The sequence below is a fragment of the Callorhinus ursinus genome, unplaced genomic scaffold, assembly GCF_003265705.2.
Source record: "Callorhinus ursinus isolate GAN/ISIS: 27379988/994484 unplaced genomic scaffold, GSC_fseal_2.0 scaffold38, whole genome shotgun sequence".
In the NCBI taxonomy this organism is placed as follows: Eukaryota; Metazoa; Chordata; class Mammalia; order Carnivora; family Otariidae; genus Callorhinus; species Callorhinus ursinus.
In genome coordinates, this window is record NW_027397100.1 from 1078096 (window position 1) to 1150184 (window position 72089).

A 72089-nucleotide genomic window follows, 5' to 3' on the forward strand; every position below is an offset into this window, starting at 1 on the left:
GCAGTCCCAGAATTCCGTACCCCGCCCTCACCGCAGACTGCATCTGGCTCTCCAATACGCACCGCTATACCACCTCCAAAACTCTTACGGCAAGTCTAATGGTCTATTTGTTTGCTGCCTTCCTCCCTTACTGGACCTTAAGTGCTGGGAGTCCAGGCGCCGAGTCGTTTGTGTTCACAGCTGTCTCCTAACGGAAGTGCCTCCCAAAGGACAGAGTCCAGCGGAGGGTTTTACTGCACAGATGTGGTTCCAATACGTACTTCACCCCTTGTTGTTTGTGGGACACCAAGTAGATCACTTCATCTCTTTTCATCCCTCCACCTCTGTTTATTCATCTGTAAAATGGGAACCCTCATGCCCACTCCGCCTAATTCACAGGGCTGGCCTTTCGTTCCCAGGACCCAGATCAGTCCTTAACACAAAATCAGTTGAATGGGTTTCGCTTCCAACGTTGATAGTCTTTGCTTCCTGACAATTGCTGACAGTCATGATTCACAGGTGTCCCACTGTTATCTATTGTTATGTAACAACCACCCTGAACTTAGTGACAAAAACCAACCACCCATGTTATAATGCTCATGGGTTGTGTTGGGAAGTGAAACGGGATGGTGGGGATGGATGTCTTTGCTCCACAATGTCTTGGGCCTCAGCGAGCAGTGATTCAAGCGCCTGGGGGCTGGAATCTGGGGGTTTTTTCACCGACATGTCTTATAGCTGAGCTGAGATATCATGTCTGAACTGTTGACCAAAGTACTTATACATGGCTGCTTTTGTGGCTTGAACTTCTTGTAGCATCTGGGTACCAAGAAGGAGCATCCCCAAAGCAAGCATCCAAGAATGAGTGTTTCAGGAGAATCGAGTAGAAACTGGTGGCCTTTTAGGACCTAGTCTCAGAGTCACACAGCATTGCTTCTGCCATGCCCTATTGGTTGAAGAAGTCACAAGTCCGCCTAGATCCAAGGGAAGGGACCACAGACCCCACCTCCCATGGAAGCAATGACAAACAATCTGGACCATTATTAGAAACTTCCACAATGTGTCTAGGCCCACAGCAATATGTGTTGAATGAATGAATGCATGAGTAGTAAACGAATGAATGTGTGAGTGAACAAGTCAGTGGCTATCTTGTTCTTTGCCGTATCCCCAGCACCCAGCAGGGAGCAGGTGCTCTGTGGGTGTTCACTGAGTGACTGAGCGAGCAGAGCCTCTACTACCCCACCAGCCAGCATCACCCTCCCTCCCACCCTAGGAATCACATACCCATGACTGGGGGCATCTGGGCTGGGCACTGAGCTGAAGGAAATCGTGTACAGAGTACAAAGGACAAAGGCTCCAAGGCAGGAAGGTGCTTGCCATGTGCATTAGCTTTCCCAGACCACTGCCACAAAAGCACCACAAACCAGGGGGCTTAAAATAACAGAAGTTTATTCTCTCACAGTTTCTGGAGGCTGGAAGTCGGCAGCCTCGGTGTCCACAAGGCCATGCTCTTCTGCAGGCTCAAGGGAAGAACGTTCCCTTGCCTCTCCCCAGCTTCTTCCCCGGCCCGTAGCTGCCGCACTCCAATCTCTGCCTCTGTCTTCCTATGGCTTCTCCTCTGTGTCTGAATCTCCCTCTCCTTTCTCTTACGATGACATCAGACATTAGATTTAGGGCCACCCTAATCCAGGATGACCTCATCTTCACTAATGACACATGCAAAGACCCTATGTCCAAATAAGGTCACTTTCGGGGTTCTGGGTAGATGTGAACTTTGGGGGGACACTATCCAACCATCACACCATGTTAAACAGATAAAAGGACGGAGGGTCTAGCTAAGGCATCATGAGTAAGAGGGGGAGGTGGGGAGGGGCCGCATCCTGCAGGGCATTCTGGGGCTTGTGGAAAGAGTTTGGATTCATTTCAAGTGCAAAACAATGCCACTGAAGGGTGTCAGCAGGAGAGTGGCTTACATTTTTAAGAGATCACTTGATACTGTATGAAGAACGGGCCATAGAGTGAAGAGCAAGAACGTAGCAGAGAACCTGGGAAGCGACTGCAGTTGTCCTATCAAGAGGTTCGGGATGGAGGAAAGTGCCAGTCCAGGGCATAGTGGTGAAAGGTGCATTAATCTGAGGTATGTTTTGGAGGTAGAACTGAGGGACTTCCTTAAGTACTGGATGCCAGCAGTGAGGGAGAAAGAGACGTAATTCCTGAATATTTGGTTTTAACAAACGGGTGGAGGTTTTAGCAGCCGGTGGCATTACCAAGATGCCTTTACTAAGATGAGGAAGACTAGGGATGAGGTAGGGTATGGGAAAATAAAGACTGCCACTTGAGATGTACTAAGTTCATTGCCAAGTACTGCCCTTTGTTGCTGGCAAGTGAACAGCTCAATTAGGCAGGGGAGAGAGCTGAGTTGGCAGGCTTAGAGGGAGAGAAGCCCAAGGAGCTGCTTGCATTTAATATGGCTAAAAGGATTGCTCTGGACCACACTCAGGGAGGAGGAGGAAAGACTGGGGAGGAGGAACCTGGGCTTAACTGGCATTTGGTGCCTTGGAAAGAGCTGAGTAAGGGACGGCTGGGGTTGGGGTGGGGACAAGGAGAGTGTTGGGGTTCTGCTTCCTGCTTGGCCCTGGTCTGCATGACATTAGAAATCATTCCCCTCTGGGCCTCAATTTCCTCATCTATAAAATGGGGCCAAGAGTACCTGCCCAGCCAGGGCTGGGGAAAATAGAGATAATGAATATAGCATGGTGTTTGGCTCTGAGTAGGATGCTTTGCTATTGTTCTTGCTGAGGATCCCAGAGAAGGGTATAGGGCAGAGAAGTGGTATGGTATGGGGGGGGCGTAAGAATGGGGACTCCGTGGCCATGTCAGGGATGTCCTGGACCCTGGCTTGTGCCCCCAAGAAACTGCCCTGCCAAGTTCCCCAACATTTATTTTTGTCCATTTATCAGATCTGTAGACTGAGTGGGTGGAGGGGGGCGGGGAGGGATAGATCATCACTGTCATCACTAATACATTCACCCCCTTGTGGAGCACAGCTAAGCACTTTGCGTACATTTTTCCTTTGTCCCTCATGTAAGCCTTCCAAGGACACTCCCAGATGAGTTCTATCATTATTAGCCCATCTCACAGATGAAAAATAATTTTTATAGAGCATAATTGATGGATCGGAAGCGGCAAACAATTCCACAGCATCTGCTCTGCGCAGGTACAGAGCTGGGCTTCCTAGAAAGCAGCCTTTATGCTTTTTATGAAGTTCAGTGGATCTCACCTTCACGAAGCTTTCTCTGGTGAAGAAACAAGTTCTTTCCTTCGCTTAACTACCATGAGGCGCCTTCTCTGTAGCAGACACGGAGCTATAAAGATTCCTCACTGGTTTGTGCCTTGTGAATGGCAGAGTCTTAGAATAGGAGAGATCCTTCTGGGGGCGGGGCACACCTGCCAAGAATTTCCAATTTCCTGATCTTCTGCAGGAGGAAGAAAAGAAGACTGGGAGAGGTTAGCAGGAGAAAGCGAAAAGTAACAAGGAGATGCGAGTTTAGGAGACAGGACCAACCCAAGTCCAGATGGGCAAATACCTTCCGTTTCCCAGCAGCTCTGGGCCTCGGCTCGGATGGCCATTTGTCAATAGCAGGGCTGAGGTTTCTGCCAGTGAAAACAAGATAGGATTTCTGGATTGAGAACAGAAGCCAGCGGGTGGCCGACTCCTCCCCCATTGCCCCGCGGAGCCGCCCCTGTAGACGAGAGAAACTGGCGTGCAAGCAGGGCTCCCCGTACCACTGCTGCCTTTAGCATCCCTTCCCCACCGCACCCTGCATCCCCCCACCTGACCGCAAGTGCCCAGGGTGCGGTGCAGGAGCCGGTGGGAAAGAACGGGTGCCGGACCGGGTCAACCAGAATCAGCTAAGCGGTATCAGGGGAGAAACACGCTAATTCCCGCAGAGGAGCCCGCCCGGGTGGTCGCGGAAAGCAGAGCAAAGAGAAAGGCTAGCGAGGCGGAGACCCCACACCACGCACCGTGCCTCCTTGACCGGACACCCCAGATCAGAGTCCTGAGCCCCGCGAACCTAGAGAGGGGAGGTAAGACCTGAGAGGGCGCCAGCAGCCGGTCTGTAGGGGGGCAGCATCTGCGCGCCCAGGGCCCTCCTGGAGCTCCACGCTACAGTCTACAACGCATCCCTGCAGTAAACCTCACCCCGGGAAAGATCGCGCCAACTTAGACTTAAAAGGCGTCTTGGAAACTGAGCAGCAACGCGCCTATCTCCCAGTTCCTGCTCCTGACTCCTCCGAGTCCCCAGCCTCCTACGCGGCGACAGTGAGACCCTGCACGGAGCTGGAGCAACCTGTTCAGCAGGAGGCAGCTGCCGGACCCCCAACTTCCCGCACGGAGAGCGTCTCCAGATCCCGAGAAGGCACCTCTGCAGTGAGGGTACTTCCCCCAACTCGCCACTGCCTTCGGGGTGCAGTGCGGACCCAAGCGCATGGAGAACCACACCGAGCACTCTGAGCGCGCGGTCGCGTCGGGCCTGGGCACCATGCCCCGGCCTCCGCTAGCTGTACAAGCGGTGATTTGACCCTGGTGCCCCTCGTGTGCGCCGTGGGTGTGGCTGGCAACGCTACGGCGATCCTGGTGGTGCTCCGGAGCCGCCACATGGTCACACCCACCAACTGTTACTTGGTGAGCCTGGCCGCCGCGGACCTGCTGGTGCTCCTGGTGGCGGGAGTGCCCACCGTAGCCGAGGCGGCGTCCGCCCGGGCTTGGGTCTTCGGCCACGCCGGCTGCCTGGGCGTCACCTATCTGCAGTACGTGGGCATCAACGCGTCCACAGGCTCCATCACCGCGTTCACCGTGGAGCGCTACCTCGCCATCTGCCACCCGCTGCGCGCCCAAACTCTGTGCCCGGTGGCGCGGGCCAAGCGCATCGCGGCATCGGTGTGGCTGGGCACCAGCGCCCACTGCGTGCTCTGGCTCTTCCTGGTGGACACACGCGAGACCGCCTACGCCGACGGCGTGCAGGTGCAGTGCGGCTACCGCGTGTCGCGCTCTCTCTACCCGCCCATCTACTTCCTGGACTTCGCGCTCTTCTATGCGCTGCCCCTGGGCCTGGCCACCCCGTTCTACGTGCTCATAGCGCGCGTCCTCTTTGTGGGGCCGCTGCCTCCTGGCGACCGGGGTCACTCGGGCTCTGCGCACCAGGGCCCCCCCGGCTGGCCAGCGGCGCTTCTCCTCCAGCGGCAAGAGAGGCGCCCTCAACTCCCGGAAGCAGGTGGGGACCTCGGTCTTCATTGGGACCGCTTTGCTGAGCCAGCAGATGGACGGATGGAAGCTTGGGCCCTTTTGGAGTCAAACTCCTCAAGTGTCAATCCCTGTCGTGCCACTTACTAGGCTTGATTTTGGAGCTATCACTTCTGCCTTTCTGAGCCTCAGTTTCCTCTTCTGCTCTATGGGGTAATGACAGCGCCCACCACATTGGGTGGCGAGAAATGGGATTAACCATGTGAATGAAGCCTTTAGCCCCTGTGAAGCCATGTCACAAACTAAATGTTCAATTAAGATTGGTTATTACTAAACTTTCACAACCAGCGCCACAGCCCTGGTGGTACTCTCCTAATGATGGGGAAACAGAAACTCAGAGAGGAGAAGTGACTTTCCCAAGTCCTTACCACATCTGACCCTAAAGCTGCCTGCATGGACTCGGAGAGCCAGCCAGCCTAAGAGGGGGATGGGTGGTAGTGAGGTCAGGAGGGACCCAGCACTTATGGAGCACTTACTGTGTGCCTGATTCTTTGATCATTCCTGCTATTACCCCTATTTGGGAGGTTTCACACCTATTTTAATGGATAAAGAAACAGGCTCAGAGGGGACAAGGGAGTGAGAAGGTGACCCATGGAGGAAACTGGGGCGAGAACCCAAGTGTCCAGACTCCTTATATCCTCCACCCACACTCCAGCAGTGTGGCCTCCTAAGGGTATTCAAGGGGTGCGGGTGGGAGGAGAGCTCCCAAAGCCCAACTGGTCCTTTATCCTCAGCCTTCCACCCACACCCTCAGCTGGCGAGAGAGGGGGGAGGACACCTCGCCCCTGCTGAGTCACTCTTGAGCCAGGCGAGGACCATCTGTGCCATCTCCCTTCCTCCTGGGGTGGGTGCACTGTTGGGGGGCTCTTCCAGCCTCCCCAAACTGCCCCTGCTTGCAGGCATGTTAGCTCCAGGTGGGTTTTAGAGGAAAGGGGGCAGGACCCAAGCTGAGCAGGTGTGGAAAGTTCACTCTGGCTGTAGGCTTAACACCACCTTAGGCTCCAGACCAATGCCCCTCCTAGCCTCCCACCAATTATTTACTTCTCTGTTTACCACTTTCCCACTCAGCCTAAAAGGGCTAGGTTCAAGCTCCCACCTGGCCTATGCTTTAGGTGAGACTTCTGCTGGTGAAAATAGTCTTCCAGACCGGGATCTTTCTAGCCCCCAGCTTTGTTAATGCCTTGCTGTGTAGCCTTGGGTAAGTCACTTCACCTCTCTGAGCCTTGATTTTCAACCCTGAGCCTTGATGTGAAGTCATTATATAATTATAGTGCTCATCTACCTCAGTGGATGGTAGCGGATATTATGAATCTGGCACATAGTAAGAGTTCAATGTAGGGTACCTATTATTACTGTTTTTTTGGAGCATCGATGTCTTTTTTGACAGTGGGCAGTCTAAAGACTGAGCATTCTTTGATGCCCAAGAGAGCTCTTGCAGAACACCATGTACCACGGCAAGAGGGGAGAGGTATGGAATGAAAGCAGAACGTCTAAGAGAGCAAGGTGGAGAATACTACTGCTAATAATAATAGTCAACAATTATTGGGATTTGCTATGTGCCAGGCACTAGTCTAAATGCTTTACACAAGTTAGCATATTGAGTTTTTGTAACAACTCCATGATGTATGTACGGTTACCATCTCAGTTTGACAAATGAGGAAACTGAGTCACAGAGGAGCTGCCCCAGGTGACAGAACCGGTGTCAGAACCAAGGTTTGAACCCAGGCAAACTGGCTCCAGTGCCCACACACTGGTATCCGGTATTTATCCCCCAAATGAACCTAAAATGGAATAGAATTAAATCTGAACTTGGTAAAAATCAGGAGTCAAGACTGACTTGGGAATTCCTGAGATTTCTGGTTCCTGGAGAATATTACAGCCCTGAAGCTCATTGATTTAGTCAGGGCGAGCCTCTTTGGAGAGGTCACTCATAGCAACTAAACTCCTGGACTCTGAGAAGCAATCTTATGCAGGAACATTCCAGGCTAGCTTCCTCCTTGATGAGAAAGTTGTCTCTCCAGTGTTCCTCAGAGCTGATTCTATGTATCCAGAGGTTTCTGGGCAGAACCAGCGCAATGCCAAGACAATTGAAGCAATTTAAGCTCTAGTAAGTGCACTTTGCCCCCCCCCCACAAGATATGGTCTCTGAAGGAGTCACTGAGGACTCCGGAGGTGTGGGTGGGCCTGGGTGTGCTGCTGTCCTCCCCCAGGAAACTAGGGATGTCCCTGTCTCCCACTGACTGATGCCCCCTGGTGGCCTTTTCATTCTGGAATTTAAAAACGAGGGATCTTTTGAAACACCTTCCAGAGTGAGTGTACCACCTCTAGGAGGCTCTACTTCATCTCCACCGTTAGGGAAGTGCAAGCCAAGGATGAAAGGGGCTGGGGGCTGGAAGGTGAGGGAAGTGAGGAGTGGGGTGCAGTGAAAGCACCACAAGGGAGCGAGCTCGTGGCCGGGGATGTTGGGGAGAAGGGGTTGAGCTGGACAGAGAGGTATACCCAAGCTAAACAGCTGGTTATCAGTGGAACCAGGATGGTAACCCCGCTGCTCCTGGCTCTGAACTCCGTGCGCTTGTAATAGTAGTAGTAGATGTGTTTGCCACAGCAATCCCCCTGCAGGGCATTTAGGGCCTGCCTGGCACTGTTCTGTGTTCTTTACCTGCATTCATTCTTTAATCCTCAAGATCCGCCATGATGGAAGGCAGTGGATTCGTGAATTTGCAAGTTCCGCCATGATGAAGGCAGTGGATTCGTGAATTTGCAAGTTCCGCCATGATGAAGGCAGTGGATTCGTGAATTTGCTGCCAGTAAAAATGGTGGCCTGTCCAAGGGTTTTAGAGGTGAGTTGGGGGCTGGTGTGTGTCAGTGGGAGGGAGTCCCCCAGTGAAAATGACTTGAGCAGGGCCTGGAAGGATGCGCAGCAGTGTTCTAGCTGGGGATGGGGCTGAAGGGGGGCATGTGTGAGGGCACCATTTGGCAAAGGCCTGGATGCTCTTTTGGCTTCTTCCTCTTGCATCCCGCAGAGAGGGCGGGAACTGGGGATTCTCCCTCAGCACCCATGCGTCCCTTTTTTCCTGTCTTACCTGGGAGGTCACCAAGATGCTGACGGTGGTGGTGCTGGTTTTTGCTCTGCTGTGGCTGCCCTACAACCCCCTGGTGGTGGTGAATTCCTTCCTGAGCCCGCCCTACCTCAACCGTGGCTTCCTTCTCTTCTGCCGCCTTTGCGTCTGCCTGAACAGCACAGTCAACCCCATCATCTACGCCCTTATGTCTCAGCGCTTCCGGGAGGCCTTCCATGGACTATCTCAGTGCCGGCAGGCGGCCCAGCTCCCTCCCCAGGAGGTCACCCCTGTGGACTACAGTGTCATCAAAGACTGTTCCCAGATCAGACTGGGCTCTTAGAAGCAACCAGGGAGCGTGATGTGCAGACAGGGAGGGGATCCTGACACCTGAGGGCAAGACCCACTACTTTATCTCCACTGAGGAGGGAGTGGTGGAGGAGGGAATGGTGTCCAGGGCTGTTTAGTAGCGGTGTGCAGGTTGTACACTGCACAACCCTAGGGGGTCGCCATTCACATCACAGCCTAGATTTGTATATTTAGTAAAACAATTTTCCAGTTTAATAAATATACAAATCTAAGAGGGAGGCACCTTTTTATAATTTACACAAAAATACTCTGTGGCCTAATGGCAGCCTGGGTGGATGAACATTTGCAGAAATTGAGTAGGGTAGGAGTTATCACCAGGGGTCTCTTGGGAATCTGTGTGCACTCTTCCTAAAAATTCAGGGAGCCTTTTTTTTTTTTTTTCCGCCAGCATAAACACCAAATGCTGCCTCCCTCCTGACGCTGATGGTGACACATGACTTTGTTGAGGCCCTGCTACATGCGGGGCATTTCACATACTACAGAGATGATGCCAACAGGGCCCCTGCTCTCTGGAGCTCCCAGTCTAACAGGGGAGGGAGTGAGGACACGGCCAGCCTGGCACTGGAATCCTGACTGATGCACCCGGGGAGGCAGCCAGGTGGGTGCTGGATGCACCTGCCTTGTCTAACTGGGTGTGAGTCCTCTGGGCCTGTGGCCTGGGTCCAGGTTTCTAGGACCACCCAGCCTCATAGTGCAGGGAGGGAGGACTGTAAAAAGACTCCTGGAGCCAGCCTTACCTATAGGCAGTGTCTTCATGTTTTCATTGAGGGGAATCTGGGACATTCCCTCCCCCCAAAAATCTTACATTTTTTTCTCTACATGTGCCAGCAGCCCACGGTTGGTGTTTATTTGAAGTTGTTAAGTGTTGTCTTTCCCAGATATGCACATTTCCTTGGGAGGAGAAGTTAACCTGAAACTTCCGTGTGGATGGGAAGTTCTTTTTTTAAAAATTTTTATTGTTATGTTAATCACCATACATTACATCATTAGTTTTTGATGTAGTGTTCCCTGATTCATTGTTTGTGCATAACACTCAGTGCTCCACGCAGAACGTGCCCTCTTTAATACCCTGGATGGGAAGTTCTTAAAAGCTTTTCCTCTAAAAAGAAAGATTTAGGGTGTCTGGCTGGTTCAGTTGGTTAAGCGTCTGCCTTCAGCTAGGTCATGATCCCAGGGTCCGGGATCGAGCTCCGGGGATGGAACCCTGCATCCGGCTCCCTGCTAAGTGGGAAACCTGCTTTTACCTCTCCTTCTGCCACTCCCCCTGCTCGTGCTTGTGTGCTCTCTCTCTCTCTCAAAGAAATAAATAAAATCTTAAAAAAGAAAAGAGAAGGATTTAAGGTACCAAAGGATCCAGAACAAAGAAGATAGCATTGACAGGTAGGGAGACAGGTCAGAGATGGAAACTAGGGTGGAGAGGACAGGGGGTTTTCTAGGTAGCCCCAACTGCTCTAAGACCTTGGCAAAGCATTGTTAGGGTGAGGTGGTCCCTTCGGGGGCCCCATTTGTCAGACTCAGGTGAAATTCAGAGACATCTCATAGAACGGGTTAACATAAGATTTATTGTGTAGATAGTAAAGTTCAAGTTGAGGGTCAGGGAGAGAAGAAAATGCGCAGGTCCCCCATCCCACCATTATCCCTCAGAAAGGAATGAGGGCACGAGTGATTTCCTGGACTCACAGTGTAGGCTGTGTTCCAGTGGAGAGATCCCACACCTATTACTCTCCCTTCTTATGGGGGAGCATGTGAAAGCAGCCTCATCAAGGAAGGGAAGCGACAAACTGCCCGGGCACCAGGCAGAAGGGATTGGGGATGCCTGTGGTTCACAGGAGTTGTCTGGGCACTGCACCTGCCTTTGGGGACACTGGGAACTATGAGAAGGTACAGCCTCTTCTCCTGCGGAGAGGGCCCCTGGTCTCATGGAAACTAAGAAGGAGGCACTCCCCCTCCATGACCCAGCTGGCTCAATGCCCAGGCAGCCCTGTGAGAACTTTTGGGGGCCACTTTTGGACAACTGTGTACATTGCAGGACTTTTCTTTGAGCATCATGTATACAATGGCATGGGTGCACATGACAGCTGCAGAAGTTGTACTACACATTTTATTATCATCCGTTCATTTTGGTTCCTTGACTTCTGAACATCCTTTCTGTACGTGGGAAATCACCCATGTGTAAATCTTGCTAGAAGGCAGGCTACCTTCTCCCACTAAGGAAACCTGAAAAGCCAGACACTTGCGTTTCTTTTCTCTTGGCACCTGGGGCATGGGCCATGTGACTTGGGTTCAGCTAATCAGATGCCCAGGACTTGAATCTTCAGCAACTGATACAAATGCACAGGGGGCAAGGGGGAGGCAGGAGTATTTTATTTACGCTAGCAACAGCAACGGTGGTACCCGTTATTCAGTGGCAATGGAAGCAGCCACAGCAGCGGGACTTCCACTGTCTGGGTGCAGTGGTGGCAGTGACATCCCCACCAGATGTCATTGATTCCTGCCACGCATTCTGCCCTATTTCCCACCTGTGTTCTAACTCGGTTCTAGGAATCTCCCAAAATCCTCATTAAAAAGTTCCCCTTTTTGCTTATGCTTGTCTGAGTCAATGTCTGTTGCTTGCAACCCAGAAAGCCTGGCTGATCCTGAGGCATTCATCTCCAGCTCGTCTCTGGGCTCTGACAAGCTAAGCCATGAGGATTCTCTAGTTCTGAGATTCCTCTCCAGCTGTGCTCTAGCATTTCTACCTGGATGATACACGCACTATGGCCGATTTGAATCATCGTCCTCCTCCCCAGATCACTTCCTCTCCATTCCTGAGCCAAAACCCTTGAGTCATCCCACTTCTGCCTCCTTCTCCCTTCCGATCCAAACCTTTACTGATGGGAGTAACTGTTTGGATCCGAACTGTTTGGAGATTTCATCTCCACTCCTATCTCTTGCTGGACCATTGCCTCAGCCTCTCGCTGACCTGCCTTCAGCCTCTCCTGCTCGCCTCCATTTCTCCACAGACTGCTCACATCAGAGGGCACCTGTGGGGTGGTCACTGTGTACATGAACTTTGGAGTCAAACTAGATCTGGAGTCAGTATTCACCCCACCACTCCCTAAAGTGTGACCTTAGCGGAGTTATTTATTAGAACGACAACTTGTCCGTGTTTGCCCAGGACTGCCCCAGTTTTAGTATTTAAAGTTCCAGGTCCTGGCAAAGACCCTATTTATATTTATAAATTATTAATGATATATCTTTCTATTTAGTGTAGGTCTTGTTTTCACATCTGTGAAATAGGACCTACAGTCAGATTTAAGCTGCGGCATTGTTCGGGTGATCGTTAGGAAGCATAGAAAGTGCTTGCACTTCGCAAGCCTAAAATAAATGCTATCTACTTAAAAATATCTTCCACACAGCGTTCCATTCTTTTCCCTCACAGAGCTCCTTACAATTTGGAACTCTATAGCTATTTGAAATGGTATAGCTAGTTGTGGCTAATAAATATTGTGGTCTTCCTCACCAGATTCTGAATAGGCAGATCCCATAAAGGCAGGGACTGTGTTGGGCTTTTTCACTCTTGTTTCCCAGAGCCTAGAACAGTGCCTGGCACATAGCAGGTATCCAGAAATAATTGTTGGGTGACTAAATGATGGATAACGAACAAAGACTAGCTTTAGTTTTAACACTCAAGACCCTCTGCTGTGATTTGGTTTCCAGTTTGAAGAACGCTTGAGGTGTGGATTGTGACTTATTGGGGTTCTTTGTTGGCAACACAAAGTATCTCTGAAGAGCTACATAAAAAAGGAATTTGTTGGAATTGGTAAGAACCAGAACCAGGATAACTCCAGAGATCTACACAACAGGAATGGGCAATTGCTTCAAGGCTTCCATATCAGACAGACTCGGCTCCACCTAGGCCAGGAGTGGGACGGGCAACTTACTGGCCCATCATTCAATGGCTGCCATTGACAGTTGTATAGGTTTGGCACTGCTCAATTTCAGCAGGTACTATTCAGCAATCTAAATGGATGAATCCTCTGGAGTTGTGCAGTGTACCTATGCATGTGTATGTGGCAGACCTTAATGGAAGTGTGGTAGTTCTCCTGAGGAAAAAATGAAGTGCTGTTAAGATAGTATGGATGTAAGGAGGACCAAGAAAACCAACTGATGTCCACCACAGATGAGATGACCAGTTAACAGCAGATGGCAAGGTGGCAGAAAGAATGATTTGAGGAAAGACAGAAGTTACTGAGACATTAAGGAATTTTTTAAAAAGAAAAATACTTAACATCAAAAATAAAAGTTTCTTATCAACCTGAACCTGTACCTATAAGTAGTGAACATTTAATATTTTCAATTCCAGGGCTTATCTCAATGAAGATCTATTTGTACGTGTGTGTGTATTCTATTCTCTCTCTTTACACAGACACACACACTTGAAATTCAACTTAATGGGCCAAAAATGCCTTTATATTTCCATTTCACTTTGTCTATCTTTCATACACAAAATGGAAAAATCATCCATTTTACTTAATCATAGAAAATATATATATATGCACAAGAGAAGGTCCCTCTTCCTCCTAAATAATCTCATACCCCACGGATTACCATTGTTAATTTTGGAGCATATCTTTCTAAATTTCATCTAAATGAATACCTACTTAAATGTGCATATCTTTATCTAAACATGTATATGTAAAAGATAAAATTATGCTTCATATATGTGTTTGCCTATTGTTTTATTTAAGAGTATATCATACTTTTTTTTATTACTACACTCCCCACTGGTAAATTTTCTTTCAGCGTGAATTCTTGGATAGATAATGTCTGAATTCCACAATGCTTTCACACATTCAACATGTTTATATGGATCCACCCAAACAGGTGAAGGCTTTCCTGTATTGGTTACATTCTTCTGATTGCTCCCCTACGAGATCTCAGATATAAAGAAGGCTTTCTCGCGTTTAGAATGTTTGCAGCGTTATTCCCCAGTGTGTTTTCTGATGCTCAGAGGGGGAAAACAGTAGAAAGAATAAGATAAACGGCTCTGGTGCTCTTTAGGAAAGTTTAGGAGGAAGATAAAGATTTTGGAATCATTAACATGTGGGTGGACATTTCATAGTCTGTAATCTTCGCTTCTCAGCTATAGTCTTCGATGAAGTTAACAGGCAACTTTTCTTCTTGTGTTAATGGTTCATAGCAATTCATCAAGCCCGGTAATCAAAACAGACGCTCCTTGAAGAATCCTTAAGCAGGCGGCGGGTATCGCGGCGCCTTATGGGAAATGTAGTTCAAAAAGGCGCCGACCGCCCCTTGGGGAACCCTGGAAGGGCGGCCCGGGGGCTGCTTCTGCGCATGTGCTGATCCTGGCGTTCCGCCTGGCGCGGATTCTCGTTCTCAGGGTTCTTCCGGGGACGCGTCCTGCAGTCTCCAGTTGCTTGGGTTCCGCGCTCACCTGTACTTCGTGCAAAGTGGAAGCGCAGCGGGTGCAACCGCGAGTTAGAAGAAGGACTGGCAGGGGGTTCCGGGCCCTCGGGGGTCGGAGGGAAGGGCGGGGCGGAGCTGGCCCGGGTCCGTGGAGGGTGGGCGCGAGCTCTCCCCGCCTCCCTCGGGAGGGAGTCACCAAGCGGGTTTCCGCTGGTCGCGGAGAAGAGCGGCGAGAGCCAGGCTGGCCTCCTGTCCCGCAGGCCTCAGGGCGGGCGCTCTCTGCAGCCTTTCTTTGCCTGAAGAAGGTGCTTTGTGAGGGTGAAAGGTTTGTGCATCCAAATGGCTAAAGTCTGATTCCAGAAGTTTCACTGATGCGCGTGGATCTGCAGCCTGCCGGGCTGGGTTGAAAAGTGCTAGAGGGCAGCAGGGAAGTGAACAAATATTCATGATGAGAAATAAATACTATTATTATTATGTTAGTTATTTTACACTAAGTATTTGTTAGGAGAAAGATGCGAGCTGCCGTTGAAGGGAAGGGCCAGGGTGCAGAATTGACTGGACGAGAAAGAGTTCATTGAGGGACTTGAGAGGGTCGGGGCGGAGGTGTCGGCAGCATTGCATTAAGTTTTAAGAGCATGTATGTTTGGGTTCAGATCAGGTCCTGTCACAAAACAGCACTGCATCCCTGGGCATGTTATTTAGACTAATCGTGTTTCCTCACCTGTAAAATGAGCATAGTGATCATATTTGCCTCACAAGGGTTGTTCCGGGGTAAAATGATCCGAAGGTCAAGCCAAAAATATAGTATGTGCTGCATAAGTATTCCCTGCTATCATTTTACGAAGAATTTTAGACATTTCATTCAATCCTCCCAACCAGGCTGTAGGGACAGCATTACTTCCCCTGTTGGAGCACGTTTAAAAACGTCATTTGCAGAAAGCTAAAGTGAATGGATTGAGTTTTCAAACTAGGTCTGTTTTACTCCTGGTCTCATGATCTTTGTAGTATGCCTCTTCCTCTACCTACACCCATTGAGTTTTCTCTGGCACAGTGACTTGTCCTGCGTGTGTCCCTAAGAAGCAATTGTGCCATATGTTTTGATAGACCGTTTGACTTGTTTTCCGTAGGTCACGAGGCAAAAATGAGGGTTCTAGGCTCTTCCTGCTCCTGAAGCATTGTCTCACTTTTCAGCAGCCCTGATTAGATTCTAGAAAAAGTCCAGCTCACCAGGCACTTGACCCTTGGGACTCCAAGTGTAGGTTCCAGCTAATGGAAATGTGGCTCCAAGGTCCAGGTTGAAACAAAACCATTCCTGTGAAGTAAAAAGCAGCAGTCCCCAGGAACAGAAATCCCACCTAGGAGAACATATTCCTGAACAGAAACCTCTCCCTAGAATCTCAGTGTGGAAGCAGAAGAAGCCTTGAAAGGAACGTATTCAAGTTACTGGGCAGAATTTTCCTCTCCAGTGTGAGCAAAGTCTGGATGATAACACCATATCAGAGACCGTGGATATTGTAGCTCAGCAAAACTTTTAGTTCAACTTTCAAAAGAAGGGAAAAGGCAGGGTGCAGATGGGACAGGAAAAGACGCTTCCCTGAAGTATTTGTGGGGGTGTGGGCTGGAGGGAAGGGGTACCAGCCATAGCTAAGGAAATAATTTCTCATCACTTTCCAAGCACATATGTGTCATTCCCTGTAATCTCCACTCTTTCTGCTCAAACCACGTCCAACACCAAACCTGGGATTCATCAGATGTCCCCCTTGTAGAATCACAAGTGGAGGTAAAGAGAAGGTTTTTTTTAAAACTGTGTAACTTTGCTTTATTTTAAAATTAGGACTCAGGAGGCAGATATCTTCTCCGGTTATGCAGTTTGCTAGTGATAGCCAAGAACTGAATTCACATCTCAGTTTCCAGGTCAGGGCTCTGTCCTCTACCACATTTAAGTTAAAACAAGTTTCTTAGCAAAAGATCCTCTGGTGAAACTGCGTCTGAGGGAGACCAGACAAAAAGGCAAACATCTTAAAGCACTTGCATTCCTTTCTGAGCTTCTCTTGGATTCTCTGCTCTCAAATGGCTAAAAAATATTAGTAGGAAAATAGGTAAATGACATAATTTCAACATTTTCTGTGCCAATAAGTATTGTTATCCTAGTATTATTTTTAATGCTGGAATCATGTTCCAAACTGTGTATATCCTGAATTTTATTGATCCAATCTATTATTGCACTCAGGTTAGTTTTAATTTTTTCCAAGGCCCAAGTTGACAGTAATTCCATAAAAAAAATAATTGTTTATATTCACTGAGTAAGAAAAGTTGTCTGTGATCATTTCAGAATTATAAATGGACAAGCGGATATTCCTTCACCGGATTGGTCATAAGACCATTTTCTTGATAGGTAATCCTAAGAGCTGCTGAGTTAGCCAGACCTCTCATGATTATATTCCTCTTCTTCCTTACCCAGGTCTGGTATCCCAACTCCTGGCCCATTCTCAAGAGCATCCGAAAATGAACAAATCCCAGGTAAGTTGTTTAGGGATTTAGTTCCCACATTTTACAGTGGATTTCAAAGACATTTCTAGTAATGTGTACATTCAAATGAAATGGTAGAAATATGTAAAATAAAGCATCAGGAAAAAGAGTATCAGATCACTGCTGGAAAAATTGACATAAATATACAGAAATCATATGTTCCTGTAGACTTATCCAGAAGGGCCCAGACAATATGAGATAGGTCTTACATCGGCTGTTTGAATGGTTTTCCTGTCATTTATATCCAAACATTTTCTTAGATGATCTTTGAATAAATGACACAAGGGCCAGTCTTGGCAAGAACATCGTGAAAGAAATGCAGTGGGTTTCCCGTAACTTTCATACGCAGGCAAAACTCAGTTATTGGAGGGGACCAATTCATTGTCCTCTGAGTAGACACCATTCAGATGCTTCTGTATGATCCAGGGATAAAAATGAGAATAAATGGGTCACCTATTCCTCAAATAGTGTCCTGTAACTATTTCTTTCAGCTCTACTTTTGAAACAGGTTGTAGAGGGAACAATTCCGTCTTCTATCCTGTGGGTAAAACTTCCTCACTTGCTGGTCTCACTTCAACTCACTTCATGCAGTCTTGGATCTGCCCACCCTGCCCCCACACTCCCATGGATCTGTACTGGTAAAACTTAGCAGTAGCCTAAATATTTCCAAACCCAACGGGTATTTTCCAGTCTGTGCTTCACTGAACTCTGTGTTGCATTTGGCAGTATGGCCATCCCCTCCCTGACATGCACCTCTGATGATCTCTGATATCATCCACATGGTTCTCTTGGCTCTCTTTATATCTTTTATAGAATCTTCTTCCCTACATTACTAGCCCATTATTCTTCCTGGGTTTTTTTCATCTCCTTTGTGGTTTTGACATGCAGCTTTATATGCTCTGAAGTCTTTTTCCACCTCAGCTTGAGACTTGCTGAGCATCTCTATAAGCACGTCCAGAAGGCCATTGGAGTCCTCATGTTCAAAATGGAAATAACATTTCCAGTCTTTTCAGTTTGCTTCTTTCTCTTCATTCCCTATCAGGGCCCCTACTATCTGGAAGGTTAGACAGGCCAGATAATGGGGCCCAGCTCAAGCTCTCCTTTTCCTCACCTTCTATATCCACTTATCAAGTCTTGCGAATGTTGTCTCACAAACGTTTCTTTTTCTTTTAAAAGATTTTATTTATTTTTTTTGACAGAGACACAGCAAGAGAGGGAACACAAGCAGGGGGAGTGGGAGAGGGAGAAGCAGGCTTCCCACTGAGCAGGGAGGCCGATGCGGGGCTCGATCCCAGGACCCTGGGATCATGACCTGAGCCGAAGGCAGACGCTTAATGACTGAGCCACCCAGGCGCCCCATCGTAAATGTTTCTTGAATTTGTTCTTTGTCCTCCATGCCCTCTTCCCCTCCCTCAGTTTTTCTCTCCTGGATTATCATAATAACTCTCTCCGTTTGCCCGCCTCCTTCCCTTCCCTACATGAAGACTGTTGTTCACACCGAGTGATCCCCCTAAAATGCCAATCTAGTCATGTCTCTTAATACAGAAATTGTTGCAGTGGTTCCACACCACTCCCAGGCTCTTTTGGTCATTGGTGTGACCGATAAGGCTATTCATGTCATGACCTGTTTTTTCTTCTTTTTAATTCCTACCACTATGAACCTTTTCATTCCACAGCTACATATAGATCAAGCCAGTGTATGCCAAACACTATGCGCAGCATGATGCTTTTGATACAGCTTGAATAAAAGAGATCTTGTCTCTGTCCTCGGGGAGCTCAGGAACTGGTGAAGGAACTAGACATTACGCAGACAACACAAAGCATGGTGAGGGGTCAGACCCAGGACACTTCCTGTAATGTCTCTTAGGACACAAACCTCATGTTCACCCATCTCCTTTATCTCTCTGTCAATACTGCACCCATGCTGGGCTGCCCCTCCTATAGACCTGGATAAAACAACACGAGAAGTGTGATATCTGGCTTCCTGGGGGAGACATCCTGGAACCAGACAATGCAGCCCAGAAGTGTGGGCAAGTTAACTCACCTCAGGGTGAACCTTGACTGAAGGGAAGTGGGACATGAGAAGGAAGTGGACAGATAACGTTCCCTTTCCTCTCACCGCTCCATGTACTATCCATGTGGCCCTTGTGGCGAGGTCCCACGTGTTGGCCGAATGCTCCTGCTCAGAGACCTGCTGCCTGTCTGGGCTTGTAGTGAAGTGGTGGGTAGGGTGGTGCCGCCCGTCACCCCACGTTGCTTACATCCTTTCTTTCCACCCTCACTGCTCTGGCTGGAGCCCCTCCTATAAGATTCAGCTTTGTTTCCTAGACATCCTAGCTAAAACCCATCTTCCCTTCATCTTATTTTGGAAATAATAGGTAATGGAACCTACTTGCATAATTTTTAAAAATCAGTAAAATTCCCTGATGTAAAGGAATAAAAGCAAATTAATTGAATTAATTAATTAAAAAAGGAGTTAGTATGTATTTTATTTTTTTTCCCACAAATACGATTTTTTATTTGTCACCATTAATGCCTGACTTTTAAACAGATTCTTGGACTGGTGGCTCATATCCATCAGCTCGTTCAACTTTAGCACCGGTCTCATCCCCAGTAGCATTTCCAGAACTACTACCTTCATGAAGCTCCATGAGCTTTCCCAATTCAAACTTGGGCTTCTTCAGCATTTTTACTTTTTTAACGAAGACATCATGGAGTGGATAAATAGACTGACAGGCCTTTTCTATATCTTTTCCAATGCTGTCTGGAATCAATTTATTGACCACTTCTTTCAAGTCATTTGTTTGTACCTCTCGGGTCATGATTTCTATCATCTTTTTCCAAATTTGACGGACCTGTTGGTGCTGAGCATAAGAGGTCTTCCGAATCTGATTTTTTTTAGTAAAACCAACACAAAATAGACAAAGCAAATAACCATCAGTAGTCTTGACATCAACATGAGCTTCAATCATGGTCTGCCATTTTTTGACCATGGAGCACATTTTGTCACGGGTAAGATCCATGACCTTGAAATTAGGCAGTTTTTGCCCTGAACATCCTCAGTAATTAGCTTGAATTTTTAAACTCATCTTCATCATTCTGCAGATCAGCAAGGCTCACTTCAAAAACATGACCCTTGAGGCCATCAGATGCGATTTGGGTTCCTTGAGTTCTTGTGACTAATGTTTTTCCAATATTTCTTATATTGAACATAGCTGGTGCTTTCACATCATACCAATCTTTCTTAGAAAATGGATCAACCACTTTCTTCTTGGCTCCCTTTTTGCCGCCTTTCATAAGGCGCTTGTTCTTGCCGACCGCCTTGGCGCTGCTCAGGGAGCCAAAAGGGCAGTATGTATTTTAACATGGAACGCTCACATACAACTATAGTAAGTCAGAGAGGTAGTCTGATGTGTATACCTGTAGGTAGAATCCCTGTGAATGTGACAAGTTAAAAATTCCCACAGACGTGGGTGCGATGTTTCATGATTCAAGCCCCATGAGCAGGATGGCCATTAGCAGTATTTTTCAAAAGAAGTGGAAATCCCTGAAGTTCCAATCTGAACTAAATACAGTGTTCCCTATATAAAAAGCATAAAAATACTGTGTGTTCAAATGTAAAATGGAGTACGGTAATATGCTCAGATCATTTTTTTTAAGATTTTATTTATTTAGACTTACAAAAGAATTAGAAAAATAATACACAAAGCACACATACCCTTCATCTGCTTCCCCTGATCTTTGAAAACCATAGCACAGCGATCAAAACCAGGGAGATTACATCAATACAGTGCTACTCTCCATCTTACTGAAATTTTGCCAGTCGTCCCAGAAATGTCCTTTTCAGCTTAGGGATCCAACCTAAGATTCCCCATTGCATTTGGTTGTCACGTCTCCTTAGCCTCCTGCAATCTCGGACCGTCTTTCTCTCTCATGACCTTGACACTTTACTGGCCAGTCGTTTTCTTGGGTTCATTCTATCCTTTTCTTTTTCTTGATCTATAACCCCTTTGTCTGACAGGGAGAAACCTGGCTGTCACAATCTACGTTGTATTTACTTATTTGCTCGTTCAAGGATACACATGAGGGTGTTAAAGAATCGCTGATCCACACCCCATGTGAAAAACGAATTTCCCGACTAGCGTGTCACTGCGTGCCGTTCTTTAGCCTTACGCAATGTAGTCAAAACCTTCTTCTCCAAAGTTGCTTATTTCCTTTCTCACCCCCTTCACTGTAGTTACTTAATTTTATTATAGTTAGTTTCATTTGTTTCTGTTCATATTCCATATGGGGTCTTGATTCCACATCCTGGTTGATTCTTTTTATTCTGGGGGTGTGTGATATTACCATAGTTCTAAGAAGCAGAACTATATGGAAAGATATACTTAGAAAACTGTCACCTCCCCCCATCCATCTCCCATTCCTGCTCCTCTATTCTTCCCATCTGTTCCCATATACCTCTGGAAGGTAATCCATTCACTGGTTTCCGGTTTATCTTTTTGTTTATCTTTCTTACACACAAGTGGCTACATGTACAGTTGACCTTTGAACAACATGGATTTGAACTGCGTGGATCCATTTATATGCAGTTTTTTTTTTTTTTATAAATACAGCACGGTACTATAAATGTATTTTCTCTTCTTTATATTTCTTAATAACGTTTTCTTTTCTCTAGCTCAGTTTATTTTATTCAAGGATACAGTATAAAATAGGTATAACATACAAAATATGTGTTAATCAGCTGTTTATGTTATCAGTAAGGCTCTGGATGACCAGTGGGCTATTAGTAGTTAAGTTTTTGGGGAGAGTCAAAAGTTACACATGGATTTTCGATTGTGCAGGGGATGAGTGCCCCTAATTCCCATGTTGTTCAAGGGTCAGCTGTACATTTTCTTATATTCCCTTCTTTCTTACATTAAAGGTAGCATACTATAGATATTCTTTCACACTTTGCTTTCTTCACTTAACAGTATAGCCCGAAAATCACTCCATATTGGTTCATAGAGGTCTTCTCTGTTATTTATGCCTTCAGTTGTGGCTTTTGCTTACCACTCTGTCTTCTCCGTCTTCTGAGCTCAGAACCAAATATCCAGCTGGACATCTCTACTTGTATGCTCCACAGACCCAAGCATAACATTCTAAATAGCAATGCACTAGCTTTCTGTGGTCAGTTCTTTTTTGGTTTTGTCTTCCTAATCTCAGCATACAGTACTACCAGCTGATCATGCAAAATAATCTGGACATTACATTTCCCACAACCAGTTAGAGGCCAAATCCCCTTGTTCCTCATCATGTAGGGTCTATTCCCTCCTTCCCACCCCCACTAGAACTACCCGTGGGCATGACTCACAGTGTGGTCCTAGTTTTCTTTCCCTCTAATTTGACCTTTAAGCCATTTGCCATTCTTCTAGGGTTGGGGACAGCAAACATTGTTTCAAAGGGCCACATGGTCTCTGTCACATCCACTCAGCACAGTCACTGTGGTATGAAGGCAGGTTGGTAATGTGTCGACCAATGGGCATGGCCAAATTTGGCTCCCAGCGGGCTAGATTTGACCCACGGACTATAGTTCGCTGACCCCTGTGCTCTAGAGCATTGCTTCTAAAATATAAATTTGGTCATAAAACTCTAATTCTTGCTAACAAATATCTCTTTATGGATTTCCACTATTCACAACAGCGGTCTCCCAAGTAAAGGGTAGGGGGCACCCCAAGAATCCAATGGGATTCTATTCACCTTGGATTGAACATATTCTTTCAGAGATCAGTTTCATCCAAGGACCTGACTGTGGACTTCACCCCCCAGGAGGAGTGGCAGCAACTGTGTCCTACTCGGAGGCTCCTGGACAGGGCTGTGATTCTGGAAAACTGCAGACAGCTGGTCTCCGTGGGTGAGTACAGCTTCCCTGGTTAGCTCCCAAGAGCATGCATTTGCTCTGTGTCGCAAAAACATGTTGAATTTAATTATTTAGCCTTGAGCATCAGGAAGAAAGATGATTTAGGCAGTAGAACTGTGTGTGTGTATCCACTGCCCCTCCCAGCCTTCCTCCAAATGTTCTAGCTTTATTGATGAACTGCTGGGCATCCTCATTACGTAGTTTCTAAAACTGTGCTCTCTTCATCCTTCAGAGTCCCTGAAGTCCAAAGAGCTTGGTCCAAGTTCTGTGTTATTTCCCATTAACAGGGTATCATGTTAGCAAACCAGATGTGATCTTCAAACTGGGGCAAGGAGAAGAGCCATGGATAGTGGAGGAATTCTCAGGTCAGAACTACCCAGGTGAGTAACTGATCACCGAGTAGGTGGAAACCAGTGGAAAGAAGAGTTCCAAAGCCGTTACTGATCATAGTTGGCATCTTTCTAATGTTTCTCAGGAATCTCTTTTTATAGGCCCCAGACCTTGGAGGTAATGGAGGATTAGATCATTGTCATGCTGCAGATACATAAAACATCATCCCCAAATAAATATACTCTTCTCTTTAATTGAAAAATTTATAAAGATTTTTGCCACTTAGTTACATATCCCCAGAACCCAGTCCCTCCTTCACCGTACCTTGCACATTATTTCTGTGGCATTCTCTATTGCCTACCTGACCACCCCGCCACCAACCATTGTCATAGACTTGTTGTATATTCAGACATTCATAGATCCATCTTGAGAGAAATAAATCTTGGGGCGCCTGGGTGGCTCAGTCGGTGGAGCATCCAACTCTTGATTTCAGCTCAGGTCACAATCTCAGGGTTGTGAGATCAAGCTCCATGTTGGGCTCCATGCTCTGCACAGAGTCGGCTTAAGATTCTCTCTGTCCTTTTGCCCCTCCCCGCCTCTAAAAAAGAAAAAGAAATCTTGCTTGATTTACATGATGTACTAGTTACTTTCCATTTTTCTCTCTATCCTTTAACTGAGAAATTGCAGTTTCACCCTCCATTCTCAGCCCCACGAGGGTGGGACTATGGTGAGGCAAACAAAGCATCTCGGGCACAAATTTAAGAAAACACTCACTCTCAGGGTCATGCAGGTGCTCTAGACATCATGCTTGCCTCGCCATAGTCCCCGCCCTGCTCAGCCCACATTCTCCTTTTTATTTGTGCAAATTCCAGAGTTCCCGTGTCACTGCCAAAATTTCAGATTCACACCGGCTTTTTGTTTCTTTGTCCTACTGACAAAGGTCAGTGAGGTCTGTGTGTCCAGGTCCCACTGTCTCCCTGTCTTCTCCAAGTGCTTGCTCGACTCCTGCCTGTCTTACTCAGGCCTCTGTCAGCCTTACTCGCAGTTTGCTCTGTGCTCACTGTTCCCTGTGACTCTTACTTGTTCTGTGCCAAAGGTAGTTTCCTCTTCCCTTCGCCCTATGAATCAGGCTGGGGGGTTGAGTGGGCGTTTGGTTTTGTTTTGGTTTTTGGTTTTGTTTTCTCCTACATCAACCACAGAGGAGATTTTGCCCTTGAAATGTCCTTAATTCTGGGAGGCTGGGCCTGAAGTCGAATCCCCCACTGCAAGGCAGTTGTAACTCTCATTTCATAGCAAATGTGTAAGGGCTCACAAGTTACTGTTAATTGTGTTCTTTCCTAGAAGTTGGTGATGTCTTAGAGAAAGACAAGGAAATCCAAAGCAGCATTTGAAGCAAATTTTATGCCTCAATAATAAAACACTGATTACAGAAAGAAATAATGTATTTGGGAAAACATTTAATCTGGGCATGAATATTGTTCCCTCAAGAAAAATACCCTACAAATATGATCCCTGTGGAGCCAATTTGAAGACTAATTCAGAAGTAATTGTTGCAATGAAAAGGTATTTAAAGAAATTTTTTTAATTGTTTGTTTTTAAGATTTTATTTATTTATTTGAGACAGAGAGGGAGAGAGAACACAAGTGGTGGGGAGGGGCAGAGGGAGAGGCAGACTCCCCACTAAGCAAAGAGCCCAACGTGGAGCTCTATCCCGGGACCCCAAGATCATGACCCAAGTGGAAGGCAGATGCCTATGCAACTGAGCCACCCAGGCACCCCTGAAATGCTATTTTAAAAAGATTCCTGATGAATACAGTGGATATAGGAAACCACCACTCTAAGAGTGAGAAAAGTCATTCTGGAATAAAAAAAACAAAACAAAACACAAATATGATCCAGTTAAGAAAGGCAGAAGTCAAAATGAAGACTTTATTCTGCATCAGAACATTCAGACTTTGAAATAACAACCTCTTGACTGTCATAAATGGAGGAAAACCTTCAGAAGGGCAGCTCATTACACAGAAGAGGGTGTGCGCAGAAAGGAAATCAAATGAATGCAGTGAATGTAGCAAAACCTTTTCTAAGAAGCCCACCCTAGTTGTACATCAGAGAACTCATACAGGGGAGAAACCCTATGAATGCAGTCAGTGTAGAAAATTTCTGTGTGCTAAATTGGCCTTCATTGCACATCAGATAACTCACAGAGGAGAGAAATCCTCCATATGTAATGAATGTGGGACATTTCTCTGTCATGAGTCCACCCTCATTATACATCAGAGAACACACAAAGGAGAGAAACATGGTGTGTTTAATAAATGTGGTAGAGCATTCATGGTGAAGTCAGACTGCAACAAACATAAGAGAACACACACAAAGGAGAATCTCTTTCAGTGTAATGAACATGGGAATGCCATCAGCAAAAAATCACACCTTGTTGAACATCAGAACGTTATGTGGAAGAGACCGTACGCTTGTGTTGAATGTGTGAGAACCTGCTGCCAGAAGTCAGCCCTCACTCACCATCAGAGGAGACACACAGGAGAGAGACCCAGGGAGTGTAACGAATGTGGGAAAACCTCCCAGAAGTTCTCCTTCACTGAATATCAGTGAACTCGCACTGGGGAGAAACTACATGGTTGTAACAAATGTGGGAAATCCTCCTGCCGTAAGTCAGCCTTCAGAGTACATCGGAGAATTCACACAGGAGAGAAACCCTATGAATGGAGTGAATGTGGAAGAACCTACCATCGGCTGAGGACTCTTAACTGAACATCAGAAAATACACACGGGAGAAACCCTACGAATGTAATAAATGCAAGAGAACATTGTGCCACAAGTCAAACTTCCTTTTACATCAGAAAGCTCCTAAGGGGTAAATTCCAGAGAAGCAGTGACCAACAAAGTAACACATCAAATAATCTACAGAATGTTAAAGCCTTATAAAAATGCACAGAGGAGTGAAATCTTATAAATGCAATTAATGTGAGACATTTTTCTGCCATATATGAGCCCTTATTACATCAGAGAACTCACACAGGAGAGAAATAGAGTGTGTTTAATCCATGTGGTGAAATACTCGGTGTGAGTTATTAAAACATTCCACAATCAGACTTTATGCCAAGTGTGCCTCCCTTTTAAAATAATGAAACATTATTTAAGTGAAATTAGTCTTCTCCACACTTTTACTTGGCAGTGTATGTGATGAGGTGTGAGGATCTAACCTTACTTCATTACAAATCGGTATCAATTGTTCCTATGATAATTAATTTAGAATCTCTCAATTTGTGGTGTTTTCAATGCTCAGATTAGACAGGTTGGTTTTGTCTTCCCCGACTCCTTAGCCTTTTAGTAACAGATTCTTACCCCTTATCTGCAGAGGCACCAATTAAGAGGACTTACTGGTACTCCACCCTCCAGGCCCACAGTGGGAATGCCACAGGTAAGCATTTGATAAAGCCGAGCTTACCAAAGCCCTCATGGGACTTTTGTGATGAGAAATAGACACAGGACAGCTAATATGTGATCCTGAAGCTCCCTGCAGCCAAGAAAAGAGCAATTGCAGTAGGAAAAGAAAAATGCAGAGATAAGCAGATTTGAGTAGTAAAGAGAATGCTGATGGTGTTTGTTTTTTTTTTTAAACACTTTTTTTTTTTTAAAGATTTTATTTATTTATTTGAGAGAGAGAATGAGAGAGAGAGAGAGAGAACATGAGACGGGGGAGGGTCAGAGGAAGAAGCAGACTCCCCGCTGAGCAGGGAGTCCGATGTGGGACTCGATCCCTGGACTCCAGGATCATGACCTGAGCCGAAGGCAGTTGCTTAACCAACTGAGCCACCCAGGCGCCCTGCTGATGGTGTTTGAATCCAGAAAGGGTTGGTCTCCCTGGTGTTGGTGTTGCTTGGTATCCACTCACCCCTATTCTATCAGTGGTTTGAATATGTCAACAGACAGGGTTTCTGTTTCTTTCTTTTTTCTAATAAATGTGTTCGTTGAAGTGTTCTTTAGAATTCGCCAAGAATTCGTTACCAAATTCTGAGGGGAAAAAAAGGCCTCTGTAATGCCAATTAGAATTACATTGGATATATACATGCAGTTAGGCAGGATTGCCACTAAGTTAGTAGGAGATGTTTTTCCTTCAAATCCTCATTTCCATGAGTGGGATTTTTCCCTAAGCCCGTTCCTAGCCTCTGCTACATTGTTGTGCATTCTGCCCCGGGGAAGATGAAGCGGGTTTATCCAAGTGGTAAAATTGGCATACGTATACGTCCGCAGGTGTGTAGGCATGTATTATGAATGTGTACATATATGTAAATGTACGTGTGTCTATATTTGTGTGTGTGGTTTTTTTTCTTGAAACTTACTCATAGTTACTTCAAAGCCATGGTTGCTTTTGAGAATGGATTTTATTATCTTTGACTTTAAAACTATATTCTTGGGGTGCCTGGGTGGCTCAGTTGGTTAAACATCTGACTCTTGATCTCAGCTTGGGTCTTAATATTAGGGTCATGAGTTTGAGCCCCATGCTGGGCTCCATGCTGGACATGGGGCCTACTTAAAAAAACAAAAAAACTATATTCTTTATTGATGGAATTTTTTTCTTAAGTTGTATCAAAGTTGTCTATATTTTCCCCTCAGTTCTAGTACTTTCTTGCTTTGTATGTTTCAGAAATTTTCATGTGCTAAAGGTCTGCATGTTAGCTGTCTGTCCAGTTATACCTTCTGCTTGCCTACTTGCTTTGGGTTCTTTTTTTTTTTTCCTGAAGAATGTAGTTTGATATTTATTTAGTATAAAAGGTTTGTGCACAGTGTAACAAATACAGTTTTTACAAATCTGTTTTGAAAATGTGGTGGTTGTTTATTTGGGTTTCGTGCTCTAATTTCTTCATCCATCAGTTTTTTTTACTTCTTTGTGTCTGGTAACTGCTCGACTCATAAGTCAGCCCACTTCCACCTGGTTTGTGAAGACAACATAGCTTGCCTTCCTCATCCATTACTACTGTTAAGGTTCCAGTTGCCAGATGTTCCTCCTCTCCAGTAGGGTCAACTATGAGCAGAGTGTCATCAAATACAGCAAAGGAAGTTGCAACTGGATGAGTTCTAATATTCAAATAACTTTTCTTCTTTAAATTAACTTCTGCTACACCAGTTTCTTCATTTATAGTAACTTCTGGCAGCTGTACATTTTTTAAAGCTGCTAACAAGGCAAATGTGCAAGCATCCAAGATGTTCCCATCATAGTCGAGGCAAATGATATCACAGTATAGAACCCAAGAAAGCTTTCCTGTAGAAATGCGTAAGTCCTCTTTCTGAATTATCTGTGAATTTTCAATGACATCTGCAATGAACTGGCTAGCCACTTGGGCCTCTTCTCCAGGAGGTCCAGACCGAAATCTCGATGAACACAGAGGTGGTAGATCCACATTAGGAACAACATATCCTTTATCAGGGTGGTGCTGCAAATTCCGCCTTAATTCCACAAATTACTATAGTATTTCCCAGCTTCAGTAAAGCAGAACCATCTGCAGTACTAATTGAACCTATGTTGACAGTTGTGGTTCTGAATTCACCAAGTTCTCTTCCATCAGGACGGCAGTTCTCTTTCAAAAATCTCCTGTAATACTCCAGAGGTTCCACAGTTTTGAACCTGGCTGCCATCTTCCCGCCCGAAAATGTGCCCTTGCTTTGGGTTCTGTGGCAACACAAGACTCTGCTCATTACTGTATTGTTTTTCTTTATTTATATCTAACATTATACAGATGGAAAAACTATGTGTTGGGAGGAATGTTTTTCAAATCTGATAGAAATGGTAAATCTACAAATCCAAGAAATCCATTGAACCCCAGGCAGGGTAAAAACAAAACCACAAGGCACATCAACGTCAAATTTCAAGACATGTAAAAATCAAAGCCAAATTTAATAAAGAGAAAAATCTTAAAAGTAGCCAAAGGCAAAAAAGTACATTGCATAGAGGGTATATTTGTTTTCTATGGGGGCCATAACAAGTACCATAAACTGGGTGGTTTGGAACAACAGAAATCTATGGTATCACAGTTCTGAAGTCTAGAAGTCTGAGGATGAGGGATCGGCAGGGCCATGCTCCCTTCTGAAGGTTCTTGGCAAGAATGTGTCCCAGGCCTCTCTCCTGCATTCTGGTAGTTCCGTGGCTCATGAGAACATCACCCAGTCTTCACGTGGCATTCTCCTTTCCTGCTTGTCTGTGTCCACATTTCCCCTTTATGTAAAGATACTAGTCGGCATTGGACCAGGGCCCACTCTACTCCAGTATGACCTCATCTTAACTAATTAAGCTGCAAATAAGGTCACATCCTGAGGTCCTGGGGGTTAGTGCTTCAACCCATAATGCAGGGTAATATATTAGTTATCTATTGCTGTGTAATGAATTGCCCCCAAACTTAGCAACTTAAAGACAACAACCAACATTGATTATCTCACTGAGTTTCTGTAGTTTAGGAATCTGGAAGCAATGGAGGTGGTTCTGGCTCAGGGTCTTTCATGAGTTAGCCATCAAGATGTTGACCAGAGTCGCAGTCATTTCCAGACTTGACTGGGGCTGAAGGGTCCACTTCCAACATGGCTGTTAGCAGGAGGCCTCCATTCTTCGTCACTTGACCTCTTCATAGAGCTTCTTTAATGGCCTCACCACATGACGACTGGCAGTCCCCAGGGTGAGGGACCCAAGAGAGAGCAAGGCAGAAGCCACGGTTTCCCTTTAGCCTGGCTGTGGAAGTGATAACTATCACAATCCCCGTGTTGTATTGGTCACACAGACCCACCTTGATATCAGGTGGGAGGGGACCCCACAAGGGCAGGAAAGCAGGAGGTGGGGACTGCTGGGGCCATCTTAGAGGCTGGCTACTACATGTAGCCACAGCACAAATGGAGTGGTTCCAAGAACGATGGGAGGAGACACACGGGGAGCAATGAATACAAACAACTCTTTCAAGAAGTTGCACTAAAGGTAAGAGAAATGGCCTGGTAGCTCGAGGGAGGAGTGTACTGGGGAAGGTAGAGCAGCCTGTCTACTGACCCATGCCAGCAAGGAGAGCCAGCAGATAAGCAACAACATATGTGAGCTACAGAAGCCTTTCTGAGCAAAGAAACAAAATGACAGTTGCTATGATGTGAATGCATCCCCCCCAAATTTATATGCTGAATCCTTGCCCACAAAGGTGATGGTATTAGGAAGTAGGGCCTTTGGGAGATCATGTGGGATCCGTGTTCCTATGGAAGAGACCCCCTGGGATCAAGCCCCATGTCTGTTACCCTGCTCCGTGAGGAGTCTGCTTCTCCCTCTCCCTCTGCCCCTCCCCCCCACTCATGCTCATTCTCTCTCTCTCACCTCTCAAATAAATAAATAAAATCTTTTTTAAAAAATTTAAAAATTTTTAGAAAAAGAAAGAGACCCCCACGGAGACCCTTCTCCCCTTCCAGCATGTGAGGACACAGTGGGAAGGCCCCAGCTGTGAACCAGGAAGAGAGCCCTCACCAGAAGAACCTTCATCTTGGACTTCTCAGCCTCCAGAACTTGGAGAAATAAATTTCTGTGGCTTGTAAGCTACCCAGTCTGTGACATTTTGTCACAGTGGCTCAAATGGACTCTGATAACTACTTCTCCATCTCCACCCTCCCAAATTTCACCCAAGACCTCACTGGAAATGTACAGGGAGGGGAATTCTGGGGAATATAGCTCAGCCAAGCCAATGTGACACATTACAAAGTCATCACACTCCCCTGTCCTCTTCAAGGCAGGGAAAGTGGACACTTCCCCCTGTTGCTAGCCCTGTATGCCCCCTACCATCCTTGTCAGTTTCCCCTAGCCCTGCCCACACTTGTAAAGAATCTATTCATCCCATTTTCTTTCATGCCTTTTGAATGTACTGCTTCCTTCCTAACAGGACTGATTGCATATTTGGTGCCAGAAGTGGCCCCAGGAAACAGACTGTCAGAATGGAAATAATAAGATCCTGGAGTGGTAGAGGCCAAGTGTCAGCACCCAACCCTTGGAGACACAGTGGACAGTGATCATAACATGCCTTAGGGCAGAGTGGTAATCAGAGGATTTTGGCCTGCTGGTGATGGCTAATTGGTCATGGAGACCCGAATATGGGCAGCCTTCTAAGGTATAGCTTGACATATAGGTGGAAAATGTCTGGGTCTCCTGGACAGAAGCCTGATGAGTGATTATAGTGGAGATTCACTGTACCTTCTTCAGTTCCCAAACCTAAGTCCACTCCTAGGCCCAAAGTAGCTTCAGGGAGGACCTTTGAATAAGGGCCTGCAATGTACCCATAGGAGACAGTGTGAGTCTTCCTCCAGGCCTTCCCAGAGGGAGCTGTGGTTATTTACCAGTGTAACTATGCCCTGGAGAAAGGGAAATACTCGGATCTCCAAGGGTCATTAGATGTTGGCTCCAATATAATGCTAATTCTTTGATTCCCAAACACCGCCATGTCAGAGTAGGGACTTCTGTAATGGTCACGAGACAGATGGAGTTTGGGCCTGAGTCTACCTCGCAAAGGATTTATTTCCACCAGTTGAACCACAGGCCCATCCTATGGTTATTTCCTCAGAATGTGTAATAGAGACAGACTTATTAGCAGCTGGCAGATTTCCTTTCTGTGAAGGTATTACGTTGATACTCTTGTAGCCCATGATAATCTAGTTTGGTAATTTTTAAATTTAGACTCCCCCTGCCCCCAAATCCCCAAATCGTCTGAGAGGTAGCCACTGATTTCATGTAAATATCCAGCATTGCTTGTATGGTGTACACAGATAACAGTAAGCTGTGTACTTACTCCAGTTTTGCAGTCTGTGAAAGTTGAATGGTCTTCACAGAGGTAATTTAATCTTTAATAAAGTTAAAACATTCATCTAATAGCAATTATCATTGCTGGCTTTTGACCTCATCTTGGTTATATCTGCAAAGGTTTTATTCCTAAATAAGTTCACATTTGCAGGTACCAGGGTGTGAGAGAATAGAAAAGATGTATATTGATTTCTGCTCCCAGTTCCTGGCACAGAGCTCCTACATTCTTTAGAGTCTCCTAGCTGACAGTGGTGTCTTTTCTTTTAATGAGGGGACTCTTGGTGGGCTCCTGGTTGGGGGATAGTCACCAGAAAGACTAAGCCATGGTTAGAAGCTTGGAATTTTCAGCCCACACCCCATTCTCCAGAGAGGGGAGAGGGGCTGAAAATGGAGTTAATGATCCATCATGCCTACACAGTGAGGCCTCCTTAAAAATCCCAATCCCATGGGCTTTGGAGACCTTCCAGGTTGGTGAACCTATGGGGGTGCTGGGAGAGTGGTGCCCCCGGAAAGGACATGGAAGCCCCATACCTCTTCTCTCACATACTTGGTCCTACACCTCTCTTCCAGTAGGATGTTCATCTGTACGCTTTATTTTTTTTATAATAAACTGGTAAGCAGCAATAAACTTTTCCTGGGTTTTATGATCTGCGCTACCAAATTAATCAAACTGTAGAAGGGGCCATAGACCTCTGATTTATAGCTGATGGGTCAGCACAGGTGACAACCTGGACTTGTGATTGGCATGGTGGGGCAGTCTTGTGGGACTGAGCCCTTGACCCATAGGATCTGACACTATCTCCAAGTAAATAGCACCAGAATTGAGCTAAATTATAGGACACCTGGCTCACATCACAGAATTGCTTGGTGTGGAAACCCCCCCTCCCCCCACAGTTGGTGTCAGAAGTGTCATGAGTGTGGTAGTCGTGTGAGAGTAATGGAAAAACCCCCTGCACATGGGGGTTAAGACTTAAAACCCAAGTCAACCCACAAACATAGATTATATCCTCAAATGTGTGACGATGAAAACTCAATGTAAATAAGGATTTAATAACTAAAAACAAAAACATTAGTTGCATATACACTATGTTAGTGTTCAGATGACATTTTAAGCTTAAATACAAGACAAGCATTTATAACTTCTCCCTTCTTTATCATACCAACTCGTTACTTAAATGATATAAATATCTCATATGGTTTTGATATTAAAATCCAATTGGAAATAAACAAAACAAAAATTTGTGCTGGAATTCTATAATGTCTTAAATAGGCTAACTTTTGCATAATGGCTAGCCTTTTATTTTTTCTTTTTCATGTAATTGGAGAATTATGGCTTATAATTAGTGGTAGCCCCCAGGAAACATGGCAGCAGATCCAAAGAATAGATGTTAAGAATTTTTTATTGAGATCTAGGTTTCTATTGAGTCTAGTGATGGCAAATTTGGAGTTCTAGACTTTTCAGAACAAGCTGTTCTAGTCTGTTCTATGAAGCTTCTTTCTTTTCTTCTAATACAGACTTTAGAATTATCAATTTGACCCTGATAGGAGCCATGTTGGAAATCTTAAAAGATTTGAAACACATGAAATAGTTCCTGTTTAGTTTTAACTCTAACCTAGAATTTTAAGAACCAGAATTTGTAAGGAGTCCGGTGCCCAATTTTTTCTCTTTATCCCAATAACCACTTCTATTTCCATAGTTGTATTGATAATGTTTCTTCTGTACTCATTTTAAAACTTAATTCAGTTGCATTTTCAGCTTATATATAACTTAACCTATAAAGCCATAAAGGGGTCTTGTTTGCAAAAGGTAAGCTATACATATGTCACTTTCTCAGAGATAAACACATAATAAGACAAGGAGGGGCCACATCTGGGGATCACAACAATTTAGCTCTGTGGCAGCCACTGTAATATCTGGGAAAGGAGAGAGAGGTGAGGATGACCACCCCCCACCAAAGAAGAAACTGAATGTTGTCTTCCCATCACTTTCTGTGCATTGAGGCCAGTCCTTAAACAGACTTGTTAGACCACTCCTGTCCCACTTGGCTGAACGTGGCAAAGTTACCACCAGTGGTGATGGGAACAGATTGGAGGGAAGTGTAATTAGATTTCTGTCTGACCCAAGGCCTGAATGGATTCAACATTACACACCAGTGTTAGCATATACTAGAAGACTTAGCATTTATTCATTAAAGCATACAGGAAATCAACTTATTTCAAATAACACTACAAGTAATAGATTCTCCGTGTCCTGAATCTAACTAGAATTGGTGCAATTTGTCCACCTCCTTTTGGTTCTCTAAATACATCTAAGGATGGTGCTAACCATTCAGGGAAGCTGGGAGTTCCGGAGTTCTATCCATTCAGACTAACAGCAGAAGCCATCACCGCCCCCTCACCCCGCAACCAGTGACCTTTAGATTTCTCATGTCTACCCTCTTAACTCTCTATCCTTTAGCTTCTTTAATCATGATTAGCTTTTCATTTTTCCCTGTCCCCTGGCAAAGTTTCTTCTTTTCTGATAGTTGTGATTCCAAAGAGAAGCCTTTTGTTTTCTGTATTTATGCTTAGATTCACGTTGCCTCATCTCCCTACAAAAGTGTATATTTTTAGACAGCTGCCTCCATTGAAAATATGCTTTTTATTCATCCAGTGAAAATAGAATATGAACAGACAACAAAATAGATGTCCTTTTCGCTCCATCTCTTAGCCTACTTCTCATGATAGGAACAGCCTTATCCAATTTCAAGTTCTGGTTGAACACATTTAGCCATTTTTGCTCAAAGAATCAAGTCAGTGCAATATATAAAGTACATTTCTAATCACATCTCCCTGTTTCTTCACCATATACATATTTCTATTCCTCAAATATTTTACACAGAATTGGGCTTTGACTAAATTTCCACATTGATCTCTTTTGTTAGAATTGGAAATTGAACCCAAAGGTAAGTGCTTTCTAAATGCCTTTCTGCATTTTCTGTATTTTTAGGGTTTCTTTCTATCATGAGTTTTCTGATGTCGAGTACGTTTTGAGTTTAAGCTAAAAGCTTTTCCACATTGATTACACACAAAAGGTTTCTCCCCTGTATGGATTTTGTGTTTATGAAGATTTGAATTATTGTTAAAAACCTTCTGACATTCATTACATTTATAGAGTTTCTCTTTGGTGTGAATGTTTTTATGTCGATGAAAGTCTGAGCAATAGTGAAAGGTCTTTTGGCATTCATCACACGTAAAAGGCTTCTCTTCAGAATGAATTTTCTGATGTTTAGTAAGGTTTGAGTGATATTTAAAGGTTTTTTTTACAAACATTACACTGGTATGGCCTCTCTCCGGTATGAGTTCTTCGATGTTGAGTTAGATCTGAGAAACGGACAAAGGTCTTTTTACAACTGCTGCACATGTAGTGTTTCTTTCCAGTATGGGTGTGTTGATGACGTTGAAGATCTATGTGCTGGGTAAAGGTCTTTTTACATTCATTGCATGAAAAGGGCCTCTCTCCAGTATGAATTTTCTGATGTTTTTTAAGATTTGAGCTGCTTTTGTAGGATTTCTCACAGTCGTTACATTTGTACAGCCTCTCTTCAGTATGAACTCTTTGATGTAGGATAAATTTCGAGTATGGACTGAAGTCCTTTTTACAATAATTACACGTGTAATATTTCTTTCTAATATGAATTTTTTGATCTTGCATTTTTTCTGAGAAACTGTCAAAGGCCCTTCCACAAGACTTACAGGTAAAGCGTTTCTTTTGAGTGGGAGGTTTGTGATGGAGAATCAGGTTCGGTCTCTCGCCGATGTGAAATCTCTGGTGGGTCTTAAAGGTGGAGAGAAACCTGAAGGCCTTCTGACACATGCCACATCTGTATGGCTTCAGTCCACTGTGCACGTTCTGGTGTTGAATAAACTTGGAAGTGCTGTTAAAGGTTTTGCCACATTGGTTACACTCCAAGTATTGATCTAGAATATAAATTCTTTGGAGTGTTGTAAATGATGAGCAATGCCTGAAGGTCTTTGTGTTTTGACCCTGTCTGTGGGCTTTCTCTACCTTGTGAGTTCTCTGATGTCCAGTAAGATGGGAGATATGGTTGAAGGACATGCTGCAGTCCTCACATTCATAACACTGGACATAAGTACAATTTTTTTTATATTTGGCATGGTGAGAGCTTTGTCTGACAATATTCTCAGATTCATTAAGGGCATGATAATTCACCAGTGCTGGCTGACATGCTAGTAGGAAAACAATAGGAGGAAAATAAAATTAAATCCAGGCATTACAACAAACATCAAGATCATTAGTAAGTGGGGTACAGGAGGAGAGAACGTCTCAGTGACTGGGAACTTCAGAGAGGTAGGACGGGAAGTGGGGGTGGAGGAACGAGAGACGTGTTCTCCAAGTACAAGAATTTAAGTGATCCACATGTGGCCCATGAAAAATTTCTGTAAACTTGAAATACTTATATTTGTGACTTAAAAAAAAAAAAGTAGTTAAAATTGTAATTACCAAAACAGAAAAGCTTAAAGGATCTAAAGAGAATCACATGAAATTCTAAGCAGGGACCAAAGGTTGATTTTCCTTAAGGTTCTTTAAAATAGCTCTGTATAGATCTAGCAACTTGTGAAAGTGATTATACTTTAAATGTTTTCCGTTGAACAACAAAATTAGGGGTCTTTGAGTAAATATAAATCTGGTTTATCAATTTTACTGATATATATCAGTGTGTATATTTACATATATCAGTAAAACTGATATGTATATTTTATATATTATGTATTTTACTATGTGACAGGGTCGTTATTGATTGGGCCAGTGTTCTACTTAGATATTTGAGTTGTATTTCGGTTATTGCTAAAAACACCAAGAATAGCTTATATATACATCTTGATTATATTTTGAAATATATTCTAGGCATAGAGTCATCAAAGGGAGTCCCAATTTTTGATATATACACACACACACCACACTCAAGTTTTATACTGGGTGAGCACATCATTGTATTTTATAACCCCCCACTCTGTCATACTTACCTTTTTTTGTCAAACTGTGGGGTTATAAGTTCTAACTTTTTATAATAAAGAAATCTAAATTAAGACTGGTTAATTGCTAGGAAAAAAATTTGAGTATTTCTATAGAACATAGGAAGTATTATAGAGGTTAATAAATTCAAAATGTTATACCATTGATAAGACAGAACTAGCATGGGTTTCTGTTATCCTCCTCATCCTAGATCTTGAGAGGCTACTGAAGTGATTGAAAATGTATGGATACAGAGGAATAGTTTAAAATAGATGAGTAATGTTTTCTAAAAGATAAATGTTGTTATAAGACAGAATCAAGTGGTAATTAAAAAGAACAAAGTAGAAATAATTGGTTTGAAGATATAATGTTTAAATAAATTTAATAGTTCACATTTATAGCAAAATTATACAAAACCAAAATTACCCAACCAAAGGCAAAGCAATAACATGAAGATCCTCGTTGGAGAACTCAGAGGAGAAAGGGCTGGAGAAATGGAATGTAGAACTCAAAAATTGGAATAGGAGGATTAAGAGAAGTATCACCATCTATTAATAAAAGTCGAGAGGAAAAAAAGAAATAAGTTTAGAGGATTTACCAAACTTCAGATGGCTTTAGTGCATGGGCAGCTGCAATCTCTGGGAGAAAGGAGAAGGAAAGACAAGAAAAAAAAATTTAAAAGGAATAATGACCCAAAACTTAAACACAATGAAAACTATAAACCCACAGATCCAAGAAGCCCCACAAACCCCAACACAAGAAACATGAAGAGAAGTGCACCAAGGCACATGATAATCAAACGGCTCAAAATCAGCACTAAAGAGAAAACTCTTTTTTAAAAAAAGGATAAAAAAAAAGACGTTCTGCACATTGAACAAAGATAAGAAGGACATCAGACTTCCCACTGGGAACACTTCAAAAAAAAAAAAAAGTTACACACACACACGGAAAAACAAATCCTATCAACTAGAATTCTTATGCCCAGCAAAAACCTTTCAAAAATGAAGACAAAAAAGAAACAAAAATTCCAGAAATACAGAAGCTGAAAGAATTCATATCTAGCAGAACTACACAAGTTAATTTAAAAATTTAAATTTAAGGGGCGCCTGGGTGGCTCAGTCATTAAACATCTGCCTTCGGCTCAGGTCATGATCCCAGGGTCCTGGGATGAGCTCCACATCAATCTGCTCTGCGGGAAGCCTGCTTCTCCCTCTCCCACTCCCCCTGCTTGTGTTCCTTCTCTCACTGTCAAATAAATAAAATCTTAAAAAAAAAAAAAGTTTAAAATTAAAAATGTTAAGGAAAAGGCTACCAGGTGGAAATTTGGATCTACACAAAGGAATGAAGAACATCAAAAATTGTAACTACATGGTAAATATGTAAGGTTTTTAAAATTATTACTTATGTCTCTCTAAAAGAGTTTGGCTGATTAACACAAACAACAGTGTATTGTGGGGCTTATAACAGACAAAAAAGTAAAATGCAGCACAACAGCATAAATGCTGGGTGGAGATAAATGGAAGTAGAACTGTTGTATTAAAGATGGATACCATAAACTCAAACCCTAATGCAACCACTAACATAAAACAAAGAGTTATAGCTAATAGGCCAACAAACAAGATAAAGTAGAATTCTAAAAAAAAAAAAATAAATAAATAAACTCAATTCAAAAGAGGGCAATAAAGGGGACAAAGGGGAATAAAGAACAGAAGTGACAAATCAATAACAAGATGTTCAAACCTAACCATATCAATAATCACATTAAATGGGGCACCTGGGTGGCTCAGTCAGTTAAGCATCTGCCTTTGGTTCAGGTCATGATCCCAGGGTCCTGGGGTCCAGTCCTGCATTGGGTTCCCTGCTCAGCTGGGGAGTCTGCTACTCCCTCTTCCTCTGCCCCTACCACCTACTCTTTCTCTCTCTCCCCCTGCTCTTTCTCTCTCTCCAATAAATAAAATCTTTAAACAAATTTTTTTAAATAATAATCACTTTAAATGTAAATAGCAACTGGGGCGCCTGGGTGGCTCAGTTGGTCAAGCATCTGACTTGATTTCAGCTGAGGTCATGATCTCAGGGTTGTGAGATCAAGGCCCATGTTGGGCTCTGAGCTCAATGGGGAGTCTGCTTGGGATTCTGTCTCCCTCTCCCTCTGCTCCTCCCCACCCCCACCCCCAGTATGTGTGCACACACGCTTGCTCTCTACTAAATAAATCTTAAAAAAAGAACAAAACTATAAATGGCAATAAACCAGGTTTCTCAATCTGGGCATTACTGACAATTTATACCAGATAATTCTTGTTGTATGGGCTGTCTTGAGCACATAGGATATTTAATAGCATTTCTGGCCTCTACCCCCTAAATGCCAGTAGCATACTCCCATCCCCAATTGTGACCACCAAAAATGTCACCAGACTTTGCCAAATATCATGAGGGTACAAAATCTTCCCCTCCCCCACCATTGAAAGCTACTGGTATAAATACCTCAATTAAAAAGGTAGAGATGACCAAGTTGGATAAGCAAAACCAAATTATATATTCTCTAAAGAAACTCACTTTAAATACTTTAAGACACAAATAGGTTAAAAGGAAAAGGATGGAAAACATGTGCACCATGCTACCAGTCAAAAGAAAGCTTGAGTGGCTGGCTATACTAATAGCAGACAAAACCCATCTCAGAGTGATAAAAATGTCCAGGAATAAACATATTTCATAATGATAAAGTAATCAATGAAGAGTAAAGCAACCTTAAATGTTTATGTACCTACAGAGCTTCAAAATACAGGACGCAAAAAGAATATCAAGGAGAAGTAGACAAACTCACAATTACAGAGATTTCAATACCCTGTCTCAATAATTGATTAAAGATGTAGGCAAAATACCAGCAAATATATGATAGCCTTGAACAACACTATCAACCAGCTAGATCTGATTGCTGTTTATGGAACACTCCACTCAACAGAATATACATTCTCAAGTGCACAAGGAAACATGTCCCAAGTTGGACCACATTCTGGCCGTAAAAACAAGTCTCGACAGACTTAAAAAAGACTCAGGCTATGCAAAGTACATTCTCTTACTACAATAGAATTAAATTAGAACTTAGCAGAAAAATGCCTGCAAAATTCCCCAGTACTTTCAAACTAAATAATATGTTTCTAACTATTCAAACAAATGAAAAGAGAAATTAAGAAGTATTTGAACTGAAGGAAAATGAAGACATAATATATAAGAATTTGTGAGATGCCACTAAAGCAGTATTTGGGTAAAATTCACAGGACTAAGTGCCTATATTAGAAGAAGGTCTCAAATACATGGTTTCAGCTTCCACCTTAAGAAAATTTTTAAAAGAGCAAATTAAACCAAAGCAGAGGAAATAATAATAAAATAATAAAAGAAGAAATCAATGAGCTAGAAAATAAGAAACCAATACAGACAAAAACAGTAAAACAAAAAGAAGGAGCGCCTGATTGGCTCAGTCGGAGGACTGTGTGACTGTTGATCTTGGGGTTGTGAGTTCAAGCCCTAGGTGTAGAGATTACTTAATATTTTTTACAAAAAGAAAAGAGGTGATCTAACTGCACATTCTACAGCCGTGAGAAGGGTAGTAAAAGCATACCATGAACACGTATATAGACAACTGATTTTTTGACAAAGATGCAAAGGCAATGCAGGTTTCTCACCCTAGGCAAAAAGAGAACTCACTAAAACTACAAGAAAGGCATCCTCCAAGTAGAAATAAAAATTCTGCAGTATTTTGAATAGATGGTAAAAGTAGAAAAAAAGTGAACCCTACTTAAATATGCTGTAAGAAAGTAGACTTCATTTCCAGTAGACTTTCATTTTGAAGCCAAAGACAAGGACATGCAATCCTAGCAGGGGACCTGGCTATTCAATGAAAAACTTTTAAATAACCATAATGATGTAAATGCTATTTATGGTTTTTATCTTTGAAGGGAGTATGGTTATTGTTACAGAATAGGATGTAAATGTTACCAGGGATGATAATGTAAAAATAAGCTTGATGAATGACAGTGTTTTAAGGGTGAGGTGGGGAGAAGATAAGTGGTAAGGAAGGGATGTCCTTATCTTATAAAGTGCCAAGAGGAGAGATGCTATCTGTTGTTGAGGGAAAAAGTTGTTTTGTTACTTGAAGAGTGGCCATAAAGCTGTTAAAAAAGTAATACAGTGATGTTGAAGAGGGAGATGGGTGGAGAGAATTGCATGAAGTCAACAGAAAGTGTCTATAAGTGGAGAGTCCAGGAGAGAGGGCTCACAAAGAATTGTTAGACACCTGATGTATGTAGTGTAACAGGCTTTTTAGCTTTTCCAGTGATTTGGGAGATGGATCAAGGACCTATAGATAAGAACTGAAAAAACTTGGAGTTATGAACCCCAGAAGAAATTATAAGTTGTTCAAGACTGCTTGCCTCAACTGTGAAGGATACTAGTCGTATAAAGTCAGTCACAGTTGTATAAACACTGAATACCAATGTAACAAGAAATGATTATACGGCATGTTGTGGGGATAGGAGAAGAACATATGTATAATGGGTGGAGTCAATCAAGATCTAAACTAGATAAGGAAAAAACTAAAAATAGATTATTTTTAAAAAAAAAGCCCACTCTCAGCTGTTTTTCTTTTTTAAGACTTTTTAAGAATAATCTCTGTACCCAATGTGGGGCTCAATCTCATGACCCCAAGATCAAGAGTCTCATGCTCCACTGACTGGGCCAACCAGGTGTCCCTCTAAGCTGTTTCTTATTGACGTTAAGTGGTTTCTCTGGGAAGAATAAATCAGGGGTAGGTAGAGAAAAAGCAGAAGACAGTCAGCCTAAGAGTATTGTTTGATTCTTTGGGTTATGCATATGTGTTTCTTTGATCATATAATTTCAATAAAATCCATATTTAAAAAGATAAACCAATACTATTTACAATAGCATCAAAAAGGTTAAATACTCAGGGATAAATCTGATAAAATATGGTCAGAAAGGGTTGTAGAGACTTACCCATTGCTAGGGGAAAGATTCCTAAGTTAAATATGGTGGACACATACTATAAAACACTATATTGCATACAAAAGACACACGTATATGTGTATGTATATATAACTTGTAAAGACCTCATAGAGACAAATGGAAAGGTAAGAGATTTTTCACAGCATGCCATTTAAATTAAAGTGCATTTATATTTGAAACCATGTATTTTACACCTAATACGTGCATATTTAGCATAGGAAATACAGCAGACTGGCTGTGGGTAGGGAGAAGAAAGAGATCACGGGCTACAGAGGAAGGAAATGCAAAATAATGGAGGATTCTTGAATACAGCAACAGTGATCATTGGCTATAAAGTGAACAATGTGATTGAATTCTCTACCTGATTGCCAGCCATAAACAGTCTAAACTGTTTTAAATAGGTGTGTGTGTGTGTGTGTGTGTAAGTGGTAAAAGCAAAACAGAAAGCAAACAGGTTTTCTAAAACAAGGCAATGGAGAGAATAGGAACTACTGGAGTAAATCAAAAGGGACTACAACTTGATAGAAAAATATGCAGAAGTGCACAAAGCATGAAAAAGTAAGGAAGAAAGACAAATACATCAATGGAATCAGAGTTCAGAGAGGACTGCTGTGGATAGATGAACTAGTTTGGGGTGGGAGAGGAGTTTGGGCCAGGTCATTACATTTTTTTAAGAATAAGAAGGCCCAGTGTTACTTGGAATTCTTGGGAACAATCTTATAAAAGCTTTGAATTTCTTCCTGGGTTCCAGGCCCTTTTTCGAAAATGTCAACAACAGCTTATATGCATTTGGGGATTTTATTCCACTCTTAGGACCTAATCATGTCCCAAGCCAAATCCTCATCATCTGTCCCAGCTTTTAACTTTCTGTCCCTTGACTTTCAGGAGCCTGTTAGTGAGCTTCCTTCTATATTGTGCCCTGAAACCTAAGCCCGTTTCTCTGAAATCCCTAGATGATCTTGCTTTCTGGAAGTTTCTGCGTTCTGTACTGAAGGGGGTTTCCTCACCCTCCATCAGAAGGCGAATTTGATTGTTTTTCTGGTTATGGTACATCTGATTAACCTATTATCTTAATCTAGAGAGAGAGAAAAAAAATCCTCCTGAATTCTTTCTGGGGAGAAAAGGGGCTTTTCATGACACTTTCCTGAGCTAAGCCATTCAAATAAATTACTTGACCAGTTCAGCTCTTCATCCTTCCGACTCTTCATGTGGTAACTTAAGCTTCATGATTTTACCCGCACACCATTTAGTGTCCTAAGACTGGAGGTATGACAAACGGAATTCAGGGAGAGTGATGAATATGTGGGGGGGTGGGGGCGGGAACAAGAGTTCCTTGGAAGCCTGTGGAAGAGTTCTTCCCTGTCACCTCAGGTGTCCAGGTTACTCAGGCCAGTTGGGGTATGAGCTGTAATGGCTTCCACCTGCTTGGTACTGGTCAGTTACCTGGGCACGGAGCACTTGTAACCTCTTTCTCCACCATCCAGAGGTCCTTCCCTTGCCTCAAAGCGGATATCACTTCTGCCTTATAAGTCCAGTGTCCTAAGAGAGATAAATGACCTTGATCATGCTGTGATTATTACAGAATTTAAATGCACACTTTTGGTGATAAGGGATCTCATTACCACCTTCAAAAAAACTCTCAGCAACCTCCAAAGTACTGTTTGTATTCTTTTTTAGAAAAGACCATCTACATTTTTAGCCTTTCCCCAGAGGTTTCTTAGGCATACAATAGCCTGAGAAGTATGGCTTTTAAGGAAAGTTCAATGCTCTGGAAGATGGTGGAGAACAGGATCACACAGCTAGCATCACGCAGCACCAGTCCTTTGCTGAGGAATGTCAAGTTGAAATTCAATCAGGGATTCTCAGGGGCTTTGCAGATATGCACACAGAAGGAAAAAATTCTACCACGGGCAGTTTTAAACTAACAGGGAAAGATCTCCTTACCCAAAGACACAAGGTAATCACAGTTCTCCAGCATCACATCCTTATACAATTGTCTCTCTTCAGAGCTCAGAGAAGCCCACTGCTCCGGAGAAAAGATCACAGCCACATCTCTCAATTTCATGGACTCCTGAAATAAAATTATATACTTTATTTATACTTCCATGTGGCTCTTGGTTGGTATCTTTGAAGTTGGGCATAAGAGGGAGACAGTATACAAGGATGTAGAAGAACGTGTGGCCAAAAGCTATAATGGAAAGTGGAAACTAAGAAATCTACTTTGTCCTTGTAGAGTTTGGGGGAGGCAAATTTGCCTATCCTCATGAAAAAAAGAACAACTAAAGAAATACATTTGGTGTGCTTGGCAGAGGAGTCAGTGGGGTGAGGTTGCCATCTGTGGGATTATGACTGAAGCCTCAGAATCGCACCGAGGTGAACAGTGAGGATACTGCTCATCCTAACTCTTGGGCTGGAACATCGGTCTTTGCCTGCCTTCAGTCTTAAACTGAGTCTTGAGGGCGCCTGGGTGGCTCAGTCGGTTAAGCGACTGCCTTCGGCTCAGGTCATGATCCCGGAGTCCCGGGATCGAGTCCCACATCGGGCTCCCTGCTCAGCAGGGAGTCTGCTTCTCCCTCTGACCCTCCCCCCTCTCGTGCTCTCTCTCTCTCTCTCTCAAATAAATAAATAAATAAATAAAAAACTGAGTCTTGAGTCTCAAGCCTGCTGGATTTCAGACTGCAACTTATACCATTGATTTTCCTGGTTCTCGGGCTTTCTTACTTGGGCTAGAACTATACCATTAGCTGTCCCGCATCTCCAGCTTGCCTACTACAGATCTGGGGACTTCTCAGCCTTCATAATCACATGAGTTATATAATAAGTCATATAGATCTCCTGTTGGAGAACCCTGATTAATACAATCACTCATTCAGTGCCATGCAGTGTGGATTGATAAAGACTGCGATTATGAGTTGTGGCATCGAGGGATACCTGCAAAAATGGAGTCAATTTGAGCTGTGCTTTAAAGGAGAGAGCACTTTTGATTCTAGCCATGATGGAGTAGTTGCTTCAAGTTGCCCTCTCACTGTCAAAGAACTAAAAAGCTAGATAAATAGATAAGCCACTATTCTTACACACTATCCAAGGCTGTGACCCTTGACAGAGGAAAATCGTGTTATCCTGGCATTCTCCTTGATGGCATTTTTGGAGCCACAGTGCAGGGACATAGAAGCCAAGCAGTGGTCTTGCTGGATGGAGGGAGAGGATATCAGAGTTTGGAGCTTCTTTCCAACACAGCTGGGGTTGGGAGGGCAGCATGCTAGAGAAGGTGCCCTGAGCACCTGTAGGAGAATTTCCCTTGCGCCCTTGGCTGACATTGGAAGTGTGCTTGCACAGCGCCAGAGTTGAGAGAACAGCTCTTGGGATACGGAGTCAGAAGCTTCAGAGGTCACTAAGAAATCCTACTTTTGGGGCGCCTGGGTGGCTCAGTCATTAAGCATCTGCCTTTGGCTCAGATCATGAGCCCAGGGTCCTGGGATCGAGCCCTGCATCGGGCTCTCTGCTCGGGGGGAAGCCTGCTTCTCCCTCTCCCACTCCCCCTGCTTGTGTTCCCTCTCTCGCTGTGTCTTTCTCTGTCTAATAAATAAATAAAAAATCTTTAAAAAGAAAAAAAGAAATCCTACTTTCTTTGGTAGGAATGTAGGATTCCAGACTATTCCAGTGCCCAGGGAGAACAGGGTGACTGAGCATTTAGTTGAGGTCACACACCTAGAGTTCTATACCCAGTAAAGATATCCTTCAAAAACAAAGGCAGTTATCAATTTGGATTTGAAAAGTTGAATGACCAGTAACCACAAGACAAATGAAAACTTCTCTCCCAGAAGAAATCAGTTTGATAATTTTGTATATCTGTCTGTTATGGATTCCTAACAGTTCCCCAAAAAAGTTATATTGAAGTCCTAATCCCCAGTGCCTCAGAATGTGACCTTATTTGAAAATAAGGTTTTTACAGAAGTAATCAAATTAAAATGAGATTAAGATGGGCCTTAATCCAATACAAAAGGGGAAATTTGGATCCAGAGACAGACATGCATGCACAGAGGAGAAATTTGAACCCAGACACAGAACAATGAGGAGACGACCCAGGGAGACCACAAGGTAAAGATAAAGGCAGAGACTGAAGGGATGCATCTACAAGCCGAGGAACGCCCAAGATTCCAGAAAACCACCAGAAGCTAGGGTCGAGGTCTGGAACAGATTCTCCCTATAGCCCCAACTAGCAAAATGTTCTTAGGCCTTATAAATTCATATTTTAGGAGGGAAATGAGAAGCGATTCACCTGTGATACCACCTTTAGAAATGAAAGGGCCATTTTTCTCCTCCTCCTCTTCCTCTTCTCAGGAGAAAGCAGACTCCAGAGAAGTCACACCTTCAAATTGAGGGCACAAGTATGTGAAACCAGGCAGCCCAACCTCCATCCCCACCCCAAATCACTACCACCTCGACTACACAGAGGAAACCAGGAATACACCCCAGCCTCCCAACCTTGACCTGCAGTTTCCTCTTCTCCTGGACCCTACAAGGAGCCCACATGTGATGCTGCAGCAGCAACTGGGATTCGGGGGTACATAGGGCCTCTGCCCATGTTCCAAAGTGTGTGGCCCTGCTTCCCAGCTCTACCCTGAACAACACCCCCTCCGCATCCCAGTGGAACCGCACAAACTCACCCTCTCAGAGAGGTCAGCCCCAACACGGCCGGCAAGTCCAGCACGCAGCTGACCCTGCTTATGTAGAGCCCAGGTCATCGCACCCAGAAGCTTTCCATTTCCCAATCAAGACCATTAACTGCCTGCAGAGCTCTCAGCAGTTTTGGTCCTGAGTATGGTTGGAACAAGGAGTAGGGAATGCAAGGGTGTCTGTCAAGGTTTAGGCTGAAAATTCCCAAGTGCTCTTTATTCATGCCTCCTGTGTACCCCAATCATGATATCATATAACACACACCACAGGAGGGCTTGTGACGCTTGTGCACTTCCCACTTGAATCTTTGAGATGGGGAAACTCACCTGGTGCCCCTCACCAGGGGCAGCTGAGAGAAGAGAAGCAGTTAGGTGACTTAAGTGCGTGATGGTGTAAGAATATCCTGGAATGTCCAGGTGGAGCTGATACAATCAAAATCCTCCTTGGAAGAAGGAGGCAGGTGCATCAGGTGATGAAAGGGGGTCAAGAGCTAAGGCAGGATGAGGAAACGGGTCCTCCTTCGAGCCTGCAGAAGGAATGCAGTCTTGCCAGTACCTTGAGTTTCGCCCCATAAGAGCCATCTCAGACTTCCGGCCTCCAGAACTGTAAAGTCATCAATTTGCTGGGGGAAATCCTGTGAACCCGTCAGGTGCTAAGCACTTCCAAGCCCGTGATCTCATTTACTGACACAGTTGTCCTCTACGGACATTATTGTTATTTTGGAGATTGAGGAAAGGGAGGATTCTGAGAAAGGCAATTTGCCCGAAGACCTCCTAGCGGTGAGGGGCCCCATGGGGCTTCAGCCTCCCAGCTGAAAGACTAGGCTCTTTGGCATGATCCTCCAGGGTAGAATCCTGAGCAACGTTCAAATGCCTAACTTTGCATCTGGCCCCAGTTTACTTGGCAGACTCATCAACCACCAATCCCCTACACCCACATATTTCTCACACTCCATGCTTCTGAGGTGTATATATATATATAATTCTCTCTTTCTAGGCTTTATTCCTAGAACAAGGACTGTACCTTTCATGTCTTTTTATAGGAAGCCTTCAGCTCGAGGGTCTGGCATTTTACCTGCCAGTAAAGAGGCATTCTTTTAAGAGTCTCCCGCCACCCACCCGCATCTTGAAATCCCATCAGTGTTGGTATGATCGTTCTCACTTTATTATAAATTTCAAACATTATTTTTCTAAGATCACATGGCCAGACAGTTGTGGTCCTGATGGGCTATATCCCAAAGTTGTTGGAGGGCTTGGCAGTTGCCACAAAACGCTCCATTATAAATACAGAAAGGCAGAAATTGTGACAAGCTGCTTAGCATTAACAAATTTTAGGAGCTTGGGTAGGTACTTAACCTTGGTGTATCTCTGTTTTCTCCTCTTTAAAATGAAGGCATTGGGCCTTTCACATTTTTTTATCATAAGCTTGATGCAAACATGTCTGTGATTCTGCAGGTATAACCTGAGACTGCAGGGAAAAAAGACTTTCTTTTGGGTCTGACTTTTTAAAAATAATAGACATTTTTATTGAGATAATTGTAGATTCACATGCCATTGTAAGAAATAACAGAGATTCCATATACCATTTGCCCAGTTTACCCAATGGTAACATCTTGCAAAATGATAGTATAGTAAGAAAACCAGGGTGTTAACATTGATAAAATTCTCCATTCTTTTTCAGATTCCCCTAGTGTGCTTCCTGTGTGGGTGTGTGTGTTCTGTACAACGTTGTTATATGTGCAGGGTTGTGTATCCAGCACCACAGTCATATTATAGACATCAGCCGCTGGTCTACATGATGGCCATAAATTCTGAATACAGGTAAATATATACATACATATACAATGATTTATTGTTACAATACATGATACACCCAGTGGCTTCTGTGATATATTTAAACTCTTATTCCTCATTAGCAACATGTGGTTCCCTGTACTTTGCAAAACTGCACTGAACATGGGCCATTGACCTGGCATTTTCAGTAGTCCCTCTACTTGTATATGGGATGCATACTTCAGATGATTTTTGTCCCTGACTTTCACAAGATAACCCGTGCCTTGACCATCCCTCAGAAGAAGTAATCAGAGTCTCAAATCTGGAGAAATCTGGAGAATGTGCAGCCAATTCCACGTGGCTATATTGTCCAACCCAGCTTTGGAAATTAATCCAACCAGTTTCTCCCCATTCTGGCATAAAAGGGTAGCACGTGGTCCTGTTAGGCTCACGTTGAGTGACCTCCCTCTACCTTGTCAAATATAGGCATTAACTGATTATGTAGCATGGTCACAAGCTAAATATTTATCCATGTTTCCCAACCTTCTGGCTACCCGTAAATTTGTAATTGGTTTGTCTTCCTCACTAGAATGTATACTCCGTGAGGGAGTAGAATTTTTCTGTCTTGTCCACTGATGGGTATATCCTCAGCAGCTAGGAACGTGTATACCTGAAAGAAATAGGCTCTCATTTTTTTTTAAGAGATTTTATTTATTTGACAGAGAGAGACACGGTGAGAGAGGGAACACAAGCAGGGGGCGTGGGAGAGGGAGAAGCAGGCTTCCCACTGAGCAGGAAGCCCAATGCAAGGCTCGATCCCAGGACCCTGGGATCGACTCAGACGCTTAACGACTGAGCCACCCAGGCGCCCCGAGGCTCTCAATTTTTAAATGCATGATTTAAATATGGGAACTGAGGAAGGAAGGGGATGAAGAGGAAATGACCAGATGCTGGATTTGGAAACAGTGAAAAATTGAAGTTGATTCTTAGAATTCTACCCACCAACCTGGAAGGATATTTCTCTATAGTTCTTCCACATTTCATACTATGATCTTGCTCCTGGTGCTTGGAAGGAAGAGCAAAAATTACTTGATGTTACCTTTTTTCTCTTTTCAGAATATATATATATAGGTTAGGTGACATGGTGTAGGTTCCCAGTTCTTCGTAACAGAACTAGAATCTGAATCCATTCTTCCTAAAGCTCTGGTGAACTCTTCCCACTAGAGCAATTTTTTTTTTTTTAGATTTTATTTATTTATTTGACCGAGAGAACAAGAGAGCACAAGCAGGGGGAGCAGCCAAGGGAAGGGAAGAAGCTGGCTCCCCGCTGAGCAGGGAGACTGATACGGGGCTGGATCCCAGGACCCCGGGATCATGACCAAAGCCAAAGGCAGACGCTTAACGGACTGAGCCACCCAAGTGCTCCTAGAGCAATAAATAAAAATATATTTTATTTATTTATTTGAGAGAGAGAGACAGAGCACGAGTGGGGGGAGGGGCAAAGGGAGAGGGACCAGACTCCCCGCGGAGCGTGGATCCAGAATCTGGCAGATCCCAGGACCCTGAGATCATGACCTGAGCTACCCAGGCATCCCTAGGAATTTTCTTCAATAGTTTTAATCCCAGAAACAGAGTTCACATCATTTATTTATGTCTACTTGGATTGGGTGTACAGTTTTCCACACAATCTTTTTATCATTTACCATATTGCCTCTATTCCTAAAGAGTTTTCATGATCTAATTTATTATCTTCAATGAAAAACCTCAGTAAATTATTTTTGATTATGGTATTCTTCTTCACTTCCTACTCTCAATATAGGGAAGATGATAAAGACAAAGCTTTGGCTTATTTCAAATCCTAGGCTGAATCTTCTCATCTTTATGGTGGATATTTCAAAGAACCATGGTCAAAGGAAGATAGAAAATACATCTGTAATCATATAAATGCTGTTTCCTTGCTGAGTATGTTCTTAAATTTCCTACATGAGTTTTATATTCTAGGATTTTTCAGTATGAATTCTGATGAACAAGAGTTGAGGATTCAGTGTGGAAAGCTATTTAGCTATAGATAGAGTCTCTCTGGATGAATTCTCTGGTGTTTAGTAAAGATGTGGCACCTAGAGACCTTTGCAGTATTGTCATGATTTTAGAAATTCTGTTTCCTGTGCATTTTCTGACATTGAACAAGGTATGACCTTCTTTTAAATGCTTTTTTTACACTGAATACAAAGGGTTTCCCTTCTAAGTGAGTTCTTTTATGACTGCTGAAATTAGATGCAGTTCTGAAGGTCTTGTCACACTGGCTACATCGCTCTGGCTTTTCTCCAGTATGAGTTCTTTCATGCTGGGTAAGATCATAACTAAAATCATGTCCACACACTCGACAATGAAAAAGTTTCTCTCCAGTGTGATTTTTTAATGCTGTCTCAGGACTTCTTGACTAAAGATCTTTTCACATAGATTGTTTGAAGGGTTTCTCTCCACTATGAGTCCTCTGATGTCTATTAGATTGTGAGTAAAACTTAAAGCATTTTTCACATTTATCACATTTGTTTAGTGTTGGTTCAGTAGGCCTTGCCCAGTGTTCAATAAGCTTTGAAACTTTGTCCAAGGTATCTATACATTTATTGCATTCAAAGTGTTGCCCTGGGGTATGAATTCTCTTATGTCATTTCAAGGTCGCCTATTAGCTAAAGTCCCTTCTATATTCATCACACAGAAAGGCTTTTTCTCCGGTGTGAACTCTCTGATGTTCAATAGGGAGGGAGTAAAATGGAAAGGCCTTGTTACATGCATCACATTTGTGTAGTTTGGGTCCTATGTGCTTTTTCTGATGTTGTATAAACTTTGAAGCTCTGGTAAAAAGTATTTCCACAATCATGACCTTCAGAGAGTTGCTCGAATGCATGGACGTTTTGATGAATAGGAAACAATGAACAACACCTAAAAGGCCTTCGAGTATGCATCCTATTTGTGTTTCTCTACTGTATGAATTTTCTTATGTTGAGTGAAGGGTGAGAAAGGACTGAATGTCATCCCACAGTCCTCATACTCATTGTTCTGCATTCCAGTGAAAGTCTTTGCTGTGCAGTCAAGTGTGAGCTCTGTCTGAAGGCACTCTAGCATTCATTAAGTTCAGGAGAAGAATCCAGAGTTGGCTGGCAGGCTGATGGGGAGACAATAAGAGAAGAAAAGAAGATTAGACTCTCACATCACAATATAAATCACAATGAGGGGTATGTATGTGTAGGATACAAGGAAATGGTGACTGCAGGTTCGGAAGTGGCAGCGTGTGGGGGTGATTCAGAGCGAGTGGTGCAACTATGCATTTTGAAGGTCTCACTTAAAAGCAGCACCAATATTTAATAAAAAGGCACAGACATTATTCTTTAAACTTTCAAGTTTTTTTCCTGTAAGTATTACCTATTAAAAATTTCACGCTCCAGGGACTCATGGATGGCTCAGTTGGTTGAGCATCTGCCTTTGGCTCAGGTCATGATCTCAGGGTTCTGGGATCAAGTTCCACTTCAGCCTCCTTGCTCAGCAGGGAGTCTGCTTCTCCCTCTCCCTCTGCCTGCCATGCCGCCTACTTGTGCTCTCTCTCTCTCTCTCTGACAAATAAATAAATAAAATCTTAAAATAAAAAAAATTTTACACTCCCAAAACTTATTTATTTTTTATTTATGAGAGAGTGGGGAAGGTGCAGAGGGAGAGAGAAAATCCTCAAGCAGACTCCCCACTGCGTGCAGAGCCCGATGCAGGGCTCCATCCCAGGACCCTGAGATCATGACCTGAGCTGAAATCAAGAGTCAGATGCCTAACTGACTGAGCCACCCAGGTGCCCTTACACTCAAAAAATTTTACACTTAATAGACAAAGTGTTAATTGGGATTTTACTCTCAAGTTTTTTGTTTAGCCACAGATTTTAATGATTTGATACATGATTAAATATAAATATAGTACATTGATTTTAATGTTACTTCAACACTAACAATCAGAGTGCCATACTAGACTTACCCATTGATTTACTACCTGGAATTTGCATTGTGTCCATTTGTTAATATAAAGAGTGATCCACTAACTTGTATGTAGGTCTTTGTGGACTTAATCACCAGTATACTATATTTAAAGTTCCAGAATTAGACTTGTTCAAAGAGGAATCTCAATTGTATATTTGCCACATATTAAAGCACGAAACTCAAGTTTTGCTCCATTTGCACTCTATAAACTCTAATATATGTATATATCATTACTATCATGGTTTTTTCAACCTCAGGTTCTACCAGTATTTTATATTTTTGCCAATCAGATACAAAGTTGTTTTTTTTTTTTAAGATTTTATTTATTTGTCAGAGAGAAAGAGAGCACAGGCAGGGGGAGCGGCAAGCAGAGGGAGAAGCAGGACCCTGGGATCGTGACCTGAGCTAAAGGCAGACACCTAACCAACTGAGCCACCCAGGCATCCGGATACAAAGTTTTACCACTGATTTTTGTATTTGGATTTATCCAATTGCTACAAAAACATTTGGGTTTTGCTTCCTGAAATAAAACAAAATAAATTAGAAAAATATGAGGTAGTAAATATGAGACCCTCTACCACCTAGAAAAAGTGTAATTAGCATAGCATCCTGTTACTTGCCTGCACCCGAACCGTTGGTAATGCTACTCTGGTCTCAAAATGATGGATAAGGGGGGTGCCTGGGTGGCTCAGTCGTTAAGCGTCTGCCTTCAGCTCAGGTCATGATCCCAGGGTCCTGGGATCGAGCCCAGCATCGGGCTCCTTGCTCAGGGGGGAGCCTGCTTCTCTCTCTCCCTCTGCTGCTCCCCCTGCTTGCGCTCTCTCTCTGTCAAATAAATAAATAAAATCTTTTTAAAAAATGATGGATAAGGTATTGCTAACTTGAAGCAGGATCAGGAAGTAATTTAAAAAATAAAGTAGAACTATTGGGAATGAATAAAGTCGATGGGATAAATGGAATAATACAGGCAAAGACAAAATAAAGAAATACTGTTATTTAGTAACTAGAAGCCTCAGAATAGAAGAAAAAAATTAAATGCACGGGAGAAAAATAATCTAGCATATCGGAATCCCAGAAATAATGAGTCTTGCTGAACAGGCTTGGTCTCTTTCCATCAGCACTTTGAAAGTATCATCCTGCTGCCTCTGCCCTCCGCTATTTTTGAAAAGTCAGCTGCGTTTTATGCTGTTGTTCTCTTGTACATGATGGGTCGTTTTTCTCTTGCCGATTTCAAGATTTTCCCGCTGGCTTTCAACAGTTTGATCCTGATGGATGTAGTTGTAGAAGTCTCTTCTTCCCCTATGTGAAGTTTGTTGACCTTCTAGGATATGTAGATTACTGTTTTTCACCAAATTTGAGATCTTTCTGGACAATATTTAAATACTTTTTCTTTCTCTTTCTGTCTCTTCTCTCCTTCTAAGACTTCTACTAGACATATATTGGTATGCTTGATGGCATTCCACAGGTCTTTGATGCTCTGTTCATTTTTATTCATTCTTGTTCTTTCTCTTCTTCAGATTGGGTAATTTCTAGTTTCCTAGAAATTCAAGTTTGCTTTCTGCCAAATTCTCTTCTGCAAGTTCAGATCTGCTGTGGAGCCCCTCTAGTGAAATATCCACTTCAGTCATGGTACTTCTAAACTCCAGAACTTCCAGTTTTCATAAATTCTACCTCTGTAGTGATAGTCTTTATTTGAATCGTTGTCATGCCAGCCAGTTTCCTTTAGTTCTTTGAACATCTACCTACAAATACCATTTTTGAAGTCTTTGTAAGTCCAGCATCTGAGTTTCAGAATTTCTGTTGGCTGCTTTTCTCAGTGTGGGCCACAATTTCTGGTTTCTCTACATGGCTTGTAATTTTTTTTTTTTTTCCTTAAAAACAGGGTAACAGTGCAGCAACTCTGGAATTCTGATTTCTACCACACGAGGGCATTATTGTCATAGGTTTTGTTGTTTGGTGACTTGTCTGAACTGATTCTTTGGAGTCTGTCTCCCCTATGGTGTACAACCACTGTTGTCTCTGCTCATCATGTTATTGATTGATTGATTGATTTGAGAGAGAGAGAGTGAGCGAGTGGGGGGAGAGGCAAAGGGAGAGGGAGCGAGAGAATCTTATGCAGACTCCCCCCTGAGTGTGGGGCCTAACAAGGGACTTGATCTCCTGACCCTGAGATCATGACCTGAGCCGAAATCAAGAGTTGGACACTTAACTGACTGAGCCACCCAGGCGCCCCCTGCTTTTCATTATAAACAATTTTTCTTTTCTTTTTTTTTTTTTAAAGATCTTATTTATTTATTTGACAGACAGCAAGAGAGCGAACACAAGAAGGGGGAGTGAGAGAGGGAGGAGCAGGCTTCCTGCTGAGCAGAGATTCCTATGTGGGGCTCGATCCCAGGACCCCGGGATCATGACCTGAGCCAAAGGCAGACGCTTAACGACTGAGCCACCCAGGCACCCCTATAAACAACTATTCTTGATTTCGTTCATAAACCTGGTTTCATTCCTGTTTCAGCATAGGTTGGTAGTTAGCCAATGATTGGTCAGGGATTGTGCTCAAACATCTCCAGCCAGTAAGTCTTTTACCTTTTGCCAATGAACCTATGTGAGGTTTGGGTATTGAATTCAAAGTTCAGTCTCTTTACAAGTCTGTGTCTCCTGTGTCTGCACAAGGCCTCCCATTTATCCAGGAAAGGGTGGATAGTCAAGGTCCCCTCCTCTCCTAAGCATGTGCACCCCCTTGCTCAGAATTCCAGATCACCAGGATATAGGAAACTTATCAAGGCTAACTATATCTATCTCCTTTCTTGGATTTCTGATTAAAGTCTTGGCTAGTTTGCCAGTTTGTTGCTGGCCCCAAGAAGGATCACAACTTTGACCTTCCTCAATGAGTTGCGCAGAGATGGCTACAGTTTTCAAAAACTTCTAAGTTTCCGAATTAAGTCAATCCTCTCTAGCAGCAAAGTGTCTAGTTTTCTAGCTTGCCATGAGTCTTCTGACCTGACAGCTGGGATAAAACACCAAGAATCTTGCTGTTCATTCCCATAGTTCAGTAGTTTCCTTGGAGAAATACTTCTCAGTTTCGTGTATGACCTTATTACCAGAGAAATGGCTGTTTCACAATTTTGTTCAGTTTTATCAGTGCTTTGAGGGAGAGGATTTGCTAAGCTTCTCATTCTGCCATTCTCTGTGTCCTATAAGGTAACTTAAGTGCCAAAGTACTGGGAGCCAACTAAATGAACCAGGGCATTGGTGTGTGCCTACAGTAAATTATCATGGGTATCATCTGATAATGGTTAGATCTTAGTAAGTGTTCAGTTGATAATTTTAAGGTAAGAATTAAAGGGTAATTCAGTTCTCACAGAGTGGTAAGATTGGGGTAATTTCTTTTTTTTTTAAAGTTTATTTATTAGAGAGAATACACAAGTAGGGATATGGGGAGAGGCAGAGGGAGAAGCAGACTCCCTGCTGAGCAGGGAGCCTGATGGGGCTCAATCCCAGGACCCTGGGACCATGACCTGAGCGGAAGGCAGACACTTAATGGACTGAGCCACCTAGGCACCCCTGGGGCCATTTCTTATGTTTTCTTTTCTAAAACTTCATAGATTGGCATTTGATTATGTATCAATTTATATTTTTTGAAAGCGTAATTCAAGGAAAGAGTATTTTCTTGTATTTTACATGAGTGATCACAACTCAGGTTATGCTATCTTGAAATCAAGTTTATGCTTTGACTATTGTAAATGGAAACGTATTAAGGTCACCTTCATGGAGCAATTTTTAACCCAGGAAACTAAATACCTGGATGTTATTCGTGATTCCTATGAATGATTCTCAGAAATAGAGATTTTAAACTTACTTCTGGGCTTCCAGTTCACATTACACACTGATTACAGCCTACCTACATTTGATCTATTCCCTGTTCTTTGAATTTAATTATGACCCAAAGCAGAAATTATATCCCCCTGCCACATTCTCCCCTTAATTTTTAGGCATCAGCTAATGGACAGTGACTTCTTCAAGATTCTATTATAAAACTTAAGAAGAAAATTATATTTTACTACATCTGAACTCTGCATTGAACTTACATTCTGTGTGATTTGAAATCCTGGTGGTTCCTACATTGATATTTAAGATCACAGCATCTCTCCCCAGTTAGACATAAACTTCTTGATTATTTGAGGTTAGTTTTATTACCCAGTTTGCTTGTTGATTTACCACAAACATTTTTAAAAGGACTCTTCCATGATCATTTGTTAAAAATCTCTGTAATACTTGTGCTTTTTGAATTATTCTTTTACTCATTTTTGCTCAATGAAATTGGTTATCCAGTTCAGCAATCCATGATCCATTGCACTGTTGTCTTAGTAAAATTAAAATATAAAAACAACAAAAATCAGCTTTTTAAAAAAAAATCCATCTCTGAATCTAAAAGAGAAAGCTAAACTTTGAAGAAAGGCTACAGTGGATACTGTGGACCATCACCCAGATCCCCCTTTAAAACTAAGACGCTTACTCCTCCAGCTGTTTGGAGTATTAGCTGCTTATGGCTCACAGACGAGTCATTCTTTGGACATTGCCCTTGCCTGAAGACCGCTACCTGGCCCAAAGTTACACCCCTCCTGGATGCAGCCAGCAGACACATAAGGGCAGGGGTGCAAAGGTCCTACTCCTTTCCCTCAATTCAGATCAACTGAAGGGTCGTGTCAGCTCCAAAACTCCCTGTAGGATTGGATGAACCCTCTGTTGCAACAGCATTGGAGTTCAGTCTCTCCCTTGACCCAATCCAGTTTCCCCTCACCCTTCACAGTTGTTCCCAAAAGAACGCCAAAACTTGCTACTTGCAAATCTCAGATAACAGATTCTATTTTTCTGGGATCCTGACCTATGTCAACGGTGTTTTAAAGGATATGCCTATAGACAGGCAAGAGTGTCTACCTCTTTAAGAAGAGAGATGTAGGAAGAGGGACTCTAGCACAATAATGATGATGGGTAAAAAGATCCATTTGCGTATTTTTTCCCCTGTACTAAAGCCCATGCAAAGAGCTCATGCCTCATCACCTCAGGGACCCAGGTTCCTCTGACCATTTGGGGTGTGGGTTGTGATGAAATGCACCTGCTCACCGTGTCAATTACCTGAGCATGGGGTATCTGTCCCCTCTCTCACCATCATCCAGGGATCACTGCCTCGCTTCAGAGAAGACCTCACTTCTGCTTTAAAAAGCCCTGCATAGAGGAAAAGAAAATGTTCTTCTCGATGCTTTGAGTATCAGAGAATTTAGACCCAGTATTTGGCTATACACACAGTGACTGTGGGTCCCAGTTTGCTTTAGTTACTCCAGCATCCTTTGTAACATTCCCTTTCACTTTCAAACTCCACCTAGGATGGAGGATAAGTTATATATTGACACTAAAGAAAGAGGAAGCCCCAGAGCAGTGTTCTTTCACAGTTCTGCCCACAAATCACCTTTTAAAAATAGTTCTCTAGCCAAATTTCGGCTCTGTGATCACATTTGCTCTGTTGCCTTTGAGAAAGGCAGGGAGATTTGAGGAGACTGGGATACATGCAGTTTGGATGTCTACAGTATGAGTGTGCCCATCTCTTCTTTCAGAAAGCTCCCCCAGATTATTTAGGGATAGGGGGCTGATGTACAGTAGGAAGAAAAAGCTCAAAGTAGGCAGCTTATCAATGAATGGGAAAGATCTTCTTACCCAAAGTGATCAGATGTTTGTAGTTTTCCCATATTACCTTCTTGTACAGCATCTAGATATCCCCACTGCTCCCGAGATAAGTCAATGAACACATCTCCAAATTTTATTGACTTCTGAAATAACAAATACTTTATGATCTCCAACTGCCCAAATAATCAAGTAGTCCTGGAAGAATTAGTCTTGGTCACTTGGGACGTAAAAAATGGAAGGTTGAAAAAAAAAAATGGAAGGTTGAGTATGAGCAAAAACTTAGGTTGCAAGGTTGACTCAGTAGAAAGAGAAGACACAAAGTAACAATATCAGGAATTAAATAGTAGCCATCACGGCAGACCCTCCAGACATCAAAGAAATGATAAGGGAATACTATGAACAACTCTGCACATGCACTTTGACAACTTAAAGGGACTGATTCCTCAAAAAGCATAAACTATTATAACCTACCCATATGAAATAGATATCCCTAAAATTAATAAGGAAATTAAATTCAGAAATGGAGAGCAGATTAGTGGTTGCCCAAGGCTAGGGATAGAGTGGAGATGGGCTGGGTATGCCTGTAAGGGAGTAGATGAGATTTTTACAATGATGCAATAGCTCTGTATCCTGACTGCCCTTGTGGTTTATACTAATCTACACCTATGACGTAGAATGATTTACACACATTCTACCAATGTCAGTTTCCTAGCTTTTACATTGTACTATACTTACCACATAAGTTGTAGCCAACAGTAGAAACTGGGTGAAGGATACAGATAACCCCTCTATATTGTCTTTGTAACTCCCATAAATCTATAACTCAAAATCGAGGCTTAAAGAACATGTAGTTGGATGTGAAATAAAGACGTAAGAGTCTTGGAAGACTCTTGAGTCATCCACATCAGATTACTGGGTAGCACGTATGCCCCTAGCTTGTCAAGTTATGATGCACACTGAACACTTTAGGGAGTGTTTTTGCCCTTGCAGAGTTTAAGGAAGATGAGTTACTTCTTTTCACTAGAAAATTAGGATTACAACAGGTAGTGCTAAATACTATGTTACATTGGCCAAGGGATGTCAAAAAGTGAGATCAGTTTGTATAGGAGTGATGCCTTCAAAGAGGAGGCAAATTTGGGTTGTGTCATAAATGAAAAAGAGGCAGGATTCAACGGAGAAGTTCCCAGAAATGCATCCTACGATAAATATATAACAGTTAACAGGAAATATGTCCATAGCAGTGTTTTATAACAGTGAAAAAAGTAGAAAATTACCTACATTGAGGGATTGGTCAACTTATACCTATTTGGGGATGTACTACAAAGAAGCCATTAAAGTCAATAATTTATATATTATCAGTTGTATATTGTAGTTTAATGACTTGTAGAATTTATGCTAAACTGATAATATATAAATTTTATATAGTGTGACTTTGAAAAAACATACACGTCTCTAGGAAAAATTACAAACAATGATTGAGATGTGGCCGTATTAATAGATTTTCTTTGTAATCCGTATTTTCAACTTTCCCACTGAATAGGTATGATTTTTTTCTTTAAGGCATTATTTTAATAGAAGCAGAAAAGTTGTCCAGGACTTTTGGGCTGACTGAGGAATGAACCCAGTTCTTGAGCCTGGAGTATCTGACATGAGATTGTGTTACGGGAAGGAAGTTACCCTGGAAATACATTTCTTTGAACATTCCTTTTGGTGCAGATAAAGTATTCAGGACTCACATTAGAAGACTTAAAATTGTCAGACCAGAAAGATCACTATAAACGGTTCAAGGACCCATGCAGAGGACACAAAATAACGTAAAGTCACAGCGTATATAGTAGGAGCTCATTATGATCAAGGACTAACTTTTCTCTATTAAATTTAATTTAGAAACAATAGATTGGTTTGTGCCAAAATATTCCTTTGGCACCCATTAAGTCCTACCCTTCAGAGTCCCCTCCACCTTTCAATGCCCATGTAGTGATAGAGCACAGAAAGTTAATGTCCAAATGTTCAATGTCAAAGACACAAAGAAGAATTTTACACTGATTAATATTATTCTTATTCAGAATCTGCATTAACCTTTATGCACCAATACTGTATGCTTTAAATCAAGTAAAAAATAGAAACAAAAAGAAAACCACAGGGAATTCGACATCTCTGTCTCAGAAAACAGTTCACCTAGGCAAATTGAACAAAGAAGAAGAGTGTCACAATTAAACTTGATCTAAATGTTACAAAGTTACTTTAAATGCAACAATCAGGTAATAGCCAGCCTTTATAGTCTGGCAGTGTATTAGGAACAAAGAAAATCGCAGATTCTAAAGGCAGAAATTCTATGTCAGATTCTGTGCCCAAACTGCAATCATGTTTATTAAAAAGCCAAACAGAAAACAAAATAATGATGTGTTATTCTGGAAAATTTTTAATTATGAAGCACTACAGCAAAAGAGGTATTAACTCAGATTTTGAACTATTTAGAAACTAGAATATACGTGTCAACATTTTCAGGATGTGGTCAAAGAAATATCTGAAGAAATATACACCTGGGGTGCCTGCAGCCAGGCACCTCAGCCAGTAGGGCTGGTTCTACTGCAACTCTTGATCTCAGAGTCATGAGTTTGAGCCCCACATTGGGCATGGAGTCTACTTGATATAATAATAAGGAAATAGAAATTTAAAAATAAATGTATAGCCTTACCTGGAGTAACACTCTTAAATAGGTACAGTGCGATGAAAGCTATTGGTGGGAACAGGACATCAAACCAGAACTAGAGATTATCATGCCAGCCCCTTTCAACCCTAAAGAAAAATGATGTGACTGGAAAAAAAATATATGATTCTCTAAGACCAAAAGGCATTTGTATTAAGAAAGATTACAAGAGAAACTCCAAGTATAAAAAGCAAGAATGACCTACCTACAGTTATTACTATTCAGAAATGAAAAAAGTATGCATCTATATTCCAATAAATTTGTATTTTTAGGGAAAGCAGAATAAATTATAGGACTATTAACAGTTTTGGACTCAGAAAATACTTCTGACCAATGTCTCCAGAGTAAACAAAATCATTTCTTAAAAAGGGACATGGCCTTGACCATTTTATGTAGAGAGCCAATCAAAACTTCAAAGAATGGGGCACCTTCCTGGCTCAGTCAATAGAGAGTGTGACTCTTGATCCTGGGATTGTGAGTTCAAGCCCCATGTTGGAGTAGAGTTCACTCAAAAAAAATTTTTTTAATAAAAATAAATAAATGAAAACTTCAAAGGACACATTTCCTTTTTATACAAAGCAGAAGAAAGAAAATCGGTATGGGAAAGTTCACCACCTTATTCTACGAGACAAAGACACCCCCAAAACAAACAGGGCAAACATACGTGTAGTCACAAACGAATAAGTAAACTGGTTTCTATTTTAAACAGATACAATTTCTAAGTATAAAATAGCAGAATTATTCTGCTATATAGTTAACACATTTTGCTCCTTGGGATGAGCACAAAGGTCGATTATTGATTATAAAGACCCTGTTATTCAAATTTAGCACTTTAACAGAGGAAAGAAAAACTCCCAGTGGGTACCAAACTGTGAATTTGATAAGATTCAGCCAATTTTCAAAACAATACTATTTGCTGGGGCTCCTGGGTGGCTCAGTTGGTTAATCGGCTGCCTTGGGCTCAGGTCATGATCCTGGAGTCCCGGGATCCAGCCTGGCATGGAGGCCGGCCCCTCACCCCCTGCATCAGGCTTCCTGCTCAGCAGGGAGTCAGCTTCTTCCTCTGCTCCTCTCCTGCTCATGCTTGCTCGCGTGCTCTCTCTGTCTCTCTTGCTCACTCTTTCTCTCGAATAAATAAAGCATTTTAAAAAAGAGAAACAAGTGTCATCAATCCTGCTTCTTCCAGCAGACAAGAAAAACATGCCTCAATAAGCACATTGTATAATGATAGAGACAACTAGGTATGGAATGTTTGGGACACGAGTGGATCACCTACTGGTTTTTCTGTGACTGCGTTCTATTGTGCCAAGTGTTACTACTGCATTCCCAGCATATGCGAATCTGTATTTTGTAATGAATGGAGTATGTTCGAGTCTGCCTAGGTAAAGTGCCCTGGGTGTTGTGACTGTATTTGCATAATCTATTGAGTGGGTATCTCAGTCCTTTCTCTAAAGATGTAGATTCTGCAGGAGAATATTGCTACGTAAGGATATGTGTATAGATGTATGACTTTCACAAGCTCGATAATGGTAAATAAGCCACCAGAAATGGCTTCTACTTAATACTTCACACCCATCGATTACCAATTACTTTGCATATGGTCACAAACTATTTCTCAAATCCGTTCCCTTCTGTCCTTTTCCAGATGCAGTCCTGGTCCAGGTCCCTCCCTGTAACAGTCCCTGGGGAAGTGAGTGCCCTCAGCCCCACACAGTGCCCTGCTCCTCCACTCTTTCCTGCTCTGGGCAGTGGGTGAGGGATCCCCAGTGTCCCAACACTCCCCCTCTGCCTGCCTTTCAACAGGAAGCCTATCTGGAGTCAGTCCTGAGCTATTCTGTTTATTAGAAGTAGTACTCTGCTTTTCTAAAAAAAAAAAAAAAAAAAAAAAAAGTCCTCCCTGGTCTCCTAATTATTTTCCTTTCAGATGAACTTTTAGAAATGTCTGTCAAGTAAAACATCAAAGCAAAAACTAAACCAATCAGATTTTAGTTGGGATTTTGTTAGACCAAAACACACTTCCCAAAGGTGTGCAGTGTTATTCATGTGTGTTTTTTCTTTCCCTCTTTACTTTTTTCCTTCTTTCCAAGGCAGTTTGTGGGAAAAAGTGGTCGCAAGGTTGGCCCCCATGGGTTGGAGGCAAAGCTTTAAGATCACCCCATCCATGCCAGCAAGGACCCTAAATTCTTTATTTCTTCGCCTGCCCTAAAGTCCCCCCAGGTCTACCAAGGTAGACCTCAGCCCGAGATCTGCTTTCCAGGGCTGGAGGAAGCTGGGGGAGGCTTAATTTGCCTTCATTCCTTTCTCAGTCAGTGTACTCTATATGCTAGTCGGGAGCATGGAAATGCATGAGAACTCTCTTTCCAGATGTGGGTGTGGTTCACTCACTTTCCTATCACAGTCATTTGGTAAGCCGCACACTTGTTTTACACAATTCTCCAGAAGTGTTTTATATTTCACAGATTTAAAAAGTAAAGAAAACGCGAATAACCAGACTTGATTCCATAAAAGCAGAGCGCTTGACAGTGAGGTACTTGAGGGCAGCTGAAAAGTTGGTTGACTTGTAGTTGCCGCAGTTTCCCTGATAAGTGATGATCCGCAGTGCTTGTGTGGTTCCTAGAAATAATCATGCCCGGCTTCAGATCCCAGATCTGCCACTGAGATGTTCCTCTGACCTTGAGCAAGTTACTAAATCTGTGTGGTTCTCTTTCCTCTTTTGGAAAATGAAGGTGCTGTTAGGAGGATTGAATGAGATTAGGAAGGAAAAGCTGTAGCACCTTGCTCCTCAAAATGTGGTGGGGGCCAAGCAGCGTGGGCATCACTGGGGACTGCTAAGAATGCAGAATCTCACGCCCCACTGCACCTTGGCTGAATAATTTTAACAAGGTTGCCAGGGGATTCTGCCCACATAGCCTAGCACCTAACAGGCACATAGGCATCCATCTGATCAGTGTTGTTCTTACAAGCCTCCATACTTACGTTCTTTTTTTTTTAAATGTTTTATTTATTTACTTGAGAGAGAGAGACAGAGATAGCTAGAGAAATGAGCTGGGAGGAGAGGGAGAAGCAGGCTTCCCGCTGAGCAGGGAGCCTGATGCAGGGCTCTATCCCAGGACCTGAGATCATGACCTGAGCCGAAGGCAGACACTTAACCGACCGAGCCACCCAGGTGCCCCAGGTTCTTTTTTTTTTTTTCTCATTTTTTAAAATATGAATTCTATTAACCTATAATGTATTATTAGTTTCAGAGATAGAGGTCAGTGATTCATCAGTCTTATACAGTACCCAATGCTCATTACATCACATGCCCTCCTTAATGTCCATCACCCAGTTACTCCAACCCCCCCACCAGCAACCTTCAGTTTGTCTCCTAGGATTAAGAGTCTCTTATGGTTTGTCTCCCTCTCTAATTTCTTTTTTTTTTAAGATTTTATTTATTTATTTGACAGAGACACAGTGAGAGAGGGAACACAAGCAGGGGGGAGTGGGAGAGGGAGAAGCAGGCTTCCCGTGGAGCAGGGAGACTGATGGGGGGCTCAATCCCAGGATCCTGGGAGCATGACCTGAGCCAAAGGTAGACGCCTAACGACTGAGCCACCCAGGCGCCCCTCCCTCTCTGATTTCTTAACTATATCCACCTTCATGATCATGAGGTTAGGGTTTAAATCCTCATTTTTTTTTAAGATTTTATTTATTTATTTGAGAGAGATAGAACATGAGACGGGGGAGGGTCAGAGGGAGAAGCAGAAGGGGAGCCCGATACGGGGCTTGATCCTGAGACTCCGGGATCATGACCTGAGCTGAAGGCAGACACTTAACCAACTGAGCCACCCGGGCACCCCATAAATCCTCATTTTAATAAGTAAAGTAAGGCTCATCCAGCTGAAGTAGAGGTCATATAGCTAGTGGATGGAGTTGCTTTGGGGTTCAAAAAGATACTTAACTCTAAATTTCATTATCTTTTCAATACATATTTATGCCTAAAATTAAAAATGTATGCACCATTTTATCCTTAATATCAAAATGATGTAAAAATTATCTTTGGGGCGCCTGGCTGGCTCAGCCGGTAGAGCCTGTGACTCATGATCTCAGGGTTGTAAGTTCGAGCCCCACGCTGGGTGTAGAGATTACTTAAAACTGAAATCTTTAAAATAATAAATTAAATAAATAAAAAATAAAAATATCCTTAATCACATGTATCCCCTATGCCAAATAATTATGGAGAAGATATTGAATTAATCTTACTATTGTGGTGATTGCATTTCAAAAAGTCAGACAGTGAGAATTGTAAGCCTCCCCTAACCTCTCAAGTCTGGCTGTGTCTTCAGTAGCCCAGTAGAGAGTTTATAGCTCAGTCTGAGGTTCTAGATCAAGTTCATTTGACCCCCCCATCCAAGCTCCAGAGGAACACGAGCTCAAGAGAAGGAATAGGGGGATAGTTCTAGAAGCATCTTGGAGAGCACCCTCCCTAACCTGAGACCTGTTAGGACAGAGTAAAAGATTCCCTGGAAGGAGGAGGTCCGAGATAGCTGGGCTTGAAGCAGTTCCTGATTCTCCGGCTTACAGTGAGCAAAATTAGGATAACATCACCACATCCATGCGCCATCGAGTTCGGTGTGACAGTGGAAGCTGTGGGCAAACTTTGAGAGGTGAGCAGTAAGCCAGGGCAAAAGGGGCTGGTAAGGGACAAGGTCTAAGGGGGAAATAAACATTATTGTAGGGTATTTGAGGGGTTGGCCTTGGAATAAGAGCTCACCAACCCCAGCAGAGGAAATGTGCCTCCACTCTTCCCTACATTATACACCAATTCTATTTTCTGCTTCCTCTTTCCAGATCCTGGGATGGTCCTATACCATAGGTGTTACCATACCTAATTGATTTTTTTTTCCCCTCGATCCTGGTCAAGATGAAGAAAAGCTTTTCCTCTTAGCTAAAGAATCACTGAAAGGTAGTACTGGGGTGAACTTTGTAAGATACCTAAATCTTGCTCCTTGTTTACAATGGCAATAAAATTAGGGTAGAATGAGTGACTTGTCTAGGATCACATATATAGTGAGTGACAGAATTAAGACTAGAAATTGAGAGAAACCTCCTGCCACTTTTAGATGAAATGGATGAATTTCTAGAAAAATATCAATTACCAAAACTGATGATAGAAGAAATGGAAAATCTACATAATTCTTTAACTATTTAAAATTCTTTTTAAAATTGATTCTATAATTTAAATTTTAAGGTCCCAGATATTATTACTGATTAACTGTACCAAATACATAAGGAAGAAGTAACCCAATTTTACAGAATTGTTCTAGAGAGTAGAAAAAGAGGAAATATTCTTCAGCTTATTTTATTGGCCAATATATTATCTTTTTTCACAAAACATTAATTTTTTTTAATTTAGTCAATAGCCATTCTTTAATAGAGTAGTTCAGCCTCCTTACATTTGTTAAAATTAGTACACCCATTCTCCCTTTATCATTGGGTAAATTTAACTGTATTGTTGTAGATTTTTCTTTTGTTTTTAATCAAGAATGGGTATGGGATTTTATTGAATGCTTGCAGAGCATCTATTAAAATAGCTATAGAGTTTTTCATACTTTACTATGATAAAATAACTTTTTGGATGTTGGATTATCTCTGTATTCCTGAGATAAATCCAACTTAGTCATAAAATACTGTTTTAAAACATTACTAGATTTGGGTCACCTGTAGAAGGTGAGGTATAAAAAAGAGGTCATTGGGAAGTTAAAAAAAGACTTCCAATTTTTTTGCCTTTTTTCTCCATTTTATGATTGAAAATTTATAACATTCACAAAAGTAGAAAAAATAGTATGAAAACTCAGGTACCCATTTAGCAGTTACAACAGTTGTTAATCATTGGCCAACATAATCTGGATATCAAAACCAAATAAGGATATTATAAGAATGAAACATTAAAAGTTGATCTCATGGGGCGCCTGGGTGGCTCAGTCAGCTAAGCGTCTGCCTTCAGCTCAGGTCATGATCCCAGGGTCCTGGGATCGAGCCCCACATCAGGCTCTATGCTCAGTGGGGAGCCTGCTTCTCTCTCTCCCTCTTCCTACCACTCTGCCTACTTGTGCTCTCTCTCTGTGTCAAATAAAATCTTTTTTTTTAAGATTTTATTTATTTATTTGACAGAGAGAGACACAGCGAGCGAGGGAACACAAGCAGGGGGAGTGGGAGAGGGAGAAGCAGGCTTCCCGCCGAGCAGGGAGCCCGATTCGGGGCTCCATCCCAGGACCCTGGGATCATGACCTGAGCTGAAGGCAGACACTTAACGACTGAGCCACCTAGGCACCCCTCAAATAAATAAAATCTTTAAAAAAAAATCTTTAAATAAATAAATAAAAGTCGATCACATTCATGAAGTAGAGTTCTAAACAAAATATTAGCAAATAAAATTGGGCAATATTTCTTCTAGTTTTATTGAAATATAATTGACATATAGTACTGTATAAGTTTAAGATGTACAGCATAGTGACTTAACTTTTTTTTTTTAAGATTTTATTTTTTTTAAGTAATCCCTACACCCAAGGTGGGGCTTGAACCTACAACCCTGAGATCAAGAGTCACATGCTAACCTGACTGAGCCGGCCAGGGGCCCCTGACTTGACTTTCATATTTTATGAAACAGTTACCATAATGAGTTTAGGTAACATCCATTATCTCACACAGATACCAAGAAAAGAAAAAGGCAATATTTTTAAAAGGTGAGAGTTCATGGCCAAGTTGGATTTAGTCCAGGAATACAGTATTTGCTTAACTCTAAAAACTAACCAGTGAGGGGCGCCTGGGTGGCTCAGTCATTAAGTGTCTGCCTTTGGCTCCGGTCATGGTCCCAGGGTCCTGGCATCAAGCCCCGCATGGGGCTCCCTACTCAGTGGGAAGCCTGCTTCCCCCTCTGCCTGCTGCTCCCCCCTGCTTGTGCTCTCTTTCTCTCTATCACTCTCTCTGTGTCAAAAAGATTTTATTTATTTATTTGACAGAGAGACACAGCGAGAACAGGAACACAAGCAGGGGGAGTGGGAGAGGGAGAAGCAGGGATCATGACCCGAGCCGAAGGCAGACACTTAACGACTGAGCCACCCAGGTGCCCCAATAAATAAAATCTTTAAAAAAAAATTAACCAGTGAAACAAAAATATATTAGCAACATAAAGGTCATATCAATAATATGGAAAATGCATTTGTTAAAATTCAAGTCCAGTCATAATTTTTTAAATTCATTATTTTAAAGATCCTTAGCAAACTAGGAATAGAAGGAAATTTCCTAAATATGATTGATAATGGACATTTATAAGAAACCAACAGCGAGTATACTAATGTCTCATATTAGGTACAAATTTCAATATAATACAAGCCTGTTGGATTTTCCAAAATTGTAAGGAACCACATGCATTATAAGCAGCAAAGAGTGCTAATTGTGAGCTCTGTTTATGTTACTGAGATTTGGCTATGTCATTTTAGCAGATAAACTAAAATTCATCCATTTAACAATCAAGCTTTTGATTGTTAATGTCCTCAAATGAGCACACTGTTACTAATGCTTTAGAATATTTTGAATGATTTTGTTACTTTCGCAGTTATTTTAGCATTCACTGTTATTAAAATTTAAAATATTTTAAGTACTACACCATTCTCATCCAAATATTCATTAAATGGTAGTGCTCTTAAGGAGCTTAAAAATTCATGAAGACCAGTTACTTTGAAGTGGAAATTAGATGTTATGATATACTACAAAGAAACTTAAGTAAACACCATAATGCACTGTGCAGTTAATTTAGTGGACAATGCTCAATACAACATCAGAGCTAAGGCCAGCGAAATAAAAAAGGCAGTATTAAAGCAGATACATTCCACAGTGGGTGTGAATTTATGCTCCCTGGGAATGCATTCTTCCAATTCTGCATCTCTTCCTTTGGGGATACAAGTATTGAATAAGGCAGATTTTGATTTTTTCCAGGTCTTATAAGCAAAATCCTTGCATAGACTGCTCTATTGTTACATATGAAAGTAAAGTAATTTTTAATTTTTTAGGTTCAGTTTTGTTCCTGTATTTGGTTTTTACATTTGTTTTTATACCCTTAGGAGACATTTATGATTTTTACTTAAAAAAATCAATACCTTATCTTTTTATGTAAAAAGTATTTTATTTTTAAAATATTGTAATAAATAGGACGTCTGGGTGGCTCAGTCAGTTAAATGTCTGCCTTCGGCTCAGGTCATGATTCTGGGATCCTGGGATCGAGCCCCGCATTGGGCTCCCTGCTCGGCCAGAAACCTGCTTCTCCCTCTCCCACTCCCCCTGCTTGTGTTCCTGCTCTCGTTGTGTCTCTCTCTCTATCAGATAAATAGATAAAATCTAAAAAATATATATTGTAGTAAATAAATAAACAAATAAAAATTGTAAACTCTCCCCATGTCAGTCAATATATCTCTGCGTTATAATCTTTCGTGGGTACCTGATATATTCCCCACCTTATGGATTCCTACAAGCTCTTTTTTTTTTTTCTGTTTTTGTGGGTTTCTTAGATTTAGATTTTTGACAATGTGGTGCTGTTAACATAAGTAATAAGAAATGTACTTATACATGTGTCTTTAGATAATTATTTCTTTAGGTTGTCTTTCTAACAATAGAATTGATACATTAAAGTACATGCTCCTTTAAATCTTGGTACAGAGTGGCCTCCAAATTGTTTTATAAATTACATTCCAAATAGAAATTTATGAGAATGAACATTTTCCCAAACTTATGCCCACCCTGGATATCATTTTTCTTTATAATCTTTGCCAACTGTAAAGGCCAAAAAATGTATTTAAACATTTGCATTTTTTATTTGTGGTTTATCGGCTGCTTCCACATATTTATTCCTCATTTGCATTTTCTCTTTTATTACTTTCCCCCTCCTATCCATCGATCATTTTTATGGTAGTGTGATCTTCTTATAAATGTGTAAGAGATAATTAAATGAAGTCAATAAACCATTCTTTCATATATTTAACAACTATATTGTCCAAGTGTGTGTTTACTTGATTTTTTTTTCTGAAAGTAAGGTTTTAAATTTTTCTAGAGTAAAAATCAACAGTCATTTTTTTATGGCTTGACAGCTTGCCATCCCTGCCCAGAGTTTAAATGTGAAAATTCTTTTATATTTTCTCTAGGCACTTGGTGGCTTACTGTTCAAATGTTAAATCAAGAGTTGATATGAAATTTATGTGTTATAATGTGTCCACACTAGAGAGGTAACCTTGCCCTCTCCTCCCATGACCCCTAGATTCTGAACGTGATTTCTTGACTGCTTCATTTCTCCCCTCCTCCCACAGTGCTCTACTTAGAAATTCCACCTTTATCGTGCTCTAAATTCTTGTGAGCTCTTGGGTACCTGTTCTTCAAAGGAGCAGGCAACGTTTAGGAAATACTCCAATTTTTTTTAAGTCCCGGCTTTTTTGCTAGGGTTTGTTTTGTTGTTTTTTTTTTCCAGATGAAATTTAGATGTGTTCTGTTAAGTAAAATAAAGCAAAAGGAAGGAAGGAAGGAAGGAAGAGAGGAAGGGAGGGAGGGAGGGAGGGAGGGAGGGAGAGAGGGAGGGAGGGAGGGAGGAGGGGAGGGAGGGAAGAAAGAAGTCACATCACTCAAGTTATTAAGATTCTGATTGGAATTTTTTTAAAGAATATTGAGTTTTCCCATCTAGGACAACAAATATGTGTCTTTAAAATACAATATGTGTCACATCTTTAATGTCACACAGTAGAGTGTAATAGTTTCTTTTGTGTAATTCTGCCAAATTCTTGTTTTTTATTTTTTTTTGAGTGTAGTTGACACACAATGTTGTATTAGTTTCAAGTGTACAGCATAGTGATTCCACAGGTTTCTACGTTATGCTGTGCTTCCCACAAGTGTAGCTAAATTCTTGTTAACCTAGTCCTAGACACTGAATGCTACTGTCAATGGAACTCACTTCCTATTACCATCATTCTTATGTGGCATAAGAGAAACAATTGATATAAGAGTATATTGACCGGCACATCATCTTAATCATGGGATCAAAGAAATATTACCAAAAATGGGACAAATGAACATCATGTATATGAAACTGATCCGATGTGATTTACTAAGAAGAATATAACATCCCTTATGTAGAATTTCTGCCAAGAAATGTGATAACCTGAATCTGTGAGGAAACAGACAAACCCAAACGAAAGAACATTCTTCACAACAACTGCTCTGTTCTCTTCAAAACAGCCACTGCCACAAAAGACAGACAAAGGCTGAGGAGCTAGATTAAAAGACTCTAAATAGTTTGACAACTGGATCTAATGAATGATTCTGAATTGGATCCTGGATCAGGAAAAAAAAATGTTATAGAGGCTATTATTGAGACAATGAGTGAAGTTTGATTATATGGTCTGCATATTAGATAACATTTCAGTGTTCGATTTCTTGGGTTTGATCGTTGTGTGGTAGTTACCTAAAAGAATGCCCTTGTTGTTAGGAGATGCACACTGAAGTGCTAGGGATGACAGTTCATGTCTGCAGCTTACGCTCAAATGGTGAGGATGAGAAGATGGGGAGAGAGAAATTGAGAATTGCATATTTGGCAAAATATTAACAATTGGCGAATCTAAATGGTTTCCAGGTGTTCATGCAGAATGAAATGTGCCCGCAACCTTTCTGTAAGTTTGAAATTTTTCCAAAATAAAAAGGTTAAAACGGTCAGAAAATGAAAAGAATCAAAATAACATATTGAATTTTTAGGGTCCTGTTTTAACAAAAGTATCACCTAACATGGTCATCTCCGGGAGGGGAGATTATGAGGGCTGTCCTTGATCAGATCTTCCTTTGATTTTTGTGTATCTGTTGTTTTATCTACAATTTTAGTGGTACTTCAAAACCCAGTTTTGAGTGGAAGCGATTTTTGCATTCCTGGGAGAAAACTGGCTGGTGGTGGGCACCAATCTTTTACCATATTGCTGGGCTTTATTCTCTAGTACTTTAGTTAAAATTTTATGTTTTCATGTGTGCAGTTGATATCTACCCTTCCTTCTCAGGGTCACTTTGAGTCTAAAGAGACCCTGGTCGTAGGAACCCGTGGAACCGGGTTCAGATTCCTAATCCAGGGGTCATGGAGGAACCAGGGCTCCAAACAAAAGTAAAGATGATTTTGGACAAATAACCCAATTCACCAGATAAGGCAGGGACTCTTCCGACATTCCCTAAAACGGGGCGCGGAGACTTATGGGAAACGAAGTCCCGAATTCGATGGATTACCGGCCGGAGAGCCCAGGGAACCTGTCCCTCGCAACTCCTTCTGCGCATGTGCAGTTCTTCCTCATTGTTCGCCCGCTTCCTTGTCTCCGGCTTCGCCCCGCAGGTAATCGTAGAGCCTCCGGGTCGACGCGCTGCTCGGTGACCGAGTCCTGCGGGAAGGAGGTGCACTACAGGTGAGGACCTAGTTTGGAGAGCTGCTTTGCGGGGCGCGGGATA

At 42.5% G+C, this 72089-nt stretch overlaps 2 protein-coding genes and 2 pseudogenes across 3 annotated transcripts in view; 2 read left to right on the forward strand and 2 right to left on the reverse strand.

Annotated features, from left to right (window-relative positions):
- The window catches only part of LOC112827153 (thyrotropin-releasing hormone receptor-like), a 10090-nt gene extending 1407 nt beyond the window's left edge, over positions 1-8683 (forward strand). Inside the window, 7 exon segments of the mRNA XM_025875528.1 lie at positions 37-89; positions 3778-3895; positions 4254-4408; positions 4452-4551; positions 4554-5185; positions 5187-5252; positions 8372-8683. Coding sequence (XP_025731313.1) covers positions 37-89; positions 3778-3895; positions 4254-4408; positions 4452-4551; positions 4554-5185; positions 5187-5252; positions 8372-8683 — 1436 coding nt within the window.
- A 5420-nt stretch (positions 8684-14103) lies between these two features.
- LOC112827154 (zinc finger protein 334-like) lies at positions 14104-32314 on the forward strand. Of its 2 annotated transcripts, none has more exons than XM_073880324.1 (7): positions 14104-15898; positions 16580-16638; positions 22408-22537; positions 22831-22923; positions 24215-24436; positions 26250-26312; positions 30790-32314. In XM_073880324.1, the coding sequence occupies exons 2-5, from the start codon at positions 16624-16626 to the stop codon at positions 24262-24264; spliced, it is 288 nt and encodes a 95-aa protein (XP_073736425.1). In that variant the 5' UTR covers positions 14104-15898; positions 16580-16623; the 3' UTR covers positions 24265-24436; positions 26250-26312; positions 30790-32314. The 2 variants fall into 2 exon arrangements, with proteins under 2 accessions (XP_073736425.1, XP_073736426.1); XM_073880325.1 differs by having other exon boundaries at positions 22453-22537.
- LOC112827255 (small ribosomal subunit protein eS1-like) lies at positions 19185-19979 on the reverse strand (annotated as a pseudogene).
- LOC112827132 (exosome complex component RRP43 pseudogene) lies at positions 27535-28548 on the reverse strand (annotated as a pseudogene).
- Positions 32315-72089: the final 39775 nt, after the last annotated feature.

Coding starts and splice junctions, on each gene's coding strand:
- LOC112827154 (XM_073880324.1), top strand. Junction 22,538..22,830: donor CAGACAGCTGGTCTCCGTGG/GTGAGTACAGCT, acceptor TCCCATTAACAG/GGTATCATGTTAGCAAACCA. Junction 22,924..24,214: donor CTCAGGTCAGAACTACCCAG/GTGAGTAACTGA, acceptor GTTCTTTCCTAG/AAGTTGGTGATGTCTTAGAG.